The sequence below is a fragment of the Nuphar pumila genome, chromosome 10 (assembly GCF_984573655.1).
Source record: "Nuphar pumila chromosome 10, dmNupPumi1.hap1.1, whole genome shotgun sequence".
In the NCBI taxonomy this organism is placed as follows: domain Eukaryota; kingdom Viridiplantae; phylum Streptophyta; class Magnoliopsida; order Nymphaeales; family Nymphaeaceae; genus Nuphar; species Nuphar pumila.
In genome coordinates, this window is record NC_143258.1 from 104938361 (window position 1) to 105010449 (window position 72089).

Here is a 72089-nt window from a genome sequence, read left to right on the forward strand (position 1 = left end):
TGATTTTTAATTATTTTTCATTGTATGAGAATCGACTAAATGAAAACCGACTCAACCACATCTCATAAGTAAAAAAGATAAATTCTAATGCCCAATATATGTATACCTTACACACTATACCAAGGGTTTGACTTTTCAATTATCATTTTTGCACCATTTGCACCTATCATTAATTATTTGTCTTAATTATATCAATACATACCAGATGATTCTCAGTCCTTTTATTAACAATAAAGTATTTTAACTCTATGTGTCGATACAAGATTGAGCTCTTGTTGTTATTTGAAAATGACATGACTACTTCATTATAACAAAAAGATCGTTAGTGGTTTTTCAATATAGTTCACAATTTCAAGATCTATAATGAAGCTTCTTATCCAAATGGCCTGAGATAAAATCAATAATTTTTGTCTCAATGGATTTCAGAAATTTCTTCACTGTCCTACAGTGAGAGATAACACCTCAAATATTCTGCGCCACTCAAGATTGCAAAAGCAACAAGCTAAGATTATTCAAATACTCTCACTTCTCATGGACATCATTTTGAGCGCTCCCACTTATCATAAACAACCTTCAAAACGGTTGTTCTATTCTCCGTATAAGTGGGGGATAAATCACTCTATACATGATTTATATTGAAAAGGTAAATATGAGACCCCTCATTATTCACCTTTTTTTATACAAGCATAGTTGAGTTATTATCATTCTACTTTGGTGGAAACGACAATACTGATAGTTGCTTCGTCTCTTCAATTCTCAAGAAATTGACTTCAGTTAATGAAACAAGCAGATCGTGTAACCAGAGGTAATTCAGCACTGTACCTTTGGGTACAAACATGCTTCATGGGCTGGAATACACATCTACTATAACACCCTATGTGAATTTGGAACACAACGACCTACCATTGGGTAGAATCGATGTTCATAAACTCACACACAATCATAATAACGAATCTTAATACGGTCCAAAGAATCCTTAATCAACACGACTTAGATCACTTTGGTGATAACATAAATCGGTCAATCAAGATCTTTTACCGAAAAATATATTCGTATTATGGAGCATGCCCATGCACACATATTAATGCTTGTATATTCATGACAAGATATACTTTATATCGTCAAAAAAATAGAAGTTCATGCTTTCACTTATATGCATAAACTAATTTTGATGATAAAATATCATGAATTTAGTCATAATTCATGTTTAATGCTTAAAACTATCATGCATGACTTAACCAATATGGAACACATAAATTAATATGCATAAGTCATGCTTTCTATACGATAAACACTTTATAAAGCATAAAAAATAACTAAAACAAGTCCATATGGGTAAAACCCAGAGTCCTCAAGCAAAAACCGGTTTTATACGACCCCGAACTGGTCTGAAAACATTCTGAACCAATCTAAAACGGCCCCGAACCGGTCATCCAAGGGTCTTAACCGATTCTGAACCTTATGAACCGGTACCAAATATGAACAAAAGTTCATAGAAACCCTATAACTGTATGCCAAAATCCATGTATCTTCATAGATTCTTGAAAACAAGGTCTTAGCATCTCGGAACCCGTGAAAAACTGGAAGGAATCAGTCAAAAACGGCTCTAAACCGGTTCCAAAAGGGGACGGATCTGGTTCTTGATCCGGTTCAAGCCAAACAGTGCCTGGACCCTGCTGGATCCATGTCAGAACCAGTTCAAACTGGATCCGGTATGAACTGGATCCGGGTGGGACCCAACTTTAACTGGATCCGGGTCGGACCCAACTTTAACCGAATCCGAGTCAGACCCAGTATGAACTGGATCTGGGTCTAACCCGATACTAACCGAATTTGGGCCTCCTGATTAGATCCAGAACCTGAATACTTGATGGGTCTGGATCATAATCCAATCCGAATAGATCTATATCTTAAAACCCAGTTCAATCGGATTGGACCAGACCCAAAACCAAATGGGTCTGGATAATAACCCGATTGAAAACTGAATCCGGGCCTCCTAATAAGACCCAGACCTGAATACTTGATGAGTCTGGATCACAAACCGGTTCAAAATATTTTAGATCTTGATCCAGTTCAACCAAATCAAACCAGACCTGAAACCAAATGGGTCCGGCTTCGATCCAACCGGGTCAGATCCGATCACCGACCCAGACCCCAAATGGATCTGGGTCCCTTAGGAGATCGGATCCTAAAGTCGATCCAAAATAACGGTTTTGACCCAAAACCCTGACCCGATACTAAATGGGTCTGAGTCTACATGATTTGACCCAGACTCGATGCCTTATGGGTCCGGGTTCAGCCCTGGGACAAAACCGTTGATCGGATCCAAGGTAGATCCGAATCCTAAATATGGATTCAACCCCAAAATGGATCATACTCAGACCCGAACACCAAATGGGTCCGGGTCCGATCCTAGGATCGGTTAGCCAATGGATCTAGACAGACCCGATCCACCAAAATTCGGATATGGATCGGGTATGCCACCGGGTTAGAATACCTGGTCCGCACAGGACCCGATTTTGTTATCGGGAGTTAAAACAAAAACTCAAGGGTTTCTGTTTACGCAACCCTCAGAAACCGAAACGGTTTCTCTCCTCCGGATGTCATGGCGACCCACGTCGCTCGGGAGCAAAAATCGGCGACCCACGTCGCCTGAGGGAGGTGCATGTCGCCCCACGACGATGTGCCGATGCAGGGACCGGCGCTCCGGCCGGTTGACCGTCAGTGATGGCGACCCACTGGATGCTCAACTGCTTGACGGAGCAGAGGTAAAAGGGTACGACACTAGCAGCGACCCATGTCGCCCAATGGTGACTCGCATCGCCTACCGGCGACCCACACCGACGGCCTGCTCACGGCGGAACCCAGCCCGATGGATGAAGAAGCAGTGCAGAGAAAAGGGGGTTTTCAAACCCCAGATGCCGGCCATCCGACGATCTCCAACCCCGGCAACACATCTCCGATGACCTCGGCATAGGCTGACCACCCTGCAACCCGACGACGCAGGGGATCTCAGGCGATGACCCATGCGGTCAAGGGACTTCACCGGTGCGACGACCCAATGGCCACTTCTTTCGGCATATTGCCCCACGACGATCATCCCGATTCCCTGGCGATGGTTGTCGACTCTGCAACCCCATGACCAAAGAGAAAGGGGTTTTTTAATCCCCGAATTCTATACGTCTCCAGACGGATGCCGGCAATCCGGCAACCCCCCCCCCCTTCGACGACGTCTGCGGCGATGCTTCAGGTGATATCCCCAGCGACATCATGAGGCAAAAATCCGGCAACCCCCTTGCAGCCCGACGGCCACAGGTAAAACCCTCAATCTGTTTTTTTAATGAGGGTCACTGGGGCTGCTACCGCCATCGGGTTACGGTTGCAGAGAAAAGCAGTCGCCCTACGACCACTGTCACCATTGTCTGGTGACCAACGTCGCCCCACGGCGACGGGCGGTCACCACAGGGTGGCTCTGTCGCCGATGAGGGTTGTTGCCCCATGACAATAGTCTGCCGGGAAACTTTGTCACCCCACGACGAAAATAGCCATTTACTGGCTACCAATGTTGACAAGCTGTCGGGAAGCACTGTTGCCCCACGGTGACAGTTTCAGTCTGTTGTAGTCGCCTCACGGTGACAGACTGCCGAAAAAACAATCACCTCACAGTGGTTGTTGCTATCAACCTGCGACTTAGGTCACCCCATGGCAACAATCACAGCAAACGCCAATAGGCTCACACGCATCCACACACAGTAGTATGCATGATAGTGGGCTCATAACCCATTGTTGGAGTTTGCTTGCATCAATATACACAAAAAGCGTACTTGAATACATATCCGCTGATGCTACAAAATGTGTGTGCGTGTATCTAGCGTTCTCCTCATCCGGTCGATGCCCACAATGAGCCCAGGCCTTAGGTCGACGGTGAGCTCCCCTATACTACGTAAACCCGAATGTAAAATTTGGGTAGGCCATTGCCACAAATCTGTCATCATCTTCGTAGCAGCCAACCCCCTTATATAATGGGGAAAGAGGCAGTTACGTACGTAACTGCCACCCACTACGTGGCCCACTAATGATGTCAAACCGGGTCACCCAAATGGGTTGGACTTAGATCCATTATGTCCAACACAAAAACCATAATAAAAAACCAACGTGGGCCTCTGCTTGTATGGCAGGAGCAGTTAGTGGGCGTCACCTTGTGTTGGGATGTTGCAAGTTCCAATCCCAATGTTATATAGTTGTAATTGTATGCCTAACCCAAGCTTTCTTTGCCCAAAAATAACATAATAAAAAAATAAGAAAAACCAAACCTATTAAAATTTTCAATCTGATTATATACAACTAGCATAAAATAACTAATTAAATATGTGCTTACATATAATCAGATTGGGATATCCAAGATATTAGGATTCAATTTGGTTTTACACTAATTGACCACTGAAAATAAATGTGAGTGCATGATCAAATTGATTGGGTTAAGTAGGAACAAGGTTCAAATCTCTTGGTCCATGCTTCACTCCTGTCAGAGAGACTAGAGAGAATAACATATCATATATTCAACATATTTGGATTCAAATGTAAACCCAAAACCAGATTGTTTTTTGTTTTTTGTTTTTGATATTTACAAGAAGAAACCACTCTTAGGACAGGTATGGAAACTCGCAGAGAGAGAGAACCTGCGCCGGAGACGAAGAACGACGCCTGTGTCGGAGAGGTTAGGGCACTCACGCAGGAGGGAGGGGCGCGGGAAGTGGTGTGGTGTTTCTCTATAATTCGGATTTTTTTGACTTCTGATATCAGAGAAATGTCATAGACAAACGTTTAAAACGGAAAAATAACGGATGAAAACTTATCCTGATAAATTGAATAGTTTTATGTTTTTTAGTTTGACCTGGGTCGGAACCAAACCCGACCCGTTGACACCCCTACGGCTACAACTGACTACAACAAATATAATCCCATTTTAAAAATACTCCTTTAAGTAAGTTTTTGGTTAAAATCTGATCTCACAAACCGGGTTTTGAGCGTCATTCAAATGGATCCAAAACCCAGCAATCAGATCAGATCTGATGTTGGAAAATTAGCTTGCGATCAGGTTCTGAGTGTCATTCAGACCGTGTCTAACCAGTGCACACGTACCAACCAGTATGAAAAGAAAAACGAGAATATAACAGCGTATTGTCAATCTGGATCCAAATCCAGACCCATATTTTCAGAAACATCCAGGCCTACTCTCAACCGGACTACGAACCAGAACTCCCTCACGGGTCAGTATCTAAAGGTTGTATTCCGGACCCGATCCATCTTCGTAGATACAAAGAGGAAGAGAAAACCGCGAGAAAAGGTGAGAGCCTGCTTTCCGAAAATTAGACAAAAAGATTTCACTGAAAAGGAAATATGAAAAGAAGGAATGAGGGGCCACTCGTAAAGAAAGGAAATCTAAAAAGCTGAAACTCCTTTTCGCCCGAGGTTTTATCTTATTACTTTTTTCCCCCTTTGTTATTCGAAACTTCTCAAAAAACCTCACCTTTTTTTTTGTCTTTTGTCTTTTCCATTTCTTTTGTTCCCTTTCTCATTTTTGTCCATTTTCGTTCCCTTTGCCTTCTCCGATCTCGAATCTCTGCCGTCGATTCCTCTCGTTCCTCCTTTTGCCGACTGTCGATCTCCGTTTTACCGCTATTATTTTTTATTTTTGTTTAATTTATTCTTCTTTATTCTTTTGGGCGTTCTTGGAATCGGAAGATTCAGTTTCGTTCGTGGTGGTTCTATCGTCTCTTGAGTTTCATAGAATTAGGGTTTTTTTGGTTTCTGTTTCATTCTCTTTTTCTCGAAGATCGTCGTTTTTCGTTTCTGATAAAAAAGGAGTTTTTTCCCCGATTTTTTTGTTCTTTTTGGGAAAATTTTGAGGGGGTTGGTTTCATTGTCGAATCGACGTAGGATCTTGATAAATAGGGTTTTGGGGATCTATCTATGAAGCTTTACGGCTGGATTTCGTAGTTTTCTTGGGGATATTTTTTTTTCTTTCTTTATTAGATTTTAAGATTCAGAGATGCAGGCGTTGGTGGCGGAGGCTTCCGTTGAATCTACGCTGCCTCTCGATCGGCCGGAGACGGCGGACTCGCGGGGAAAGCACCGGATTCATGCAGAGTTGAAGCGGTTGGAGCAAGAGGTGCAATTTCTGGAGGTTGGTTATTCTATTGCTTCCTGGGTTTGATCTTTCGCATCTGGTTTTCTATTGGTTTGATTTGGATTTCATTTGATTCATTGGAGGATATTTTTTTGCATTAGACTATGACAAGTGCATAAATAACGTAAAAGGGTTGGTTTTAGGAATGCAATTTGGTTAAATTTCATGATTTAGTGGCAAAAAATTGAAACTTTGGTCTTAATTATTTGGGTGGGTGGGTGGTGAATTTATGGAGAACTTGGATCAACATGTTTAGTGAAAGAGTTATGGCTAATTTGTTTTCTTTTTCCCTTGAAATTGCAATCATATGAACTTGGATTGACATGATGAAACACCGGTATTGTCATAGAATTTAATTCGGTGTAAGGTGTTTCAATTGTTTATCTCCTACTGCAGATTATATCAAGGTTTTAAAACCCGTGACTCGGAACTCGACTCGTTCTTTATTGACTCGTGACTCGGAGGGTCAACTCGGTGACTCGGACCGGGTTTTGTTAACTTTTGATTTTAAAAGAAAAACAATATATAAATTATCATTTAAACATATAAAAGTTTGTAGAATGACTTAATTACTAGTGTAATTGATTAATAAGTAAAATAACATCAAGTAAAACTATATCTAACTTATAATTACTCATTTAATATCAAGAAATCGAACAATCAAGCAAAACAACAATTCAATATTTCAATAGAAACAAGGCTTAAAGTAAAGTTAAGTTAAAAACTTACAAGAGTAAGTAAAAACTAAAGTAAAGATAATCATACTTGAGCAATCTGCAATGCATCTCGGCAATCAACTTTCGCATCTCAGCAATAACCATACTAGACCCATGGCCATATAACAAAATTACAAAGTTCATAAATATAAAGTTAATGATCATAACACAATGACAAAATCAAATTTCAAACATCCAAAATTCATCCACTTTTACAAAATATGATATCTCAATTCTCAAGTCAAGAGTCAATGACTCAAATCTCAAATAGAGGCGAAGTGCTATTATTTGGAACTTTATTTTAATCAATTCTTGAGTTGGAAGTAGAAATTAATGGCTGAATTAGAGTACTAGTGGTTGCATTTTCCCTTGTATCTTCATCTTCAACTCCATCACCACCTTCGTCATTAATAAGATTAGCTTCTTCAATGTTTTCAACTTCCATCTTCAAGTCTCTTAAGAAATCCTTCATTCAATAAAATATGACACATTTGAGTTAACATGCAATAGAGAAAGACAAAAAACTAAATTAAATTTTTTTTAATCAAGTTAAAATATCAAACAAACTTTTACGGTTTTACCTCATCTCCATCTAAAACTCCTTCTTGCATGACCCATTCATCCATTGGTGTTTGCAAATATATATTGTCCAAAGAAATTGGGTCAAGACGTGTTCTCTTTAATTGTTTTTCTCTCAGACGTAAATTATAATGGACAAACACTAAGTCATTAAGTTTCTTTTGAGCTAATCTATTTCTTCTCTTAGTGTGAATTTGATCAAAGGTACTCCAATTTCGTTCACATCCAGATGAAGAACATGTTTGACTAAGTATACGAATAACAATTTTTTGAAGATCGGGGGCACATATTCCATGCATTTTCCACCATATTGCTGCATAAAGCCAAAACACACAAAAATGAAAAGTTGATTAAAGAAATGTTCTTTTGCACAACACAACAATAATGTTAAAGATAAATCACCTGGCTTATGCTCATCTCTAGTCATAACAGCTATAGAAGTACCAAAATCTGCACTTGCGTCTTCAAATAACTCAAGTTGCTTGCATGCTCTTACTCTAGCTGAAATATTTGGCTCCAACTTCTCAATACATTTAATTAAACCACGCCTTACTTCAGGATGCTTTGTGAATTACATGAAATAGTGCAAATAGTCAAATACATTAAATTGATAATTGATAAAAGAAAGTTCATATTCAAAATTTAAAATAATTAATAAAAAGATATAAACAAATACATACCTTAGAAAATTGTGGACTATAGTGGTATTTGGGATTGAGATAGTATGCTGCTGCATGAAGAGGGTGATGAAGTTGATTTTCCCAACGATTGTCAATTATTTTCCAATAAGGTTTATACTTTTTCTCGTCATTGTCATGAATTTCTTTTATAGCCTCTTTGGCTCTATCCATAGCTTCATAAAGATAACCCATTGTAGGATTTTCTTCTCCATCGACCATTCTCAAAACTTTGACCAGAGGTTCTATAGTTTTAACAGTTGATTCTACGACTCTCCAAAAATTACTATTCAATATAATATCCTCCATCTCTTTTCCCTCAGCAAATGATGAATATTTTGAATTGTTCCATTCATCTGATGCCATCATTTTTCTAAGACCACTTCGATGTTCTAACAAAGATTGAAGCATGATAAAATTAGTGGCAAATCTTAGAATTTCTTTCTTATTAGAAAATTGAGTCCTCATTAGGTTCAAAACAAAAGTATGATTGTAGATGAACTTCGTGATCCTTTTTCCACACATCCAGCTATGCTTTTTATCTTAGACAAATCTTCAAGCATGAGATCTATGCAATGAGCTGCACAAGGAGTCCAAAATATGGTTTTCCTCCTATCCTCCAACATCTTTCCACCTGCTTGATAGTTGGCTGCATTATCTGTGATTATCTGCCATTTTTTAATTTCAAAACATTATTAACATACTAGACAAATTATAAATATCAATGTTTAATAGAAAATTACAAAAGAACAGAATAATATACCTGAACAACATTCTCTGCACCTACTGTTTCCACCACTTCATCAAATAATTTTAATAAATTTTCTCGATTCTTCACGATACTTGTTGCATCAACTGATTTCAAGAAGTAAATGCCCCTTGGACAATGAACCAAAAAATTTATCAATGTCCTTTGTGTTGCATCTTTCCAACCATCAGGTATAATAGAACAACCAGGGTTACCGGAAGCGCCTAGCTAAAAGGGGAAGCGCGCTTCGGAAGCGCGAAACGTCGCGCTTCCGAAGCGTGGGGGGAAGCGTCCCCCTTTTTTGGGAAGCGCGCTTCCCTTTAATGGGGGACGTGTTTCCCTTTAATGGGGGATGCGCTTCCCTTTAATGGGAAGCACGCTTCCCCCTCGCTTCCCCCACGCTTCCCCTGTTTTTTTCAATTTTTTTGTATTTTTTATTTTTTATTTTTATTTTTTTCGCTTCCCCCTCGCTTCCGAGATGCTTCCTAGGTCGCTTCCGAGACGCTTCCCGAATCGCTCCTAAGTGGTCCCACGCTTCCTCGCTTCCTAAAATTTTGAAAGTGCCTTGCTTCCCGCTCCCGCTTCCCGTATCGCTTCCCGCTCCCGCTTCCTCAACTGGCAACCATGAGAACAACCCATTTCAGCCCAAGACTCCTTGTATTCTTTGAAATAATCATCAATTTTTTTAATTTTTTCTTGTAACAATCTTCCAGAAATCTCAGATGAAGAAGGCGGCTTCAATCCCATTCCTACTGAGGAACAAACTTCAATCATCTTCGTAAAGTAAGGAGAATTGACTGCGTTGAAAGGAATGACTGAATGATAAAAAAATCTCGCAATAGCTGAACATAACCTATCTCTATTTTTTTTATCCAAAGCTGCTTTTATTCCAAGTTGTTTCATTGATGGAGACCCTGCCTTCATTTGAACAAAAGCATCAAGATTATGCTTTGGGGCATCATTCATCAATTTTTTTCCCTTTATATATCTTTTCTCAGAAGACTCATCACTTTCATCTGACAAGTCCATATCATTATCATTTACTTCAACAAAGGAACCAATCTCATTTACAATATTTCTCTTATATAATTTGTGTTTCTTAAATGACTCCAAATTCTTACGATTTTTTTTTCTTACAGATTCTTCGACTTTGTCACATGGTTCCACCTCTCCTTTAATACCAGCAAGATGATACTTAAGTCTATTAATGCCACCACTCATTTGTTTTGTACACCAAGTACATTGTACCCTCTTCTTTTTCTTATCAAGTGGTAAACCAAAATCCCACACAGGGTCCTTTCCTTTAGTGAATGTTATTGGAGTCCTTGAAGATCCTTCTTTTGACATTTCTTTGATGATTTGATAAATCTAAAACTGTTAAATTTGAAAAGTTAAAAACATACGTATGGTTAGTAGATTATGCACAAACCGAGCAAGGAAAGTTAAAAACATAGTGTCATACAAGTATAAAACTAAAACTATACATGGTACACTACATAATGCACACAAACTGAACACTGTATATGCTCATCAGCATAAGCAAGTTATCATTTTTTTTTACTATTAATACTAGCACGATCAAGTTATCAACAACAAAAAAAATCATTAGTGCATGCTTCGTTGCCAAAAAAAATAAATAATGGATCCATGCTAATTTTTTTTGTCAAATCTGTTTGGTTAAAATAGCGAAAGAAATGAACTTGATCAGCGTTCACACATAATACATGTACACATGTATCCACGTAATCAAATTACACCTTTCCTTTTGCATTTTGTTTCCCTGAAAATACTGGTTGCTGAGATTTTACAAATGCATTTTTTGGTTAAAGTCATGACCATCAAATTGATACTGTTTGAGAGGAGCTTTTTCTTGTCCTTTTTGTAAAATTATATAAATACCCCTGGTGATGTACAATTTATGTAACCATGTGGAAGTTCTCAATGCAAAAATCCAGTGAACTTGTCATATATTTATTAAAGGCTGAGGAATTTGACTTGCAGTATTTGTGTGTCTGTGCCTAGTTTTCAATGTGTATCCCTGATAACAATTCAGCTCCTGAAGTCATCAGAAATTCAGAATTTCAGTGTGCAGGGTTGTATGTGTACATGCATGGATATACAATATGTTTATCATATAGTGATTCAGATTGTCCTTGGACACAATTCCCCCAAGCATAGAGAGCCAAATGAAAGTTTCGAATTTGATGGAAGGATTTGAAGTCACATGATTTGGTGTGGAGAAACCGAGAAAGCAAGAACGTGCTGTAAAAATGAGCACCTTTAGTTTGGATCTCTTGGAAGGATGAAAGATAAATTTCATTGAATCAAAAGCAAAGGCATGATAAATTAGCATGCTTTGAGACAATATCGATAGCGTGCGCCTCGCCTGTGAGGCGTACACTTCAAGTACTGAGGCGTATGCCTCACAGGCGAGGTCGCAGCAGCCGAAGGACCACCTTGAATCCTTGAATCCTTTACAAAACTCGCCGGAAAATCTTGCCGGAAATTATCGCAGTGGCAGAAAGAAACACAAAAGGGAAAAATTTGAAAAAACATACCTGGTGGCGTCGAAAAATGTGGCCGATGCACTATTTTTGCTGGAGAAGACACGTTGGAGTTGCGACGATGCCTTATATTCACCGTCGATGTGCCTTCGTCGGCGACTTGGCGTCACTGTTCACGCCGGAGTTAATGTTCGCGATGCAAATACAAAACGCAAAAAAATAAACACTGTTCACGCCGGCGTCACTGTTCACGCCGGAAACTCCTTTCCGGCGTCGCTTTTCTCGCCGGATGGCTGGAGCTGCAGCCGCACCTTCTCGGCTTTTCCTCTCTTCAGTCGAGGGTTGAACACAATAAACAGTGAAAACCTAAAGGGTTTTCGACTTTTCGTTTACAATTTAAAGGGTAAAAGAAATAATATTTCAAAAATGCCATTAACACAAACCGTCTGAGTTGTCCGATTATTTTTGACCCATGACTCGTCCCGAGTCGCACGAGTCCTCCAGCGAGTTTTGTAAATCTGAAAACGACAGAACTCGCCCGAGTCAGGCCGAGTCGAGCCGAGTCATGCCTGAGTCTTGGCAACCCGAGTATGCCTTACCGGGTTGACCCGCTGGAGGGCCGAGCCGAGCCGAGCCAGTCGAGTCAACGAGTTGACTCGGCGAGTTTTTAAACGTTGGATTATATAGAAAATTGGGGACAGTTCAATCTTTATTTCATCAATAAGTTTGGTTTTATGAGCTCACTGGATAGAGAAGAATCGGGTGATTGTTCTTGGGCATTCTGTTTTCCGCTTATGTGCAGGTTAACTGCGTAGAGTGATCAGAAAAGTGTAAAGTTTAAACATGTCAAACATTAAATGCTTGTTGAGGGAAAGTTTATTTTTGATCAATAATCAGCGTTTCATACTCTTATAAAGAAGTACACTTGATGTTACAAGTACAGATCCTACAGTGTAAGAAAAGCCAACTACAAGACATGCATAAGCAGCTGAATTCTGCTTCACCCTGTGGATTCGTAGGACGACCATGTCGAGAGTTCATCAAGAATCATAAACTACACATTTTTCGAGTGTAATGGTTTAACTTTAGCAGCTTCTTTGTCACGCAGACGCAAATCTTCATTCTGTAAGATGAGTGGTAGCATAGGACTAATGAAAAGCCTGACAAATTTCTGAAGCAGTTAGGCGTTGCCGTATGCTCTGTATGCAACGTTTAATTTAGAGCTGTTGTTTGTGTCTTGTTTTCCATTATAAGAGTCAGTAGGTAAGATATAAATGTCTAGCGTCAAGTTAGGACCAAAATCATTATATGTAGTGGCAATCAATATACGTTCTTAATCAGTTGTGGAATTCAGCAAGAAAAGTCACTCATTTAGTCCCTAGCATGGTTGAATCTCCTGTTTCTGATTTAGGTTGCATGAGTGTGCATATTCTGTGACTGCTTGAACAATTCTCTTGAATTGTGGACCTTTTCTCCAACATATATGAACTACCAATTTGATTAATTTGCATACCTAGTGTGCGCTTAGCTTTTGTGATCCTAGACGGACACTGAGCTAGTTGAGAATATGAGGTTGTGGTTCGATTATCTCTTACCTCAATTCTGAGGTCATCTTAGATCCTAGGATTTGAGATCTTGGGATCTCATATCTTTTAACCTCAAGGCTTTTTTTGGGAACTAGCGTTGGAGGGATTTGCAAGGAGTCGGGGAAAATACAAAAACTGGTCTTCAAGGGAAATGAATTTCAAAGGAGTTGTGGATTCCCTCTATTGTTTGGAAGCATAAGTAACTCCTTCAAAGCTTCGGGCTTTCAATTCCTCCTGATTCCTCACCATGCTTGGCTGTAGGTGACTGTAGTTAAAGCCTCTTGAGTGCAGCGGTTAAGTAAATTGGGTTTAAGGAGGGAGGGAAACTTGGTGAATAGGGAATTTACTGAGGTAAATGTGGTAAAAAAATTGAATCATTGGAAATTCAGGGACACACCAGAATCCTTGTGATTCAAGTTGTAAATACCTCCTCATTATGAGAGGAGTTGAAATTTGAGTTTTTAGGATTTGGAGTTGGTTGATTCCCAGCCGATATTCACGCTTCCCTCCACTCCCTTCTCCCAAACACAGTCCAAACCCTTTTGGACCATGCCACGTCACGTAACCATCTCTGATGCCTTCCCAACTCCTCCAGTACCCTGCTTCCAAACAGAGCCTAAATTGGATAAAAAAAATCCAGTGTTTCTTGAGTGCAATGATGTGTGTGTGTGTGTGTGAGAGAGAGAGAGAGAGAGAGAGAGAGAGAGAGAGAGAGAGAGAGAGACTAGTGGGGTCTGACGGGGAAGATGCAACCAACTTTGTGGAGCATGTATAACACCTTTGGGCGATTCTAGTGTACCAGATTTAATTTTGAAACTCATATCTCCATAAATGGAACCCATTAACGTTGTTTATGGTTGCCTCTCATGCATAGAAGCCCACTAGTAACTATAATTATAATTTATTAGTTAAATTTGATGTTGATTAAGTCTGGGACATTATTAAAGAACTTAGATGATGTCATAGATGCTCCACTTAGAGTTGCTTGTGCATAGTGACTTTTTTACAAAAACATGCATTTTGATCAACTTGTTTTGACATAAAAGCCAATTCTCTGTTTCATGAAACTTTTGTCACAAAAGTTTTGTGCATTATGGGCTATTGATTGTTAATGTTATTAAAGAACCTGTCTTAATATGAAATATCATGATCTAGAACGTTTTTTTTTACTAAATTGTCCACGGTATAAAAGACCTTCTAGAGGTGCTTATTCTTTTGGGTGGTTGATTAGGACGTGAGCATAAAGGTCTTTATGACACTATCAATCAGTTAGGTCTTGCTCTAGCCTCTCTGGGATTACTTCCTGGATTACTTCCTTGGTACTCAACACACATACTCTTTACCTACTCATGCATTCCTAACACATGACTTAAACTAAGTTGTGTTGTATGCTCATCACCAATTCGTCGCAGGGTTCATCATGACAGGAGCTCATGGAACTATATTCTTCATTAGGGATTACAATCCACATCAGATTGTTAGAAAGTCAATGGGGTTGAGAGAGAGAGAGAGAGAGAGAGATTTGTTGACTGAAGTATGATCCTTCTGGGGCTTAGGACCAAACATGAGCTTGACTTATTCAGGTCAGGCTCATATCACGGCATGCCTTAGGCCCATCAGGCTTTACTTGTCCAACCACAACCAGAGCCTACTCTACCCTTGAGTTGAAGGTATTGTGGAAAAAAGGAGAAAACAACTTGTTGATTGCCACATAATCGCATAACCTTAGCCTTCAATCAGTGCCTATTTATCACACAGGGCATGAGGTACAGCTGCAAGATTCTGATGAAGTTTTTGATGTCAATTATAATTTGCAGAAAGCGAAAGCATTAATTTTGTCGAGCGTGAGCATAGTTTTATACACAGAAGCATATTATTGGCTCTTGAAATGCCATATGGGACTAAAACATGAGCAAGGCATGTTATGTATTACCGAGGAAGCCATGAGACAAATGTAAATAGAATGAAAATATCAGGAAGTTTATGTTTAAAATACTTATCATTGATTATTGTATACAAGATATGCATCTTCTTGTAGTTTCATATTCTTTTTTTTATTTATAAATATTTGATTAATTGTATCCTGCATGCGTTCTCTGACAAGCATCATTTTCTGCCAGAACCATGTTCATCCCACCAATTGGGTAATTGCATCTGTTGTAGCGGCACGACCATTGGTTCACTTCACATTATCATCACATATTTGGCATTTGAGATGCAGCTTATCACTAACTGATTCACTCTTAGCAAAATTCCGTTAGGATCTCCATGAGGAAGAGAACTTTTGTATAGTTCTTGTTTGTTTTTTGAACAATAGTGGAAGTATCAAGTATCCACATCAAAAGATGAGGGTGTCAGTGCATGAATGTGAATATTAAGAAAGCAGCGTTCAGTGTCCTTTGAGAGCTTGAAAAAGTTCTTATCAAATCAAAAGATCCAGTCTGGCTTGAATCTGAATATTGTGCATTGAAGAAAGCAGAGTACACTGTCCTTTGAGAGTAGCAAAAAGTTGCTTTAGTAGGGAATTCAAGCTTTATGCATATCGAAAAAGAATGGCCAGAATTGATGATCACCTCTACACAAATGAGTAAAGCTGTCATTGTTTTGGTGTTTGCAAGAGGATGTCATTTAACAGGATCCTCCAACAGGCTGTGCACTATTCAAAATTTGAGTATAAAAGGGGACTTTGGTTTCCTTTGATGTACCCCTTCAAAGGTTAACCCACATCCTTGATCGGACTGTAGACTTGTAACTTTCGCATGATTCTTTATAGCTGCAGATGTAAACCTTTCATAAGTATCATTTAAGACTTTTTTTATTATTATTTGCCATTTTGAATACTTGCTATTTATTCTGCACGATAAATGCACTGTACCAGAAAGCGTGGCGCTAGCATTTTCTCATCTTTTCAACATTTTACTTGATTTCCTTTTTTCCCCAATTTGGCTCCTCCTGCTCCCAATATGCAATAATTGAAGATTATATTTTAGAACTTCTGTTCATGTATTTTAAAGCATCAATTCTAAGGTAGCTTATTATCTGCTTAAATTCATCTTCAGCAAGAACTGGAAGAACTAGAGGAAACAGATAGAGGTTCCATAGTATGTCAGGAGTATGTATTCTCTGCTTTTCCAATCTCATTTCATCTTCATTTCAATTCACAATCTCCTAAAATGTTCTTTTGCTCTCTTGCGTCAGGTTGCTGCTTGAAATAGAAAGGAGACCAGATCCGCTGCTGCCTGAGTAAGAATTCTGTTAAGCGTTCTGTTCTTCAATACCTTTGTTTTTAGGGTGTCTTAAGACAGCCATATTGAACCACGTTCATTTCTTATGACTCGCAGAACAATAGGGCCTGCTAATCCTACCTGGGACTGGTGGTTCGAGGGGCCCCAGCATTTAGAAGGTCACAAATGCTGCATTCTTTAACTGAAATTGGTCTCTTTTGGTTTATATATTATTTTGTCCATAATTTTTTCATCTGAGAGAAGCTGGGGGTGATGATGCTGTTTCTGATGTTTAACTTGTAAAACAATTTTAAGAAATTCCATTAGGACAAATGTGCATTTTATAAGGAATCCCAAACTAAAAATATTACTGCAGTATTGTCTTATGAGTACAAGAGATCAAAAAGCATTTTCTCACACAAACTGTTTACACAATAACGCACAGCTTCTGCTTGAAGCAAAATCATCACCTGGGAAGGGCAAAAATTGGACATGCATGCTCAAGTTGTTGCCTTCCCAGTCACTCGCTGAGCTATCCACCCCAACCCATCGTACAAGCCCTCGCCGGTCAGGGCGCAGCTCGCTTGTATGTGCCAGTCGTGATTCTTTATGGAATGGAGTGAGAGAGCATCTGTTATCTCTGCCGGTGCCATTGCGTCCTTCAGATCTTGCTTATTCGCAAAGACGAGCACCACAGAGTGCTCCAGATCGTCGTGTTGCAACAGCCTGAAGAGCTCCTCTTTAATGATCGAGATTCTTGCGCGATCTGTGCTGTCAATCACAACGATGACAGCATGCGTTCCGCTGTAATATGTTGCCCATGATGTTCTCAATCGGTCTTGCCCTCCCAGATCCCAGACCTGATGCACGAAAGGAACAAAAAAGTTAGTACAGTAGATGTCTACCGCAATTTTAAGGAAAAACAAATATAAGCGACTACTATCAAATTAAGAACTTCGAGGGGTTTTAGCCTCTGAAGTTATCATCAAGCGAAGCCTTTTTTTTGCTGAGGAACATGCAAAAAATGAATCAGATGAACAAGGCAAGCCTATGCTTCCTTCCTAAATCAGTGACTGTAAAACATGCTAACACTAATCAGAATTCGTTCGGGTCTTTTAAATAAATTGGTGTGCCAGCGATTATGTAGCCAAAATAGCAAAATGGCAATAGGTCTGATCAACGACAATCATCATTACCACCCCCATAATATTCAGAAAGAATCCATGAGGGTAGCCACCAAATTTAAACACAAAATATAAAAGTATAAACTTAAAGCCAGAGTAGCCAGATAATAACAAATAGTGATATAGCTTTGAACAAGGATCAAATTATTTTGGCAGAAAGAAGGGAATTTGGAGACCAGAAAAAAACGCATGAAGCTATATGTGAGGATTAAGGCATGGGGCTGCCTATGCAGCACAAAAGGACCAGACGGTAGCACAAAGTTGGCAAAACTTCATTGAACACTATAATACAACTTGCTCATTGACATTGTTACCTAATATTTACTTGTAAAATTAGGACAAAAAGAGCATCTATATCAGCAAATGAGGAAGATAAATATAGACAAGAAACTCAAAAGCCACCAGTAAGAAAAAAGAAATGATGATCTGGGACCAGAAAATGGGAATGAAAAATACACCAACACAAATGATAGATCTTTAAGAACTATCCGCCTTCAAAAGCATGTGTTGAAAGGTAGGAGATAACAATAAATCTGTTCTTCATGATCTTCCCTCCCCTCTCTCCCAACCTTCTTCCCTTGCAATAAGCAAGCTGGTTCAATGCTCCTCTCCATTCTATTTAAATTATATGAAAAAATTATATCAACAATAACGCTCTGGACCATATCAGTCTTGAGTTTTGTCTTTCCCAATGAATATATCTCTAGAAATTTTACAGCAAAAAGGCATATATTAGAAAATAAACAACAAGAACTTGTAAAGAAATCTAGACAAGCTCCATAACTGGATCATGTCTTGAATCTCTCCTTCATGGTCATTCGTAGCAGGGTATTCCAAAGTTAAATACAAGATCATCCAAAATTTATTTTAATATACATTTCTCCTATCAGAATACTCCAAGATGAATGATTAAATATCCGGCAAAAAAGTCGAAAGTACATTCCTTTCACATACATTTCATACCAACAGTCTCCATACCACAATTATCTCCAACATACATTCAGTTACAACAACAAAAATACCAGCTGCAACTCTCACAGAGAAAGCAATCAATACAATTACTCCTCAGCCAGGACATGAACCAATTTTCACACGACTGAATGGAGGTGGTATCCAATCTCGAGTACAGGTCATCCATCTATCCAAACCAAAACCAGTTTCCTATCCCAGAGTTCTATGATATTTTACCAAAACTTTCTTTAATGACGTACAATATCTATTACAAGTTTTACTGGAATTATTTACCATGATAAACTTGACCCTTAGTGAACAATGACTTCAAAATGATAATGTGAAACAAAATTCTCCATCATTTAGACATCCACAACCCATCTTCCTTCACCATCATCCACTATCTAAATTCAATCTTACCACTGTACCAAGAAGCATGATTTATGTTGCATCAAATTAGCTACATACAGTTAGAAAATATATGCTATCATGCGTACATTCCTATAACAATGGTGCTTTTCAAAAATCAGACTTTGTTGTTAAGCATCGTGGACTAACCATCCCTTGAAGGTTTTAAAGGATCATGAATTTGTAATGAAATAGATATAACAATGGCTTGCTGAAAACCCAGAGTTTTTACTTGACCCAGAATGTGTGATATGAGTGATTCTGAAATTTCACATTAAAATTTTGTAAACATCCTGCATTAAAAGCCTATCACCACTGCTGAAGAAATCCTCCTCCTCCTCTATCTGTTGCAGGTTGAGGGTTCCTTCTCTGCGACACATGGGGAAGATGATCAAATACCCATGTCTTTCCTCCATGGATCTTTTTCACAAATACAGATCATGTTTCTTGAGACCCTTATCACGATTGCCTAAACTAGCAAAAATCAATACTCAAGATCAGTTGGCCAACCCAGTAACTCGGGAAAAAAACGTTTGTCCCTCAACTTGTGACACGGCAAGTCATCTTGGATGACTCAGCCAACTCAGTATTTTCTTTTTTATACAATATTTGAAAAATATTCATAAAATATATAAAATCAAAATACAAAATTTTAAGAAATTATAAGATTGAAGATAATAAAGCAACAGGGCTTTAATTGGCACCATCTTGTACTTCATATCACAAACCAAAAATGAATCTTAAAAAAAGTTATTACTAGAAATTATTTGGCTTGTATTTTTTTTTTAATTTGCTTTCAACTAAGTAGAAACAAACGAAACACTGTTCATTACGAGTTGAATTTCGTGGGGTGGAAAGCAAGCATCGATCTATCCACATTGATATTATTTAAAGGGCAAAACAGGAACACCCTTTTGCGTTAAAGACCTGAGGTAATATTTCTGAAGCCCAAATCAATAATCTTGTACATGAACCACAAAAGTTCTCTCGAACCCCTTGCCCTCAAGCAATTCACAAGACAAAGCAGCTTCTGCACCAACTCTTAGCCCTCAGTTGTTTCATGGAGTTGAGTTCTTACATGCGGGCCTAGCCCTGGATCGGTTTATGCCAAAGACTCTCAGTCAATTCACATCAAGGTATATCCGCTTCAATGTGGCAGCTCTAACACAAGGTCTGCCTGTCAATCCATCAAGAGTTTGTGAAAGCAAACACTTAATTTATACAAGGTGATGAACCCCTTTTCCTCCTCTTTCTAAAATAAATAAATCTAAATTGAGAGTGTTAGACGAGTCAACAACAGTTCAAGACGTGTTGCCTGATTTAAGCCGAGCAAATGGCAAGTTAGGGTAGAAAACGAGTAATTCCCAACTTGTTGACCCAATCGCAAAGTAACTGGGACCGAGGAAGTTTACAAGTCAAATCACCCATTTATCACCCATTTTGCCACCGATGCTCAAGATAGCAACCTGTCTGCTACTAAGTGAGCAACTAAGAGGTATAACATCATATTTTCTACTCCCTTCATGAATAACCCATCCCCAATTGGTTCTTGATTTACTTGCTTTCTCGCTTAGATAACAATTCAATAAAAAGTTGACTACACCATGACTCCAAATTTACCTATGGCTCCATTACCAACTAGCACTTTCACCTTGTTTTAAGTAAAATTCCATCCATACAGAATGCAACACCAGGCCCATGAACCTCATACGACATACTTAAATGACCAAACACTTTTTCACTCAAGATATATTACTTGAAAGAAAGAAATCCAACCAAACTGAGAAGACAACATCCTGAGCAAGCCTTGCAGGATAAGCTTTGTTAGCATCCTCCAATCCTTGAATTCCACTTCCACACTAGGCTGGCAAATCATCTTCCGTTTCACAAGTTGCAGCTTGTTTGCAACTCCTCTATTCCATGATAAATCTCTAAAGCAATCCCCTAATATTTTTGGTTTCAATTCCAAGCAAGAGATTTATCACAAATGATCACGCATTAAGCGCTATCATGTTCGTTCAACCAAGAAAACTGACAACCAAAAATTGGAGACACAAGTTAATCATGGCAGAGCTAACTAGGATCAAAGCATAAACCTATAGTGAATAATAGGCTTCTCTGTGGGTGAATTTTTTATAGCACTTCACTTATGGGTCATTTACTAATTACTATCAACTTCTTAATTTCATCTTTTTGACAACAATGTTCTCCACAGTTCTCATAGCCTTCCTTACCTAAGCAACCAAATTGAAACTAAGTGCCATGTTAAGATTCAAAGCCATCAAATATGACTTCATCAATAGTACCTTAGAAATTGGCCACATGAATGGTTGGTAGCCTATGAATATTTATTGTTGATTCAGAGGCAACTACCTGACACGCTTAAGTGGTTTTGATACTTTATCCCATTATTCATGAAAAACTACAGAAACATCGAAACTAAGAGCTCGTTAGCCACCTAGCCATGAAAACCTGCTCTCACCTCCTCCCTTTCATCATTCGTATAAGACTTATTTCCATTGTGCTAGTTAGTTTCACTAAAACCCGATCTTCTCTTTCTTTTGGGTGATAGGCAACGAGGGGCATAACACTGAAACCCAACCTTGCTATGCAGTATGCAGGCAACTACTATTGGAAAAGCCCAAACACATACGCAGAGAACAAAAAATTATTCTCAGCTTGTCTAAATTTGTCAACATAATGAGACACTTGATAGCAAGATGAAGACTATATGGACAAGATTATGCAATTTGACTTATATACTTGCCTTGCCTGTCTCAACAGGACCCAGATAGTGAATATATTCAATAAGGAGGGCCAATGTAACAAACAATATACAGTAGAATGAGGCTCCCTGAGTAGTAAATTTTGGTATGAGAAGGTCAGAATCAATCACTTGGCACTCATAGTACACTCAATAGCTATGAAGATGGGATATAAATGACAGATTATGAACCAAAGTCATCAGGTCTAACTGCCACATCCTATGTTACATGGACACTTTACCTAGGCTGAAGTGTCAGTGTCGGACACTTCCCGACACCGATACTCCATTTTAAAAATTTGGACAAGTGTGTAAAGTGTCTGACACCTTAAAAGGTGTCTTGACACACTGTGTCCAGCAAGTGTCATACCCGTGTCTAGTTTGGGATATCATAGACACGGGTGTCCAGCTTTGTGGACACTTCTTTGTTAAACAAGTGTCGAGTATTTTAGAGTTGGAAGATACTTACCTGGGAAGTATCCATCATGGCAGCATCAAGCATCCGATGCTCCCATTAATCTTGATGATTTGTTTTGACTTTTTGTCCTTAAAATCTTACATGTTCATATTGCATCATTAACATTTGTGTAAATCATCAAGGATCATATTGAAAATGAGAAAGGAATGTGCATTTTATGTTTTATGGTTTTGTTTGTGTAATTGTTTAAATCTCTCTTTTCTCTCTCTCTCTCATATATATATATATATATATATATATATATATATATATATATATATATATATATGTCATAGACACAAATATCGGTATCGGCTATATCTCGGCGATGCTATATCTCGTGATATTATAGGTTTGATGATAAATCTTAGGGATTAAAAAATAACAAAAATAAGAAAATATCATGTTTAGTCAAAAAATACATAAAAAATAAATAAATAAGTAAAAAATCTAAAAGAAATAAGAAAAATATATTTAAAATGTAAAAACTAAATAAAAACAATAAAACTAATTGATGATATCATGATATTATTAAATTGGTGATATTTTACCTATATTATCGTTTGCTGAATTTACAATGATAATATCATGATATTTTAAAAATATCTCGATATATGTGACTATGATATATATATATATATATATATATATATATATATATATATATATATATATATATATATATATATATATATATATAAACCGTGTCCAAGTGTCGAGATTTTGAAGACCAGCCGTGTCCGACACCAACACCCGTGTCAGTGTCCAAGTAACATAGGTCACATCCCAAATAATCCCTTGAACCAGAATCACTCACATTTCGAGACTGTTCCACCACTTGGAAGGGTTATAATCATTTATCACTTAGGATTTCTTCAAGTTTAATGCATTGAGAAGATAAAAATTTCAACTTGGGAAGATGATAAAATTATGGTAGATAACAATCTATCATCATGTGGTGGTTCATATGGGTGATGGAAGATCAGGAAGAAAAGAGGAGACAAAAAGGCAATGATGGTGGGCTAGCGAGTGATGGACAAAGAGGGAGAAGATAAGAGTGCACACAAATGGTAGGGGCGTGACTGAAGGAAGAAAAGAGGGGAGAGGGACATGGCAGTAACGATGGGTGCATGGATGATGGAAGAAAAGGAGGAAGAGAAGAGGAAAGTGTTACGTGCCTGGGCCCACAGGCTAGGTCTAGGTAGGTTGGCTAGGTTAGAAACAAGGTCAGGTTCAGTTTGGATTCTGATAGGTTTTGAGAAAAAGTTCAATACACCCAAATTACAGCAGATTGCAAATTTAGGGAGAGGTTTAGGGCACGTGGAAGTAGGTTCTGTTAAAATATCAAGGCCAAATTCCACTTGGTTCGGAATTTATGAGCTTGGGAACAAGCTGCACGAAACTAGGTTCAGAGTGAGTCTGGACTGTGTTTTGGGTATGGTAGGGTTCAATAGAAAATTTGGTTCTCTCTCCAGGGTTAGGATCTTAGGCTGATTTTTTAAGGTTGGTTGGGGACATGGAGCACCTATGGTTAAAATCTCAGGCTGAGATCAGGTTAGGATTGGGAGATATGACTCAGGAAAGTCGGGTCAGATTCTGCAACTCACAACATGCAGAATATGTTGGGTTTCCTAGAATCGGTTTGGGTCAAGTGGGTGCAAACATAAGTTTGGGCAAAGGTGAGGGTTGGTTTGACTTACAGGGACCTAATAGACACTCTTGGGGAGTTCTACTACAGAGCTGCTGGTCAGGAGGTTTGGATGCAGGTTGGTGTAGCAAGGGTTTGGCCACCATCGAGCTTGAGTTCACCACACCTGGCTTGGGCCAAGTTTCCAAGTTCCTGACCTACTAGAGATCTGAGCTTGGTCCAGCAAGAGTGAAATGTGAGAGAGGGAGAGATTCAAACTTCAATTCATTTTCTTTTTTAGGGGTTTATATAGAGTGTAGAGGGGGTATTAAGTTATTAACACCTCTACACAAATTACAATATCTTATAAAAGAAATCCTAAAATAAGGAAAAGACTTCTTTACTAAACCCTAAAACTAGGTAAGCCTTGGCCATTCTTAGGTAACACCTCCCTAGTTCCTACCCAAGAATAGGTAAGACCTCTCAAAATTAGGAACCACCTTCTTTGACTTAGCTAGAATTAGAGACACTAATTCTAGCCTAGCTTTAACCACTTTACACGTCCACCAAGGCCCTCCCAAAGGGAGTCGACCTCTAGGTGGGCCCCATTAGGGCCAGCTGGCCCTTCCAAGTCCTCCTTGGATCCAGGTCCTTCCTGCTTTGCTTCGTCCAATGCCTCTTCAAATCCATGTCCCTTCAATGTTGATCCAATCGCTCATTGTCCTAATCGGTCCAATGTCGAGTTGGGTTGGATCTCCTCTTGCTCTGCTCCATCCAATGCCAATTTGGATCTGGGTGCCACTTGATCTGTACCATGTGCTTGAACCACTGAACTTGGATTTGGCTCCTCCATAACCTATACAAGGTCTTCAATATCTGGATATGCAGCATCAAGTGGATCCATCCAAGTCCCTTGGTGTAATGCATATGGATATGGATCCAAATCTGAGTAGGCCATTCTGAAATCTATCTGGGCCAATGGATGTGGGTTGAGGTCTTTCACACTGGGATGTGCTTTGATTGACTGGGCAATGGGTTCTCCAGAATTTGGACCATATCATCCCATCCCTCCCCCTTGAGAATTGCCTAGTCCACTAGGCAGGATCTGCTTTGAAGACCACGGTCGAACACAAAGGTTTGCACATCACTTTGTATTCTTTGGTAGACCGTCTTCCTGCCTTGAACACCAAGCGGCACCCGTGCGACCTTCCAACACATGAGTCGTCTACATTTGTGAGCCTCTAGAGGGGAAAGCTCATTCACTGCTGGTAGATCCATTTGTGAATTCCACCAGGATAAAAAATAGTGAAAGGGTTTAATTCAAACACTATGAGCCGCACCCTCAAGTTGTTTTCCTAATTGTTGTTGCTTTCATTGAGATACAGACTCATGTCTTGATATGTGCTTGCCCTCATAGAGGAGTGAGGCCATGGTTCAACCATCCACTCATTCTCCCGCATCTTTGAATTACTCCTTGCATTGCTCATCACTTTCTTCAAGCTTTTTGGAGCTTTGGATTCATTTTCTATCATCAAGCCCTTCTGAGCATCGGATCACTATAAGTCCATAACCTTCTCCAACTCAAGACAATCATGGGTGGGATCTACAACCCATAGAACCTTCATTACTCGTTCTTTCATCTCGGGCCAATTAAACTCGCCCGTGACTCCTTGTAGGTTATTGGTGATAAAACTGCTGTTAGAATCGAGAAATGAGAAGGAGAGAGGAAGAGGAGAAAGAGAACTCGGGTGCTTGTTGGGAATCGACAACAACTCTAATCTTGATTGGCTGCACTAAAACACTATTAAGTTTAATAAGGTTACATCTTTTTTTACATGGACAAAACTGCCCTGCATTAATAATACATATACATAAACGTACACGTGATATGGATCCTCTACTGAATCCATATCCGATCCATATTCTAATACCCTCCCTCAAGTTGTGCAAGGGAGTGAACCATGTGCAACTTGTTCTTCAGATACCAAAAGCGATTACTTGTGAGGCCTTTTGTGAACATATCGGCGACTTGGTCTTCTGAAGTAACATAAACCGGTTCAATCTCTTTGTCTAATGAAATGTTGGTCAATCTCAATATGCTTAGTCTGACTGTGATGAACAGGATTGAACGCAATTTGTACAACACTTCTATTATCACACACATAAGAGTCGAACTTGAGATATTCTCTCTCATCTCTGTAAGTAGATGTCTAATCCAGGTCACTTCTGCTGTGGTAGCTGTCATAGATCTATACTTTTCCTCTGTGCTAGATCGTGCCACAGTCTTCTGTTTCCTACTACTCCATGAGACTAGATTTCTTCCGATAAAAACACAGTATCCTGAAATAGACCTCCTCTCATCTGGGTCCCCTGCCCAGTCCGCATCAGTATAAGCCAATATGCCATGTTTCAGTGTTCCCCACGAGGATTGTACATATGTGAGTCCATCACCCACCGTGCCTTTTAGGTAACGAAGAATACGTTTGACAACATCCATGTGACCAGTCTTCAGTTCATGCATGAATTGAGATACCTGATTTACAGAATATGCAATGTCTGGTCTAGTAAAGGTAAGATACTGTAACATGCCCACTAAACTGCGATACTTGCTTGCATCAGGGTATAACTCACCATCACAAATACTGAGCTTTTGACTGACAACACTAGGTGTAGGGAGGGGTTTGCAATCTGTCATTCTTGCTTTGGCCAGAAGATTAAGAGTGTATTTGTGTTGAGTTAATGACATTTTTCCATCCTGTCTGTCCACCTCTACACCAAGAAAATATCTCAGTTCTCCAAGATCTTTCATCCTGAACCGCATACTCAGCAAGTTTTTAAATCGTTGAATATGATCTGAAGCATTACCAATGATCACGATATTATCAACATATATAAGTAAGAAAACCATAGTGGTTCCATCTCTGTATATAAATAGATAATGATCTAGTTGGGAAAGAAGAAAACCATGGTTCTGAATCTCTAAGGAGAAGCTTTCAAACCAGGACCTGGAGGCTTGCTTTAAACCATACAAGGCTCTGCTTAATTTGCATACATATTCTTTTGGGTTTCCTTCTGCATAACCTTGAAGTTGCTCTATGTAGACCTCTTCTTTTAAATCCCCATGAAGGAATGCATTTTAACTTCAAGCTGACTAAGAGTCCACCCATGTTCAATTGTCAGGCCAAGTATAATACGAATAGTTTCCATTTTCACCACTGGGTTGAATGTCTCATCATAATCTTGATCGTATTCTTGAGTAAAACCTTTGACAACAAGACGTGCCTTGTATCGTTCAATGCTACCATCCGGTTTATATTTAATCTTATACACCCATTTTGAACCAACAACATTTTTATCTGGGGGACGACCAACTATCTCCCATGTTTGACACTCATGAAGTGCTTCGATCTCCTCATTCATCGCTTCAATCCATTTGTTAGATTGAATAGCTTGACGAAATCCAAGTGGTTCCTCGTGTTTTTCAATCTTGGATAGAAAAATCTGAAAATATGAAAATCCATAGAAAAGTTATCATAACTCACCCATTTCTCAATAGGGTGCCTTATCCTGCCTGATCTTCTTGGTGCCTCTCTGTTATTGGACAACGCCACCTGTTCTCCAGCAGGTACATCTGTTTGCTCTCTGGGTCTCCTGGTATAGACATTTTCTTTGTATCTCAGACATTTTGTTTCTAATATCTCATCTGAAACTATCTCATTATTTATGCTATCAGGAGCCAAAATAATATGTTCTGCAGCATCTGAAATAAGTTCAGCATAGAGCCATGGATCGTACCAATTGACAGCTGCGTCAATATGTTCATGATCGTGATCTGCTTTATTTTTCATAAAACTATTTTCATCAAAAATAACATTTCTGGAGATTCTGATCTTCTTGTTGGCAGGGTCATAGCACCTGTAACCCTTGTGTTAATCTGCATAACCTACAAATTGGCATATAGAAGCTTTGTCCTAAAATTTGGTTCTCATGGATTTATCAACATGAACATAACAAGTGCAACCAAAAACTCGTAACTCATCATAATCAGGATGTACCTCAAAGAGAACATAATAGGGAGACTGATTCTCAAGAATAGGCATAGGAAGACGATTTATCACATGAGTGACAGTATGAAAGGCTTCTGTCCAAAGACTAATGGGCACGTTAGAACCATGCACCATGCTCATTGCACTTTCCACAATGTGTCTATGTTTACGTTCAGCAACTCCATTTTGCTGTGGAGTGTACGAGCAAAAAACTCTACGATGTATCCCATTATCTTGGAGAAAATCTAAAAATTCCTTAAAGAAATACTCACCACCTCCATCACATTGGAGAATTTGAATATTTTGAGAGAATTGAGTATTAATGTAAGCATGAAAGTGACGAAAAATAAGGAAAACCTCGGATTTGTGTTTCATAAAGAATATCTAGGTAAAGCGAAAAGCGAAAAAAGCTGTCAATAATATTTACTTTCAGAAGAAGAAAGATTGGGGGTTGGGCCCCAAACATCAGAACATATTATCTCAAAAGGCATGGAGGCTCTTTTATTTATTTGATGAAAAGGAAGTATATGACTTTTGCAGACCTGACAACTGAAACACATTTTATTCTTCAATGAATGTGAAACAGACTCTGGAAGAAATCCATTGGACACTAATTTTTCAATAAAGACTTGACTACAATGATCAAGACGGGAATTCCAAATTTCTGGCTTATTACATTGGGATATACTTAGAACACTTCTAGAGGCGTGATCAGACTTGGGGGGCTTCAGAACGCCGGAGGCTGGATCTTTATTGAAGATATACATGTTTTCACGTTGTTCTCCTTTAGCGAACATCTTCTTCGTTTGAAGATCCTTGACAAAGACAGAAGTAAGAGTGAATTAAAGAGATAAATTGGTAGAATCAACAAGCTTGGAAACAAAGACAATATTTTTCTTTATATTTGGTGCATGGACAACATCAGATAAAGGAATGGATAAAGATTCAGACAAAGGAATGAAGACGTTGCCTACGTTTGAAATAGGGTGGTGAATCCCATCTCCAGTTACAATATTAGATTTACCAAAATAGGGAGTCAAGGTAAAGAACTTACCTGCATTACCAGTGACATGAGCTGCTGCCCCAGAGTCTACATACCATATTCCATCATCATTCTGTTTCAGGTTCAAGTCAGCCATAGCAGACAAGAGAAGATCTTTAGCATCATCACTGACGCGAAAGGTACCCGCAGATCCTGATGTAGCAACATTTCTATTGCTTTGTATTCTATTGCGATTTTGAGGATTTTGAGGATTAAACCAGCAGTTGGCTTTGATGTGGCCACGTTTGTTGCACTGGTAACATGTGGGAACATTCCTTGATAGGCTGAGAGTGACATTTGGTGTAGGTAGCAACCCACGTCCACTCTGGATTTGTGCTCCCCTGCCTCTGCCACACCCTCCTCGTGTACGATCAGCAGTCATCCCCGTGGCAAGAACATCATGCATAAATGATTGCCCTGTTGAAGCATCAGAAATGCTTTTCAAGGACATCTCATACAGGAACAGTTTAGCACGTAAATCTTCAAAACTAGGTAACATAGGCAAGCACAATAAGGAAGTCACAAGAACATGATACTCTGATCCCAGGGCATTCAGTGTCTGCTGCACTTTTTCTTTATCTGACACTGGATAGCCAACAATGGCTAATTGATCTGTGATGCTTTTGACTTGATTTAAGAATTCAATAATGGTCATTGTCCCCTTTCTCAAAAGCTGAAATTCACGCTTGAGAAATAACACCCTAGCCTCTGATATCTGAGAATAAGTCTAAGCTAGGGTCTCCCACAATTCTTTAGCGGTACAATCATCAGAGATAGAAACTAATACTTCCTGTGACAATGTGGAAGTGATGTACGCGATGAGAGCTTGATTACGCTTCATCCAAGTAACAAAGGTAGGATTACGAATAATGTTTGGTAAACTTCCATCCTCTTTTGCTTCTTGTGTGATAAATTCTGGAGGCGTTGGAGTGGAGCCATCCAAGTGACCTGAAAGATCTTGGCTTCAGATGAAAGGAGTAATCTGACATTTCCAAGTCAAATAATTGTTGGTATTCAATTTTGTAGAAACTAGTTGCCCAAGAAAATTGGAGACTTGACTGAACTATCCATATGCAGACTTGTGACAGAAAACAATTTTACAGTAGGACTCGGCACACAAAGAAAATTATGTCATGACTCACGACAGAATTTTGAAGAATCAAGTGAGAGAAAACAACTTTACGACGACAGATCTGTGTAGAGTGCACAACAGATCTGACTCAATCAGATGAAGAAACGCAGACAATGACAAATAAAAACAAAACTGATCGGATTCAAGTAAAGATGCTGATCTGATTCAAGCAGATCTGGAATGGGGAAAACAGGTGAAGAATACAGGGACTCGACTTCTGCGTGCTTGAGCAGATGAAGGAAGATGAGGAAACTCGTATGAGGAAAGAAGGCATGAAACAGGGAAAACACGCAGGTGACGTGATCAGATGGTGTTCACGTGACCAGAATAGGTTGCGTGGAATAAAAAAGAAAAACTCGCGTGACCAGACGAGTTTCTTGTGACTAGAAGTCGCGTGAGACAAGAGGAATAAAACCTGATGACGAGAAGGGAAGTCGCGTGATGACGAGAAGGGAAGTTGCGTGAAGCCTTTGCGTGAGACAAGAAGGAACTGCGATACTTAAAACTGATGGCGAGAAGGAGGAAGACGCAACTTTCCACGTTTCCGATGAAGGCCCTTTTTATGCCCAGAGTTGACGTTGCTCTGATACCATGATAAAACTACTCTTAGAATCGAGAAATGAGAAGGAGAGGGGAAGAGGAGAAAGAGAACTCGGGTGCTTGTTGGGAATCGACAACAACTCTAATCTTGATTGGCTGCACTAAAACACTATTAAGTTTAATAAGGTTACATCTTTTTTTACATGGACAAAACTGCCCTGCATTAATAATACATATTACATAAACGTACACGTGATATGGATCCTCTACTGGATCCATATCCGATCCATATTCTAATAATTGGGACCCACTTCGAGATCACTCCAAAGGAATGATTGGTGGATGTTATTGCAGGCGATCTCAACCTCGAGGAAAAGTAGGAATCTTCCCATAGAGATGACCTTTTCACCCAATACTTGGCAATGGGGGTGACCTTTTGGACACTTCCCAATGGTCTTTTTTTTTCTCATCTATTTTTTCTCTATAGCTCCTCTTACATGCCTTGCTTCCCGAATTACAATTTACAAGAAATATTTTTAAATTGGGCTTCACAGCTCACCGAGGGGAGGTGTGGGTGTCACGGATTTCGAATCCCTCTTCATATTGGAATTTGTGATAGTATTTTGATATTTTGACAACTCATTTTAATTGGAGCAGGGTTGAGGCACACCGATCCACGAAACCTTGGAAGCTCACATAGTGCCTCCAGCGAGAATCTGGTCTTCTTTTCCCATGTGCCAACTCATAGACGATTAATTCCTTCATGTTCATCGGGGGGGGCTTTGACACGGTTGACGAGGTTTTTGAAAGCCATTGGATATCCTTCGAGCATTACTTGATATCTTCTCCCGATGTCACAACCATAAGACTTTGCGATGAGCAATTTGGAAACTTAAGGCACAGTGAGCGAGGGAGTCGTGCATATGGTTCGCTTGAGTTCTTCGAAAGCAAGCTCGACTCCTTCTGTCCAAGCAAAGTCGTTTCCTTCCAACCTTGCTTCACAGGAGGCAGCGATGTTTTCATTGCCCACTTCGTATCCTTGACCATCTACAATGGGTCCAAGGAACCTTCTCATGGCCTCGGTGGGTGTGGGCTTAGGCCGGGAGGTCATGGCCTCAATCTTATTGGATTCTACACATTTTCCTTGTTCGTCCACATTATGGTCATGGTAGGACATTGTAAGGTGTCCAAAGTTGCAAGGGGTCCATAGGGCCATGAATACACACTCCTTAAAGAGAATACGAGGATCTTGAGAGTTGAGGGGGAGGGGAGGAGGTAAGTTTGGTGATCTTGTTCCCAAACACAACGAAAACCTCCTTCATTGATTTGCGGACCTTCGACCAATCAGGGGGTCGACTAGGCCTCTTTATGAAGGCTAAATGTGTTAGCCATTCCTCTTCTACCCCAGCCTTGGCGAAACATCCTTCTAGAGTTGAGAATCCCGAGCCATAAGCTCATCTCATATTCCAACCCTAGACTTTTTTCCGAATGCATTTATCGAGGTGGGTTTGGGTCAATCATCACGCATAGCACACAAGTCTTTGCACATCAAAGGTCCAAACTCCCTTAGGAGTCCCTTTTTAAAGGTAACCCTAGTGGATATCCCAACGCAATGCTCGTTCCACCGATCGCACTTTAGACCCTTGCCATTGATGCATTCTAAGGCGCACTCTAAACTATCTTCAGGGAATTTCATTAGACTTATAGATCACACCTTTTTAAAATGCCTAACTCATAAACGAGTTCGTGAGAGAGGGGGAAGGAGTTTCTTCCACTTGCTGAAGTGGAACACCGTCTTGTCGTTCTTATGGGTCTGCTTGTGCCTCCTCTATCGATTTTTTGGGAACCATGTTGACCTCAAGAACGATGGCAAGTTTGTGCTCGTTGATTTCGTCCACGGTTTGCAGCAATGTGGCCGATTTGCATGTTGAGGCTTCGACACGCCTCTCGAGCATATCCCCTCCTTGGGAAGTGGGTTGGAACAGCTGTTGTGCGGCTCAAACTTCCTCCTGCATTTTCTACAGTAAGCTTGTGATTTGTTCACAACACAACCATGCGCTTTTCGGCAACATCGCGCTTGGTGTTGGACTTTCTCATGGTGGTTTGACTAGCGAAGGTGGAGCTCATGTTGATAATTGGGACTTGGTTTCTCTGAGGTAGCATTAGGGTGACTAGGGTTTGCTCTGATACCAAGTTGTTACGTGTCTGGGCTCATGGGGTAGGTCTGGGTTCAAGGGTAGGTCTAGGTAGGTTGGCTAGGTTAGAAACAGGGTTAGATTCAATTTGAATTCTGACAGGTTTTGAGAAAAAGTTCAGTATGCTCAAATTAAAGTAGATAAAATGCTACAAATTTAGGGAGAAGTTTAAGACATGTGGAAGTAAGCCATGTTAAAATATCAGGGCCAAACTCCACTTGGTTTGAGATTTATGAGCTCAAGAACAGGATGTAGGGAACTAGGTTCAGACTGGGTTTGGACTATGTTTTGGGTCTGGTAGGGTTTAGTAGAAAAATTGGTTCTCCATACTGGGTTAAGATCTAAGACTGATTTTTTTAAGGTTGGTTGGGGACATGTGAGAGCACCTATGGTTAAAATCTTAGGCTGAGATTAGGTCCGAATTGAGAGATATGACTCAGGAAAGTCAGGTCAGATTCTGCAATTCACAACATGCAGAATATGTTGTGTTTCTTAGAATCGGTTTGAGTCAAGTTGATGCAAACATGTGTTTGGGCTAAGGTGATGGCTGGTTCGACTTACACGGACCTAGTAGACACTCTTGAGGAGTTCTACTATATAGTTGCAGGTTAGGGGGTCGTTTGGACGCAGGTTGGTGCAGCAAGGGTTCAACCACCATCGAGCTTGAGTCCACCACACTAGGCTTGGGCCAAGTTTCCAAGTTCCTAGCCTACTAGAGATCTGAGTTTGGTCCAACAAGAGTGAAACATGAGAGAGAGAGAGAGATTCAAACTTCAATTCATTCTTTTTTTTTCAAAGCACCTTACAAGGGAGATTTATATATAGTGTAGGGGGGATATTAAGTTATTAACACCTCTACACAAGTTCCAAGCTCTTATAAAAAAATCCTAAAATAAGGAAAAGACTTCTTTACTAAACCCTAAAACTAGGTAAGCCTTGACCATTCTTAGTTAACACCTCCCTAGTTCCTATCCAAGAATAGGTAAGACCTCTCAAAATTAGGAACCACCTTCTTTGAGTTAGCTAGAATTAGAGAGACTAATTCTAGCCTAGCTTTAGCCACTTCACACGTCCACCAAGGCCCTCCCAAAGGGAGGTCGACCTCTAGGTGGGCCCCACTAGGGCCAACTGGCCCTTCCAAGTCCTCCTTGGATCCGGGTCCTTTCAAGTGAGGTCCGGATCCTTCTTGCTTTGCTTCGTCCAATGCCCCTTCAAATCCATGTCCCTTCAATGTTGACCCAATCGCTCATTGCCCTGATCCGTCCAATGTCGAGTTGGGTTGGATCTCCTCTTGCTCTGCTCCATCCAATGCCAATTTGGATCTGGGTGCTACTAGATCCATACCATGTGCTTGAACCACTGAACTTGGATTTGGTTCCTCCACAACCTTTACCGGGTCTTTAATATCTGGATATGTAGCATCAAGTGGATCCATCCAAGTCCCTTGGTGTAATGCATATAGATCTGGATTTGAGTAGGCCATTCTGAGATCTATTTGGGCCAATGGATGTAGGTTGAGGTCTTTAACATTGGGATCCGCTTTGATTGAATGGGGTGATGGGTTCTCCAAAATTTGGACCGTATCAGAAAGGAATGGGAGGAGTGCAGCAATGATGAGTGAATGCTGATGAAGAGGGGGAAGAAAAGAAGGGAAGGCATGAAACATGGGACACGAAAATAAACCTATAAAAAGCTTTTTTGACATGTGTGGGATCAGAGCGCAAGATAACCTAGATAATGAACCCTTATTGTAAGTTCAGCATTTCAGCATGCCCCTCTTACACAATTTTACCTTAATAAAAAAAACTTATATATCTCTTTACACAGCAATTCACAAGTCAGCAGTAAGTTTCATAATTCAGAGAAAAATCAAAAGTAAGCCATACCCACCTGGAGCCAAGGATCTAAATTAAGAAAAACTCTTGCACACCAAGATCATAACATAAATAAACTTATTAAGACATGAAGACTGCTTAACAATTAGATGACAAATGTGCCGACCCCATGTAGTTGGGATAAGGTTTGATGATGATGATGAATTAGATGAAAAACGTGAAAAAAAGGACAATATTATACTTTATCATAAACAAAGGTGAGTATATCTTGGAGACTTAAGAACTGACCTCAAACTTAATATTCTTGTAAACAAGCTCTTCGACATTGCTCCCAACCGTTGGGTGGGTGGTGACAACCTCTCCAAGGTGTAACTTATAAAGTGTAGTAGTTTTCCCTGCATTGTCCAGGCCGACAACAACAATCTTATATTCCTTTGCCGGAAACAACATAAACCATAATCTTGAGACAAATGCTCCCATTCTGCACCAGATGAAGCTTTAGATCCTTCTTCAACCTAGAAATGGAAAACTAGATTTTAAGCAAACACAAAACCCACAATTTTCAAAGAAAACGGAAGAGAAGAAACAGCAAAACCATTCCAAAAGAATATTCTAATCACACAGACAAGAAAATCAAGTTAAGGTAAATCAACAATCAAGAATCCTTAAATTAGGACATGACAAGAAAGAGGAAAATAAACTCAATAATCTATCAATGTCACATGGAAAAGTACCTAAAAAACCAAAATAGTCAAGCGGTGAAAAGTTCAAACTTCCATCAACCACCGATCATATGAAGGGAAATCATCACATAAGAAAGTCCTCCCCGATCAAATATCACAAATTCGCACTCAAATTCATGAGGAAAATCTCAATCTAGGATCAGATTCGATAGAAACATTTACAATCTACGGATATCTCAAAAAGGATAGATCCGAAACTTCAAATTATGATCAATCGACTTCAAGCTAGGGCAATCTTTCGAAAGACGAAAAAAAATCTTCCATCAAAATCGAAACTCAACAAGAGAAAACAAATTACAATCAAATTGAAGAGAAATTTGGCAAATTCCCAGAATCAAGAGCTAAAATTAAACAATCATAATCAAATCCGACTGTAAAACACCAAAAAAGATCAAATTCAAGAGAATCATTTCCAGATAGGAGAAAATCCTAAAAGAAAGACATGCGTCTCAAGTTTCGATCAGCTTCAACCAAGTACAAATCAAATTCAATGACGCTACGCAAAATACAAAAAAAAAAGCCCGTAATCCTCTCAATTCTGATCATCAATTCCAATGAAAATTTCAATCTCGGCAAGTTCCACAAGCCTCATCCTCCGATTAAGGCTACCGAGAGAGAGAGAGAGAGAGAGTTACTCGGAAGATGTACTAGATGAGAAACGGCCGGAAGAGGCAAACGAAACGAGAGGAGATAAGGAGATCGGCGGTTTTCAGACGGACGGAGGCGGCACCCCTGGTGGTAAAACCGCCCTTCTCCAAGCTCCCTCCGGACAAAGGCGGTATTCCGGCTACGGGAAAAACCACCCTTCCAGAGAGAGAGAGAGAGAGTCGAAACGGGGAAAACCTGAAGAGAGAAGGAAAGAAGGCTTGGACGCAATCTGCTTTGCGGACTTAAATATTCCCCCCACGCAAGTGGAGGTGGCGGTGACGCGGTGTCCGTGCCACAGTGTGGTCGGGGACGCCAATTTTTTCTCTGCAGAGGCCCACCTTGTGGACCCCGCTTTGCCACGTCATCCCTTCACATATGGGTCGGGTAAGATCTGATTCTTCCCGGATTGGATCTATGGTCGTACTTTGTGATGTAGGTCCAAAGTAGTATATGGAGTTCTGTTTTTTTTAATAGGCATAGTCAAGCTGGGGTTAAATAAAATGACAGGTACAAAAGAAATTACAAAGTCTAGAACACCTGGCTGATGGCTTATCTTTCCAAATTTGACAAGGATTTTTTTTCTATATTACACCGAGAAACCATCCTAAGATTAGAGACCTAGTCGCTGGCTTTGCCTGTTGTACCAACAATGAGAGGACAAATCATAGATGCAGTGGATACTCGATTTTAACCACTCTTGGGAGGAAGAGGCTTCCACCTTTCATTATTCGTTCAATTATCAATAATATGATGCATTTATCCTTGGCCGGGATGCAAAATATACTCTCATACTGAGTTGAGACGAAAATTGATAAAAAAAACTCGACCTTAGGGAGGAACAATTTCTATAAATTTGCTCTCGGTAAAGTTCTGGCATAAAAAAAAACTGAGATCAAAAGAAATTTGTTCTCAATCTGGATAGGTTTTGCATCAGATATGACCAGCAATAGGGTAGAGGAAGAATATTAATCCCTCTGAGTGAATTGTTGTTGAGAAATACGCGGAAGAAGAGTAGGATAAAAGGTGTTCCCTCTATTACTAGGGCTCAAGAACAGGGAGAAAAAAATGAATTAATTCACTAGTTTTATTTAAAAGTAATCAAGAATAATAACACTTATTTATAGTCTACCAAAGAATCTTTAAAAAAAATAAAAGATCAAAAAAAAGAATTTAAATAAAAAATGGGGTCCTCTGGTCCTTGTCAGACTGGGTCTCTCGAGAGGATCTTAATCCAGAATAACTTATCAAGGTCAAACCTAAGACCGTTCATAGCAAAAATAAATGATCTGAGGTGCAAATTTGTGTTGGATCCAGGTATTAGATTCAGTGTGGCCATAGGGTCTTACAAATGAAACCCCAAAAGCCACAAAAATGGTAGGATCATTAAGATTAATTTATGTAATTTAATTATAAGATTTAATATTATTTAGTGATTATAATTAACCCTCTTTGCATGGGTTATAGATGGGGTTACAAAATTAAAGAGACATTATCTTTATGGTAATGGTGAAGTTAATCGCAATCCTTCATGGATACTTATATAAAGGTTCATGGCCATGACAAGTACATATATAAGTGATATATGAGCAATATGTGAAATGGAGGATTGTGAGTGAATAGCTTAACAGGTAAAACATGTGATTTCACAGGTTGGAGGTTCAACTCCTCATTCTAGCACAAATGCTTCATTGATTCATTGATCCCATTTAAACCGAGTTTAGGAACCTTATGGTTCCATCAGTGGTATCAGAGCGAGGAGGTTGCCCCTTGTCAGTGATCGGTGTGCGTGTGTTGCAGAGATTTTTCCACCACTAGAAACCGAAAAAAACAAAAATAAAAAAAAGGAAGGAGGGATTTAGCAAATAGAGATTAGTAAAATTTCTGTTTTTGATCAATAGTGAATGAAAAGTTCTTGTTTATGAAAACCATAACCACATTTTTTTTGCACAAAAAAAGAAAAAAATGCACCCATTTTTTTTATGGTCAGTGACCATTTTGGTCCATCACCGGAAGGAGTTGGAGTTGTGTCAGGTGAATTAATCCACCAAGTTTTGATTTTTGCATTAAAAAAACAGAAATCATAAGGTGTGATTAATATGAAGAAGAAGAAAAAAAACGACTTTTCTTCAAGGGTCGCTAAAAGCCATCAAACGTCAAATATTTTGACAGTCAAAATTCCATAGAATAGTGACAAGGATGCATGCATCATTGTTTTGGTAAGAGGGTCCATTGTCTCAAGAAAAGAAAGAGGAAAAAACCCTCCACACAGAGAGAGAAAGAAATCGAAGAAGAGGGGCAAGCATAGAGCTACCTTCAGCGAGTCAGAGGTGGTTAAATCTCTCAACATAAACCACCAGCAGCCAAAGTAGCCAGAGATTTCTCTCACTAGAACAAGGGCACTACAATTACTCATTGCTTGAGTAAATTATGCACAATGTTGTGCTTTAGAATAATATATCTAGATTTTCTATTGTATATATTGTTCCCTGCTTTATATATAGCAACTTACCTATCATAGAGAATAGCCACAAGAGGCAAGGGTTTGCTACCAATAAAATCTCAATCAAGAGGTTCTTTAGCTATTCGGCTTTCATACTAGCGAATGCTAGTGGATTGGGTTATAATGGTTTGCTTCTTGGAAGCCCAAGAAATAGCCCAAGACCCAAGGATAAAGACCCATCTACTTATGGATATCGAGTCATCCCTATCGGAGTTTTAATTAGAATCACTATAACTTTCAAGGTTAGCAAGTTCCTCTGAATAGAATAACCTATAATCCAAAGTCCCTTTAAGGTACTTTAGGACCCTAAAAGCAACATCTCAATGATCAAGTCCTGGATTGCTAGTATATATATTCAATTCGGTCATGCAAAATGCTATGTCTTGTCTAGTTTCTTTCATAGCATATATAAGACTTTTCATAATACTAGCATACTCAAGTTAAGAAATACCTCTTTCAGTGTATTTAGATAATTTAACACTAGGATCAAACAGAGTATCAACAATTTTACAATCAAAACAGTTAAATTTTCTAAGCAATTTCTCAATATAACATGATTGATTTAAGCCATATCTATACTCATGTCTCACAAATTAGATTCCTAAAATCACATCAACAAGCCCCATATCTTTTATATCAAAATTAAGTGACAGAAAATGCTTATTATCATTTATGCATTCTATATCATTGCTAAGTATCAACATGTCATCTACATATAAACAAATTATGACAATATTTTTACAATCAACTTTAGCATATATATGCATTTTTCATAATCAAGAGTGTTGAACCCAAAACTAAGAATTACTTGGTCAAAATTTTCATGTCATTGTTTTGGAACTTGTTTCAATCCGTATAAGGACTTAAGAAATTTACAAAATTTATTTCCTTAACTAGGAACTATAAAACCTTCAGATTGATTCATGTAAATCTCTTCTTCTAAGTTGCCATTTAGAAAAGCTGTTTTAGCATTCATTTGATAAATTTTGAGATTGAAAATAGAAAATAAGGCTATACGAACTCTAATTGATGTTATCCTAGATACTGGAGCATAAGTATCAAAATAATCAATCTTAGATTTTTGTTTAAAACCTTTTGCTACTAATCTTGCCTTAAAATTTTCAATTGATCCATCTGCTCTAAATTTTCTTTTGAAAATTCATTTACAGCCAAAAGGTTTAAATCCTAATGGTAATTCTGCTAAGATCCGGGTTTTATTTTCAAGTATGGAATCAATTTCACTTTAAATCATTTCTTTCCAAAATGCAGCATAGTTGATGACATAGCTTCAGAAAAGCTTAAAGGATTTCTATCAATCATATAGTGATGAAAGTCTTTTCCAAAATTCTTTGGTTTCCTAATCCTTTTACTTCTTTTAAGTTCTATATTTTCATGTTCTAAAGCAGGTCTTTTGGATATAGGTTCATGAAAACCAAAGGGAGAAGAAAGATTTTGCAAGTCTTTGAAAAATAGATCTTCTGTAAACTCAGCTTGTACAAATTCAGAAATAACTTTAGTTTCAAGTTCATAAATCTATATGCCTTGTTGTTTTGAGAATAACCAATAAAAACATATGTATTAGTTTTAGGTCCTAATTTAGTTTGTTTTGGTTCATTCAATCTAACATAGGCTATACAACCCCAAACTTTAAGATAACTTAAATTTAATTTTTTGTTTTTTCATAATTCATATAAAGTAACCTATAATTTTGAATAAGGCACACATTTCAAAATATAACATGCACTGAGTAGGGCTTTTCCCTATAAATTAAAATTAAGTCCAAAACTAATTAGCACTGCATTCACCATGTCAATTAAAGTTTTATTTTTTTGTTCTGTTATACCATTATGCTCGGGAGTGTAAGGTGCAGTGTTTTGTTTATGTATGCCATGTTCTTTATAAAATTTGGTGAAGTCACAAGATAAATATTATTCACCTCTATCTAATCTGAATGAAACAATTTTATAGTTGTGAAAATGTTCAGCTCCAACCTTAAAAATCTTAAATTTTTTGAATGACTTGTCTTTACTTTTCGTATGATAAACATAAGCAAAATTGAAAAAATAATCTATGAAGGTTATGAAATATAGATTACCTCCATGAGTTGGAGTGTTTTTCAAATCACAAACATCACTACGTATGAGTTCAAGAATTTTAGAACTTTTTTCCACTTCATTAAAAGGTTTCTTAGAGAACTTTTCTTGAATGCACATGGCACATTTATTATAATGATTATGCTTCTTGCAGACAAAATTAATCTTAATTTATTCATTTTCTTAATGGATCCAAAATGCACATGACCAATTCTAGCATGCGATACATCAAGACAGTCAAGTAAATAAACAGAAACAACGATATTATCATTGATCACATTCAATTTGAACAGTTTATCAGAAACAAAACCTTTTCCAACAAATACATAGTTTTTCGATAATATTATATTGTTAGATTAAAGAACAAGCTTAAAACTATATGTGGCCAATAGGAAGGTTAATACAAGGTTCTTAGTCACAACGGGTACATGGTACACATTTGTGAGGATAAGACATATCTTGGATGTGAATTTTAGTTCCACGATCTCTTTTCCTTCAACCTTTGCGAGATGAGAGCCTCCTATGTAGACTTGTTTGTCTTCCCCCACAACATCATATGTTTTAAACATACTCTAGTCATTATAAGTATGAATTGTAGACCCAAAACCGACATATCACCCTGTCCATTTGAACCATGAAAACAAAGCTTACTACAACTAGTAGGTTCTCTTTGAAAGCTTGTGCTTTGGTGCCTTGTCTCTTATGATAACGACACTCTTTCACATAGTGCCCTGGTTTGCCACACAAATAGCAGAAAACAATTTCACATTTAGATTTCTGAAAATATTTTGGTTTCTTGTTTTTAGATTTCAAACCAAGCTTGAAACTTGGCTTACAATCTATCATATTCATTTTGGTGCCAACTTCTTTGACTTTATTTTTTTTGTCTCTATGAAGAGATTCTTCCTCAATATGAAGATGAGAAATGAGTTGTTTTAAAGTGAAGTCTTCATTCTTATGTTTTAACATATTACGATAGTCTTTTCATGAATTGGGTAATTTCTTAATTATAGCAGTCACTTGAAAAGATTCATACCTTCCACCCTAAGCTGGTGAACCAACAATTGTATTTCATCAATTTGGGGTAGAAGTGGTTTGTTATCAATAAACACAAAATTCATATATTTATTGACTATGAACATCTGGTTACCTGCATCCTCTGTATTGTATTTGCTTTGAAGAGCTTTCCAAAGATTTTTCTTAGAGTCGACTTTAGAGTAGAGATCAAACATGGGATCATATAATGCATTCAGAATATGCACTCGACACACATAGTTATCTTCTATCAACTTATGGCACTTTTTGTTCTCAACAATGGTCTCTTATTCATGTTCAAAAGGATGTGGTTCACCCCACCTTGGCCATTGTCAAGAAGGTCATGACCATGTTATGCCAACATTTGAAGTTAGCCCCATCAAACTGAGACAATTTGGGAATCTCTTGGTTTTCGATCTTCACAGTAGATGCCATAAAGCTAGACGTGTTGCTTTCAAATTGTTGAATAGTTAGTAAAATTTTTCTCAGATCGTTGGGACCGAAGCTTGGAGGTGCACAACAAAGGCACTATCTTGAAAGCGACAGTTTCCCCACTGGGACTTAGCCCGGGTGTAGTAGGGTTAAACACAACCTCGCTTCCGGGTTACAACCAAGCTTGCACCTTTCATGCAATACTAACCTCTCCTGGCATTGGGTAGGTTAGTCACCATGACACAGTTACCCTGAATAGCTTCATAGGTTGAGAGAGACTTGGGAAGAAGCAAAAAACTAGAAGTTAACTCATTTTTTGGAAATGTTTTTCCATATAAAGGAGTTAGGGTATACCAAACCAAGTGGTGCAAGGTAACTCGCCCATCCTAGGTGGCCACCGACCTAACATGGGTGCCATGTGTCATTAGCATCCCATCATGGGCGGTCACCATCCCAACATGGATATCACGTGTTACTAGCATCCTATCATGGGCACCACCATCCCAACATGGACGCCATGTGTCACTGCCATTGTCCCATCATGGGTGGCCACCGCTACAAATTAGGCTCTATGTGTCACTGACCTCTCAATGTGCTTATACATAGAGGCTATCCAAAAGGATATGTATCGCCTCCCAAAAAAGTCATAAAGGACCTTTGAAAACCCTTAAATGTCAAGATCAAGATCAGTGCCATGGCCATGACTAACATGGATACCATGTGTCACTGCCATTGACCCATCATGGGTGGCCACAACTACAACATAGGCTCCACGTGTCATTGACCTTTCAACATGCTTACGCGTAGAGGCTACCCAAAAGGATAGGTGTCGCTTCCTAGAAAGGTCATAAACGACCTTTGAAAACTTGTAAAGGTCAGAACTAGGGCCAGAGCTGGTTTAAAACTTGTAAAGGTCAGAACTAGGGTTAGGGCTGGTTTAAAGGTCAAGGTTAGGGACAAGGCTATGACCAATATGAATGCCATGTGTCATTGCCACTGTCCCATCATGGGCGACCACCGTTACAACATAGGATCCACGTGTCACTGACCTCTCAACAAGTCCAAGTTCGGATTTGGGTCTGGATCTAAATCTAAATATTAATATTAATATTAATATTAATATTAATATTTGAAGTTCATTTTGACAAGCCAAATATCTAACTAAGGCAACCCTCCTCATTATAAACTTATAAAGTTTTCCAATAATGATCAATACTGGACAAAACATTTTCCATAAAAGGAGTTTTTTCATCCAAAAGACTTTCTCAAACAACTAATAATAAGAAAGGGTTATTTTGCAAAAAAAACTTGTTTTCAAAAGGTTGTATTTTGGGCCAAATAACAACAATGACAAGTTGACCCTACCAGATGAGCCAGACTCTTGTCGGCAATGTCTATGGATTTTACCCATTTTTAGGACATCCAATAAATGACTCAAAGACAACTGACTGCATAGTGAGATCACACATAGATCTGGATCTATAACCAGACCCACTCTTTAAAAGTTGGATCTAGTGTGAGTTAAGCATGATCCGACCCATTTTCACACCTAAACGGTTGCATGTTCATTTCAAATTCCTTGTCTTGGAACATATAGGGGTTGGACAATGCATCACCAGTTTCAAAATATTTGGGTGTAACATGTTCGAATCTGGATTTAGTTTCACACCTGGATGGCCAAAACCTTTTCCGAACTCGGATCAAATTAGCTATTTTTCAATTGATTACACATTTGCATGTAAAATTGATGAAGATCCATTTAGGCTTGGAGAAATTCTACTTCAGACAAGATTCTAAAATGGGGCTCAACTCTGTGAACTATGTTTACACCAACCAACTAATTGACAAAGTGGTTCAAGTTGAGAGCATGGATTGGCTTGGACCAGGTTTACACCAAAGATCTCTCTCTCTCTCTCATGAATACAGATAGCTATTCGAATATAAAAATCATAAACGGTGTAAAAACACACCTTTTTCCTACAAAATTTTCAAAACTAAAAAGCAAATATGATAATGTATTTTCTAAAAAATCATTTTTTTCATGAAGGATGAGGAAGCCACCCTCGGAATCAGAGACCCAGTCGTGCTGGCCCCAAGGGAATCCATCGTCTTTGGCTGAGAAAGAGCTTATCCTTTGCCCTCATTAATGCAATGCAAGGGGTTTTATACTCATGGGAATGAAAATCCTAGGCGGGCTTCCAAAAAATAAGTTAAAACTCATTCTTTTGATAATTTTTCAAAAAAGGCAATTACATATTCAATTTCATCGAACCACCACCATGAGGGCCACCCGCGTGGACGGTGGGGTGGTTGTGATGGTATTAAGTTGAAGAGCCCGGATCAAGCCCCGCCAGCACACAAGTGTATCTGTAGCATTCAGAGGTGACCCACATAAGTCAGGGTGATCGTGGGGCTCCACTCGGAGTTTTCCTTGGCTTTCACAAGAGTTCCTCGTTATAAAAAAAATAAAAAGAAAGAAACACACACCCAGGTTTCAAGCTCATGATGCCCCTTCAACTCAGGACATCACAAACCGCCCCCTAACCAAATGAACAAAGCCCTCTTGGGTTTGTTTTTTCTCATTCTTATAAAATTAAAACTAAATTAAACTCCCCAAACTTGAAAATATTTTTTTTGACTCATTTTCTTACGCTCTGTTTGGGAGCAGAGTGAGAGAGTGTAGGAACTTGTATCGTGGTGTGCACAGTGAAAACAAGAGGAGAAGAGAAATTAGGAATAGATTAATGGCTTGCTTCAGGGGGGATTCTCGATATGAATATCAAGTTCTATGTGTGTCTTCTGCAAAGGCAGAGGCTGGGATATTTATTCTCTCCTGGATAGCCGTTACCCAGCCATAACCGACTTCATTGGATTCACAAACATGCTGAGAATCCAATGAGGAGTGGGTCCACCATTATCCTAGTGGTTCCTATCTCAATGACCCACTACTCAAGTAGGTCATTGGTTATCATGTGAGACCCATTGGTCACACTGAATCCATACCAGGATTCAACATCTCCTACTTGGTCATATGGAACCAACACCCACATTGTATCATAACCAGTGCATTATATATTGCACTCATGACATTATGTGGTTTTACATATGCTAATTGGATTTCTCCTACATGATATATCTCTATTATGAGGCTATTCGCAAATCATGTCATAAATTTTATCATAACTTTTAATTTGTGTATCAATTTATTTAAAATATTCACCATTTACTATATATTAAGTCATGCAGTCAATAGATCAAAAATGAATACATCATATTGTGGGTCACACATAGACATGGGTTTCTTGTGGCTCTTTCATGACTATACCATAGGCATGCATATTAGTGGAGTACTATGTAATTTATTAACTCATAAATCTATGATTTGCCAAACATAGCAAATACTCTCACTTTTCAAAATTTCATCATAGTTTATACTCTCACTTTTCATGTGCATTATCACATGTTGATCACTACTTGATCATTTTAGATCAGTATATCCAGATCCAAATAATCATAAATGTGCCTGACCAACACCATTTAACATTTTATGCATGAAATCAAAATATCCCTTCATGCATTTATACAAGCATACCATAGGGAGCATTATTTATCATCATATACAAATAAATATCTTCACGTGCATGTGTAAAATTATAATTCAGCTCTCACTCTTTCATTGTATTATATTTAAGCAATTAAGTCATGGCATCATGAGGTTTTTACACACACTAGCTGGACTTTTCCTTTATGATATATCACCATTATGTGGATATTTACAGACTAGGTTGATTTTTCATCATGAAGTAAAATATAAATCTATATATCCAAAACCAATTTTGGATATACACCAGATCCATATCTAATGAGAGTTATTTCATTATCATTTAGATATGCCAAATATGATACGCCAATTTTAAGGCTTTAATCAAACCACAAACTTGAATATTTAAGTTTAAATCCATTATTGAATATATATATATATATATATATATATAAATTTATTGGATTTATAGGATTCTATATCCAAATCCGACTTGAGATATTATCTATCAAGTTCAACACAATCTATATTAAAATGGATCTCCATACAGGCTTAAATGAAACCATGGATCACTCAGGATTTGACTATAATCTAAATCCATATTCAAAACCATATATTTCAAATGCAAATGAATCCATATTACACATACAATATTCTACTTATCTGGATCTAACCGTATCAATCCCAAACCTATACAAAATATATGTCATTATTAGGTCCAAATATCTAGCATGATACTATCCAGATTTAATATAAAACTTGAATAAAATCTAGATCCATAAATATATATGACAATATATATATATATATATATATATATATATATATATATATATATATATATATATATATATATATATTTGTCTTTAGATCAATATCCCATATCCGGGCATCCGAATCCATTACTAGATCTATTCAATAAGAGAATCCAAGAGCATAGCTTGGATATAAAACCCATTCAATTTGATCTATATTCAATCAACTTGATCTTATTCTCGTTTTGATATATCCAGATTCATATAGATTTAACTATATCCATAATATTTTACTAGATCAAATCAAGGTCTGTGTCACCTTACTAAATCCAACCATCTGATCTAATACTAATCAGATCCAATCTTGACCCAAAGATTATATTTAATAGATCTTACAATTAAACTTGATCTATATATATATATATATATATATATATATATATTGGATCAAACCATACTAGATCCATATATTAACATGAACAAAATATTAATGCATATAATAAATAACACATATGCAGACACAATATTTCTACATCCAAAAATATCAGTGTAGAGATATAAAGCAAATCATAACTGGGTCAAATTTTTTTTACCGGATTCGGCCAAGTTTATAAGAGGTTATATGAACAACTTGACTCAATCTAGATCCAAATCTGTCTAAGGTATTCCTGCTAACCAGAACCACTTTTCTGCAAAATCAGAAAAGTCAAAAATATTTTTGAGTAAAATCAACAATCCATAACATAATATCTAGAAATCTCTGAGTTAAATAGAAAGCTCCAGGTGGTTTTCTATAATTTCAGAAAACACTTTCTTGTCTCGGGTATTAATAAGAGGACAATCCTATTTTTGAAAATTCCAAAAACATAGTCTCTATTTTAAAAAATAATAGAGGTCGCATAACGTAATATTTCAAAAAACAAGGACTAAATGTGAAACAACCCAAAAAGTAATAAAAAAAGGATAAAGGCATTCTCGAGCTTTTTCAAAACCCTAACCTTTTTTTTTGCTACCTTTTTGTAAAAAGACAGAGAGGAACGAAAGGGAGGGGGGGGGGGACAATCGTCACCTTTGTCGGGAGATTCGACAATCGCTAGCCTTTGGCACTGGGGGATCTTCTGCACCCTCTGGCAGTGTCGCCACCCTCCGACTGTCATGGACCAGCATCAGAACTCCACCATCTCCCAGCGGTCAGCCGGCCAAAGCCTTGCTGCTCGTCGATAGCATCGACACACTCTTTCTCCATTTTCGTTGGCTTGTTGCCGAAAGAGGACTTCTTTTTTTGAGAAAATCTCCATATTGGAGCTCTCCAATTGTTCCTTCAAGTCGGAGATCGTCTTCTGCAAGGATTGAACATCGTAACAAGGGAGGAAGTATGAATTCTCAGCGATGAGCTTCTCTAGATCGGCGATGGCCATGACGATGGCTTCTAGCATGGGCTTCAACCTCTCGGCTTTGTCGCCTGCATCTTCTCTGCCTCTCGGCTCCACTCTTGCCTCTCTGAGTTCTTCTCGGAACCCAAATCCTCCATCGGTACCGCCTCCTGTCTCTCCATGTCATCGTCAGAGGAGTACCAGGACAACCAGATCCTCCGCCAACTTTTCCAAACCCTATGCCTCGGTTGTGACCCGAGCGATCTCGTGTAAGTTGAGGGTGTTGGTGAGGTGTTGGAGCATCCTCTTCAATTGCCAGATCTAGTGGACGGCCCCTTGCATCATCAACTTACACCGAAATAGGGGAATCTCCTCTATCCTATTCTGCCAGTGTACCTGACGGGCAACAGTTGCACTTTCGGCGCCATCGACCGGTAGGTCGCAGGTCATCGGTTGGGGCCCCTTCCAACCGACGACGCACAAGATCGACAAGGTCCCTTTCTATCGATTGTGCCCCTTTTTAGGTTTTCTTGTTTTTTGATTTCTCAGTCGATGAGAGAAGAATCCGGGCAGTCGACGATGAAAATCGATCAGGCGATGATGAAGAATCTGATCAGTTGGTTTGATCGCCTTGTCAGGGTTGTTGCCGAGAAAAAAAAATCTGCGATGATGAGGCCGACGGCCGTATTTCACTCGGATGGTGATGATCAGAGCAACGACCTGGTCTTTTGGACCAACATACCACACGACCTCATCTTCCACTTCATCGAGTTCTGCTCCCGTTTATCAACACTGTCAGAGACACACTCTTCACCCTCATCCACATCATCTTTTTTTTTCTTTCTTTTGTAGGATAGGAAAAAGTAGACGGACTCTTCTCACCCTTTCGATTCGAATACAAAAATGTCAAGTCGCCCGGGAACTCCAGACCTTAGGCGAGATGGAAAACAACCACTATCGAGCTTGGAAAGCAAGGAAAAACCCATAAAGATCGTCTCTTTTCCACTGGAGGCGTCAAAGAATTTTGAGCTACAACCAAAGAACTAGATATCAACATTATTTTTTTCGTTGCTTTAATGACAACAATGTTTGCAGGGCATTGCCGTCTGGCTGACGAGCCTTTTGACATTAGGCTCTCTTTCACGGTAGCCTCTTTCTGGTTGTTGCGGCTGTTAGGCACCATTGCACCACTGCACACATTAGTTGCTCTGATACCACTGTAGGAACTTGTATCATGGTGTGCACAGTGAACAAATAGAAGCTTCATCCAAAAGCTTTTGATTTTTTTTCTGCTTTGCTTCCTTTTTTCGGTGAACGATCGACGTAGATCGATGTTTTTGTTGATTAAAAAAAATAGAAGAACAGACAAAAGCTTCATCCAGAAGCTTCTGATTTTTTGAGAATCACACACTTTTATATGCATTTACAAGTAAAAGTACATTATTACCCCTAGTTTTTTAAGGTATTCCTGGTTAAGTCCCACTCGGTTAAATTACTTGTTTGCCACTACTTTTAATTTAATTGCATGTTCTATTCCTCAGTAATAAAATTACTGCACTACCATTAAACTTTATTGTATTTGATATTTGTATCCTTAAATTATAGTAAAGGTCCTCATTTTTTTGGTAATTCCAGAAATGAACCTGCACCTAAAAAATATTTTTCAAAACAATGTCAGTTTTTTTATTTTTTATAAAAAAAACTCATATTTTTTTATAACTCCTATTTACCTTTGGATAATATTTTTTATTATAGTTCTATTTTCTAAACTTTTCTAAAATTACAGAAAAGGATTTAGAAAGAACATATTAGCTCATTCTCTCTGAAAATCAAGCAATTGATTGTCACACACACACACACACACACACACACACACACACACACACACACACACACATATATATATATATATATATATATATATATTCTTTGACACTTACTTTGGTAGTTCTTCATGAAATTTCTAATTACGAAAGTTATATTTCATGAGCTTATGGATAATGCTCTTTTACTTATCTACTTGTTGAATGTTGATTTGATTCTTATCATACTTTGACATCTTAAAACAAGCAAACACAAAAAAATGACAAGTAGGGTTTGTGCCACTGAACTAGCCAAAACTGACAAACTTAATGGTACCAATTTTCACATTTGGAAGGGGTGGATCCCTTTTGTTCTAACTTAAGAGGGCATTAAGAACGCCCTTACTACTGAAATGAAGGACCTTGGTACTGCAACTACAGAAGAAGTCAAAGCTTTATTCATAAAATATAAAAGGAATAACATGTTGGCCAGAACCATCATGCTAACATATATGGACGATGACCTTATTAGGGTACTTGAAGATTACCTCTAAGCTAAGTCCATGTTTGAAGCAATTTATAAGAAATATGACACTACTTCTAAAACACACATACAATTACTATTAGAATAATATAATTCATGTCGTATGCAAGAAAATGATAATGTCGTCGACCATGTAAACAAAATGCATGCTATGGCTAAGGATTCAGCGATAGTTGAGAATGTGATCCCTGACCGTATGCAAATATCCACCATTCTGCATAGTCACCCATCTTCATGGAAGATTGTATAAATAACTCTTAGGTTAAATTTTAAAAATCTAACCTTGGAGGAGCTTCCTGCTCAACTAAAAATTGAGTAGCAACATATGCAACAAGATAGCAAAAAGTGAATTACACTTCGCTAAAGCCGGTCAAACAACAATACTGGTAGAAACAACAAAAATAGCCAGTAAAAGGAGAGGCGAGATATAATCTATGTGATATTAAAATGCTCTTATGTGGGACAAGCTATTTCTGATTGGTGGGTGAACTTTGGATCAACACGTCATATAGCATTGAGCATGGAGGAAATGGTGGACACGGTCGAGTATAAGCCTGGTGAACATCGGGTGTACATGAGCAACAATACCTACTATGATGTTATGAGTGTCAAGACCTATCAGATTGAAACTTCTAGAAACAATGTATTGTTGTTTAATGTCTTGTTTGTACTGTTAATGAGACATAATTTAGTATATGTCCCGACCTTAGTTGCCAAAGGTTTTGAACTTAGATTTCTTCTAGGAAAAGTTACTATGGAAAAACATGGTCGAGTTCTGTTTGATGACATTTTTTATAAAATCATGGGTTATTCAAAATTGATGATTCTGACATGAATAAAATGTTATCAATTTTTGCTTATATTGATACTATCTTTAATGTAGATGTAAATGTTTGCATCAAAGACTTGGACACATTAAATTAAAAAGATGAAGAAACTTGTTGAATTAAAATTAATACCCAACTTTAATGAATCCTCATTTCATATATGTGAACCTTGTATTTATAAAAAAATGACAAGAAAACCCTTTCCACAAAATGTTATTAGAGCATCAAAATTATTAAAAATCATACACACTGACATTTGTGGTCCTTTCAGGACTCAAACTTATAAAGGAATGTAATATTTTATATCATTTATTGATGACTTTTCTAGATACAGTTATATATATCTTATAACTTATAAGTATAAAGCATTAGATAAATTTAAGGAATATCGTCAAGAAGTCGAAAACCAACTTGATAGGAAGATTAAAGTTTTACGGTTTGATCGAGGAGAAGAATATACCTCAAATGAATTTTCTGAATATTGCAAAGTCAATGAAATCAGACCGCAAACTACTACTCCTGGTACACCTCAACAAAATGGTGTGGCTAAAAGATTTAATAGGACTCTTCTTGATATGGTTAGATGTATGTTATCTAATGCTTCATTATCCAAAGTATTTTGAGGAAAAGCAATACATACAACAACATATGTTCTAAATAGGGTTCTAGGTAAAGCTATTGTCTCTACACCTTATGAATCATGAACAGAAAGAAAACATAATCTAAGTCACCTTTATAAATGGGGTTCTGTAGCTCGTATAAAAGTTATAGAGCGATCAAGAGATAAACACGATACCAAGTCTATAAGGTGTGTATTTATTGGATATCCCAAATGACCTAAAGGCTATGGATTTTACTACCCAGATAAGGGTTTAATCGAAAGTAGAGATGTTATTTTCTTGAAAGATCAAAACATGGAAGAAATTATTCCTGAAATAAATGGAGACAATCATCTTGATTTGCATTACGATTATGATGACTTGCAAGAACCTATAAGTAACGATAAACCTTCTAAAATCTCTCAATCTTCTTCTTCTCAGCAGTCTCAGGTTGGGTACAAAAAGTCTAGAGCTCTTCCGACTTACTTAGATGACTATTATGTCTACTTATCAGAGGAACTCTATTATGCTTTATACATAAATGTCATGATAAATAACTTGTCATATGATAAGGCAATAAACTCACGTAAGCCAACAGACTGGGTAAAAGTATGGACGAGAAAATTGAGTTCATTGAGAAAAATGAGGTCTGAGAATTGACTGAGTTATCTGAAAAAAAGAAAACCATTGGATGTAAATGGATATTAAAGAAGAAATTCAAGTCCGATGGTAGCATTGATAAATTTAAAGCAAGATTAGTTGCTAAGGGTTTTTCTCATAAAAAATGATTAGATTATATTGACACATATTTACCTGATGCAAAATTTGTCTCGATAAGGATAATTCTTGCAATTGTAGCTCACTACGGCTTAGATCTACATTAAATGGATGTTAAAACCGCTTTTCTTAATGGTGACCTTATTGAAACCATATTTATAAAGCAACCTGAAGGCTATATAATAAAAGACAAAGAAGATAAAGTATATAGGTTAAAAAAATCCCTATATCGACTCAAACAATCACCATGTCAGTGGTACTTAAAGTTTCCTAAGGCTATCACATCATTAGGGTTTGTGACAAACAAATGTGATTATTGTATTTATGTCTGAAAAAAGCGAGAGTAAATTTGTTATTCTCTCACTATATGTGGATGGCATTCTTTTGACTCGAAATGACAACGATATGATTGTCAAAACCAAGTCATGGTTAAATTCTCAATTGGAAATGAAAGACATGGGAGAAGCATCCTATATTCTTGGAATTAAAATCACTCAAGATAGAAACTCCAAACTTTTAAGCTTGAGTCAAGATAGGTATCTAAATCATATACTCAAGAAATTTAAAATGAGTGATTATAAGCCTGTTAGAACACCAGTAGTAAAAGATGTCAAATTGAGTAAGAATGATAGTCCTTGTGATGAACAAGAAAGGCTAAATGTCCCTTATGCACAAGTTGTTAGAAGCTTGATGTATATTATATTATGCACAAAGCCTGATATCAGCTTTGTTGTTAGGCTCGTTAGTCGCTACCAAAGTAATCTTGGTTAGCCACACTAACAAGCAATAAAAAAAATATTTTGATTTTTAAAAGGGACTATAAAATTGAAACTATATTTTCAAGCTGATTCTTTAGAATTAACTGAATATTTTGATGCTGACTTTGCAGGCAGCAAAGATGATAGTAAATCCACTTCTGAATATATTTTTCTTAGAGGAGGATAAGCAGTTTCCTGATTTTGTAAGAAACAAAGTTACACAACTCAATATATTCAAGAAGCTGAATATATTGCATGCAATGCATGTGCTACATTTGCTGTTTGAATAAGTCGCTTCATTAATTATTTGAAGCAGGATATAACCAATGGAACAATTTATATTTATTGTGATAATGAGACTATCATCTCTCTTATAAAGAGTGAAGAAAATAATTCAAAAGGTAAACATATAATGGTGAAGTACCATTATATTCATGATATGATTGAAAGGAATGAAATCAAAGTCATCTATTTACCTACTACATCAGAGAAAATATTCTTGAAACATGTATCTTGTATGAGATTAAGATATGTTTGACAAAGACATATATATGGATGAAAAACTAAATAATATAACTCATTCTAGGAATGTTGATGCAAGGAAAATACTTCAATAGTGAGGCAAAAACCTGCATCATGATTAGTTTCACATGGCCAAGTAGAAGATGTTAGTCACACATTACCTTAGTAGTCATGTTTCACGGAGAGTCTCACCTGTTAAAGAGAGAGGTGGGTTCACTCTCTCTCTAACGAGTGAAACCGCCCAAATGTGAAACAAATTTCAGCTGAGTTATCGGCTACCTAGGAGGGAGTAAACTTCCACACTACTTTACTCTCTTATTTAAACAAGAGGGGGCTTACTCACCGTAGATACTCAATATCATGTGAGAGCAAACCCCTCCTAAAGAAGACTGTAAACAACTCCCTCACTCCCTCCATCGGAAAAGAGGTCTTCTTCGCTCCCGCAACAAAGCCTTATGTTGTTTTTTCACTTCACCCTTTCTATATAAAAAATGTATCCTCAATTTTAGTTTTGGATTGAATTTTATTATTTTGGATTCTATTTTTTATTTAGATCTTATCTCAAGATCCATTGTAGAGATTAGGGTTTTGTTAGTTTTTTATATATAGCTGCTATATGGGTTTGGTAGAGAATTTGATTGATTTTTTTAATCTTATGAATTGATTTCGTTATGTTCCTATTTTCCATTTCCTTTTTTATTTTTTGATTTAGTGAATACCAGTAGTAAATATATATAAATTCTTTTGGGAAGCAGATCAGGTCATGCTGAATATGAGTGTTTTTGCTCATGCCGACATCGTGGCCGTATGTTGTGACTAAATTCAGCATGACCTGATCTGCTTCCATTCTTTTGCGATCTTGAGTTGTTAGATTGCATCAAAGTTGGTGTCATAGCTTCGGTTCAGCCTCATGAACAATCGCAATGTCGCAAAGTTCAAAAGGCGATCCTGATGAAGCAATGTATTGATGGTCTGGAAGGCCATATGCGCAATATTGAAAGAGCAACCTTAAAACATGTCTGAAGAATTCATTCTGAAAACCGATATGGTATTGAAGACGATCATGAAAACCGATTGAGTACATTCTATGACTGGTTCAGAGCCATTTAAGACCGGTTCTAAATGGTTTTTCATCGGTTTCTGCATAAGGAAAACCTATTTTCTTGTATTTAAGAAAGAACAAGGGTTTTCTCGTATGATTTTAAGGGTTTATAAGCTTTAGTATATATTTTACACCGGTTTGACAGTTTTCAGACTAGTTTAGTGTCTTTCTTAACTGGTTTGAGGTTGTTTTAGACTGGTTCAAAGTACTCTTTGGTCTATTTTAGCACAAGGACCTTGGGTATTACCTGTAAAAGCATGTCTTTATCATTTTCTTATGCTTTATATGTATTTATCATCATGGATGCATGACTTTTGTATGACTCTTGTATGTATTTTATATTGTTTTCAGTTATCCATGATATATAAGCATGAGTTGTGACTAAATTCATGACATATATGATGTGTTTCATTAATTTTTTATTTATACATATGAGATGAAGCATGAATTTATGTTCTTGATATTATTATATATAGTTTGTCATGAATATACATCATTATCATGAATGCATGGGCATACTTTATAATATAAATATGTTTGCAGTAAAAGATTTCGATTAACTAACTCATGCAATCACGAAAGTGATTTGAATTATGTTGATTGATTATTCTTTGGACCGTGTCAAGATTTGGTATTATGATTGTGTGTAACTTTATGAAACAATGATTCTACCCAAAGGAAGGTCATTATATTCTAAATTTATACAAGGTGTAATAGTATGTGTGTATACTAACCCATGAAGCATATTCGTACTCAAATATACAGTATTGAATTGCCTTTAGTTACATGATCTGCTAGTTTCACCAATTGAACTCAATTTCTTGATAATTGAGGAGTCGAAGCAGCGTTAAGTATTATCGTTTTCACCAAAGTAGAACGATAGTGACCTTATTATTCTTGTCTTAGAAAAGGTGAATAATAAAGGGTCTGAATTTTATATTTTCAACATGAGCCTCGTTTAAACATTTATATGGTTTTTTTCTTTTGTTCTTGCAATATTAGGTTCATTGATTATTGATGGTTCTAGTAATATCCTCATACTAGACATATTCAATTTTTTATATTATAAAGAAATAATATTATTCATTCTCAGTTACATGGACCTAGATTTGACTCTTAGAATTGATGAACCTCCTGCTCTCACAGAGCAAAATACAACTAATCAAAAGGTTGCCCATGAGAGATGAGAGCACTCGAATAGACTTAACCTGTTGGTTTTACAATCCAGAGTGGCTAAGAATATTTGAGGTGTCATCCCTCACTATAGGACAATGAAGGAATTTCTTAGAGCCATTGAGACTCAGTTTGTTAATTCTAATAAGGTTAGGGTCAATACCCTGATGTCCAAGTTGGTGACTATAAAATCTTCTGGTGATAGTCACATTCGACATCACATTTTAGAAATGAAAAATATTGCATCTCAGTTGAATGACATGAAGTTCATCATTTCAAAATCTTTTTTAGTCTATCAAATTTTGACCTTGTTGCCTACTGAATATGGACCGTTCAAGATTTCTTACATCACACATAATATATGAGTGGTCCTTCGATGAACTCTTGACCAAGTGTATTGAAGATGAAGAAAGATTAGAGGGTGAGAAGGTGTCAAGTGCACATATGACTTCTCATCAGGAAAAGTATAGGTCGAAGGCAAATAAGGGTTCCTTCAAGAAAAAAATAAGAAGATATCCGGGGAGAGTTCTAACTCTCAAGCGAATGCCAAATCTCCGACAAGAGGTTCTTCTAAAAAGCGCTTCTTCTGCAAAAAGAAGAGACATAAGAAGGTGAATTATATGTATCATAAGAAATGACTTGAAAAGAAAGGTAACGATTCATTTGTTTCTTATGAGTGTAATTTAATTCATGTTCTATTACATAGTTGGTGGATTGATTATGGTGTCATGATGCACATTGCCAACTCTTCGCAAGCATTTCTGAACAAAAAGAGAACCAACAGAGCATGAAAGAAGCATCTTCTTAGGTAACAAGATGTGTTCACATGTCAAGAACGTTGTGACCTGTAGAGTTATGTTAGAGTCTTGATTTATTTTGGATTTGGTTGATATTTTTTATGTTTCATCCTATAATTATGACCTCATTCCTATTTCAAAACTTGATAAGTTTGGGTTTACATTTAATTTTGAAAACTCTAAACTTAAATTTGTTAAAAATTCTATTCCTATTGGTTCTGCATATGTGTGTGATGATTTGTATCATTTAAAAACCAAATTCCAAATCTGGGTATCTCACTTCGTTGAGAATACAATGATTGATAATAAATGTTGCTTATAGGATAATCAATCATATTTGCTTTGACATCGAAGATTATGATATATTTTGAAAGAAAGAGTACAAAGACTTGTGAAAGAAGAGATTCTTGAATCCCTTGATTTCATGAATACAAAACCATGTTTTAACTGCATAAAGGCTAAACAATCTAACACATATATGAAAAATGTGAAACATAGCGATGAAAAATTGGAAATTGTGCATACAGATGTTTGTAGACCATTTTTTTGTATTGCATGGGTGAAAAATATTTTATCACCTTTATAGACGATTACTCATGGTATATGTATTTTTATTTATTATATGAGAAAGCTAAAGTCTCTCTAATTTTTAAAAACTTCAAGAAAGTAAAGAAATAGACCGATCAAGTAATAAAAGTGGTTAGGTCTGATAAAGGTGACGAATATTATGGTTATTTCACTAAGATAGAACAAAAGAAAAGGCCACTAGTACAGTTTTGAAAAGAAGAAGATATTGTGTTTCAATACACTATGTCTGATAATGCTTATTAGAATGGTGTAACTGAAAGGAGAAACTGTATGCTTACGAAAATAGTTTAAGCGATATTAGATCACTCAAACCTTCTCTTGATCTTGTTAGGTGAAGCTCTCAGGACAACAATGCACATATTGAACAAGGTTTCTATGAAGGTTGTCCAAAAGTCTCTTTATAAGCTATGAATTGGTAGGAAACCCTTCTTGTTATATACACACATATGGGATTGTCCAACTGAAGCTAAATTGTATAACTCACATATAAAAGTCTTTGATCCTAGGATGACTAGTGAATTTTTTATTGGTTATCTAGAAAAATTAAAGGGCTTTTGGTTTTATTGTTCATCTCATACACTATAGACAATGAAAACAGATAAAACAATATTTTTTGAAAATAGTTATATTAGGATATATGCATCTCAATGCTTTAAATTTAAGGAATTACAAGATTCAATTTTTTATACATGTGAGGGAAAAAGGCGTAATTTTTTTTATCATTGTCTATTTCAATGATGATAAAGAAATACGATCAATAAACAATAATTCCAAATAGAACAAGTTGTTGATAAAGATATACAACGACAACAGGATGTAGATGTTTAATTTGAACTACCTGTAGCACCTGTATGAAGGTTCACAAGGACTAGAAAATATGCTATCCATCCAGACTATGTAGTGTATTTATGAAATGATTTTATAAATATTGATGATAATCCCTTAACTTTTGCATAAACCATTGAAAGTGAAAGATCGATATATTGGATCAATGTCATAAATGAATAGCTTAACTCTATAACAAAGAACCAAGTGTGGGATCTTGCACATTGACCTGATGGAATATGACCTATTGGTTGTAAGTGGATCTTTAAGACCAAAACAGACTTCAAAGGGCGAGTGAAGAGGTACAAGGCTAGGCTCATTGTAAAGAGATTCACACAGATAGAGGACATTGATTATAATAAGACTTTTTCTTCGGTCTCAACTAAAGAATTGTTGAAAATAATCATGATCCTCATATCTCATTTTTATTTAAAGCTACATCAAATGGATATGAAAATGACTTTCATTAATGGAGATCTAGAAGAAGAGGTATATATACAACAACCTTCTGATTTCAATGTAGATGACTCAAATAATTTAGTTTGCAAATTGAAGAAATTAATCTATGAACTTAAACAAGCCTCTCACCAATGGTATAAAAAGTTTAATCAGGTGATTTTTTAACTTTGGATTTACTGAAAACATTGTTGATGAGTGCATATATCTTAAGGCTAGTGGGAGTAAGTTTATAATTCTAGTTTTGTATGTTAACATTTTTCTTATAACTAATGATTTGAGTATGCTACATGAGACAAAAGATTTTCTTTTCTCTTATTTTGATATGAAGGACATGAGTGAAGCTGCATATTTTTTTGAAATTGAGATTCGTCATGATAGAACTAAGGGTGTACTTGGTTTCTCTTAAAAATTCTTTATTGTTAAAGTTCTTAAAAGATATGTGATGAAGAATTGATCTTCTGGATCTGCACCCATAGTAAAAAGGGATAAATTGAGACTAAAGGATTGTCCTAAGAATGATAATAAGAAGGCTCAAATGGCAAGCATCTCGTATACTTTGACGGTTGGGAGTTTGTAATATGCGCATACTTGCACACGATCATATGTTATATTTGCTGTTGGAATGCTTAGTAGATATCAGTCTAATCGACATATTAGGTACTGGAAGGCAATGAAGAAGACCATGCATTATTTGCAAGTAATGAAGGACTATATATTGACCTACAAAAAGGTTGACCACCTAGAAGTCATTAGATATTCTGATACAGATTTAGAAGGATGTTTCAATAATAGAAAGTCTACTACTAGATATGTTTTTCTACTAATAGGTCATGTTGTCTCATGGAGAAACGAAAAACAAAATTTACAACTGCAACTCATACCATAAAGGCAAAATTTATTGCTCTATATAAGACTTCATCTCAGGCTATTTGGATAAGAAACTTTATTACGGGTCTTGGTATTGTAGACTCTATTGAGAAGCCACTAAAGATCTTGTATGATAATGATGCCATTATGTTCTTTTCGAATAACAACAAGAGTGTCACCTTATATCGACACATGTAGTTAAAGTACTTTGTTGTTAAAGAATGACTGAAAATCATTTAGTGTGTATTGATACAATCAGTACAAAGAAAATGATTGTGGATCTCCTTACTAAAGGGCTAACACCAGAATTATATTCCCAACATGTAATGGGTGGGTCTGTTTGATTCCTTCTGATGTATGATAATACATTATGTGATCACATTTATGAAACTAAATTGTTTCTCTATGATTTTATGCATTGTTGATTATGTATAAAGTATCTCTTATTTAGGTATAGAGAATAACATAATAACAATATTAAGAGAGACCAATAGAATGGATTTAAGACTGACCCATTCATAAAGGTAATTTTAACATGCTAAAATACTGAAAATGAATAATATTGTAGTGCGTGAAAATATGACATCTCGTATAGAGGTGTTCATCTCCATGACTTATATGATTCATTCTTGTGATATAGGATAACATATGAACCCACATTAAAATTAAATCGAGATAATGATAAATAACCTCAATTATGTATTTTTTTTTTGTCAATGGGTCAAGTGAGAGAATGTTAAACTTTTTGGAGCAGGTCTAACCAGATGTTACTCGATTTGACATGGGGTACACTAAGAGACACAAGAGAGTGGAGGAGTTGTTACAAACGTGAAGAACTCACATTCAATATGGGAATGTGAGTGGTTTACATGCATTAATGTCATGCATGTAACCCCCTAGTCTTCTCCCCCATATAAAGAGATGCATGGTTGCTTGATGGGAGCAACCAAGGTGATCTCTCTCTTTGGGTTCAAGGGCCCTGCTCACCTTTTTATCTGATGGCCCGGGCTCATCGAGGGCGTCAATAGGATGAAGAGAACACCAACCACCCATGTCTATATAAGCTTTGACCGGAGCGACGATGGCAGCTTTCGGTAAGTAGCATTCTCTTTTGGTTTACGCCAACATGTTTCTTGCATAAAAAGCATGACCTGTTAGATTAAATTGAGTCAAAACAACTGGCATCATTAGATTCATATTAGATTGTAGAAAATGTATATGTTTTTTTGTGTGAAGGTTTTTCTTGCATAAAATGCAAGGCCCAGTCCCTTCATTCCCAAGAAAAATAATTGAAGGGAGTTATTTCCAATTACTGACATTGGAATAAAAAATATAAAAAGAGATAAATAACACATAAATCCACAGCTACACATATCCTTCAAACATATACGAAATGGAAGAAAAAAACAAGTTATTGTGACTGATGTTTTTATGTATTTTTATATATTAATTTGAAATTTTAAATAAACCAATTTTTTAAGATTTTACCAAGTAATGTTTTAATTTATTGTGAGGTTTTCTTTTGAAGAGAAAAATCTAATTCGGGTTGGCAGATGAGCCAAACAAACTGTTCGGGTTCAACTCGTCTACCAATGGACTGAACTTGGGACTCAACTCGTGTTTGTATTTAACTATCTTTTTAAGGAGACATGTGTGTAAGTAGACTGAACACGAGCTCAAGCTTGGCCAAAAAAAATTCCATGTTTAGGAAAAGTAGTAGCTGCCTATCTCCAGCCTACCGCAATTGATTAGTCATTTTTAAGTTGTTTTTCATAAATCTGACCCTTCGGCGTTGTCAATTTGTTAGGAAATGTCACTTGAATAATGCTTTCGATATAAAAATAAATAAAATTTTTAACTTTTAATATTTATAAAAATTTTAAACCATCACCATACAGAAGAGATTATTATAAAATCAAGATTATATATGTACGGCCAAATTAAAGAAAACATTAAAAAAAACCTGATAGGCTGCCAAAACAGTGGTAAGCAGCTACTGCCTACTCCTATGTTTGACCATGAAATATATAATATTATCTGTGTAGAATGTGTAAGAGAAGGGTAATTTTGTTATTTCTGTCTTTTCTGGTGCTATTTAGAAATGTGTAGAAGTTCTTTTTGAAAGGCTTCGAAACCGAGAAAGTTCTTTCCTTATCCGTCTAGAAGATTTGTTTAATTACAGAAAAAAACAAACCTCTTCTGCATTGCAGTAACGAGAAGAGAACAAGCTGTTCAATCACTCTGCAGCCACGTGTGTGATGCAACTTTCAAATTTATATAATGCCAAACACGACCTTATACAATTTTAAAAATAGCAGCCTTCGACATGTTTTGCTTTGACTCTTAAATATCATCAAAATGTCCAAAACATTTGAAAATTAATAAGTAGTCACATGCAAAAATAGTATTTCCAAATGACCCACCCACCTAAAAAAATAAATTTTTTTTTTGGGGTAGCTTAGAAAAAAATACATTTCTTTGTTTTGTTTTGTTTTTTGTGGGGTGGCTTAGAAAAAAATACATTTTTTTTTGTCTTTTCCTTAAATTACTGAACGTCTTTTCTTTTCTGCATCTAATACTAGGTGCGAATAAGTAATCATGGAGAGAAAACAATACAAGTGATCATCAGAAATTTCCTAAAAAAATAGTCCATTATCTTGAAATTTTGAAAACTGTGGAGACTAAACCTAAATTAACCAAGGATGGACCACTATATATATATATATATATATATATATATATATATATATATATATATATATATATATATAGAGAGAGAGAGAGAGAGAAAATAAAATAAAAAACATATTAGAATGTGCTTAAGGGCATGTTTGATTGGATCGCATCACTCTGCCACTTGAACGTGAGAGTGATTCTCAGGTGGCCCCAAATCACATGCTCAACCAAACAAAAACTGGTAGATGGTGTGAAAAACAGAATTAAATATGATTCCGTTTCTCTCCAACGTGAGATTTGAAATCTCACATTAAATGTGTAATTTCAAATTAAATTACACCATCACAGCAAAAAATGTGAACGTTGGGGTTAAAATGTGAAGCCCGACGTTTCTCTCTCTATGTTTTTTTAAGATTTCATTCTTCATGTTAAACAAACATGAGAACTGAAATATCATGAGATTCCAAATCACATGATTTTGAATCTCATGAGATTCAAAATTTCATGCGACTTATTTTTAATTTTGAAAAACACAACCAAACATATATAAAGACTAATAAAAGATAAGTTTTTTATATAAAACCCATGGGCCTAACAGGTGGGTCAAAGACCTCCCATCAACTCGAATATTGGGCAGGGCTCGATCAAGCTCTGCCTGACTAGCAGCCCAGCTAGCATGTCCAAATTGCAGCTCAAGCAAGCTTTGGTCCGCTTGTTGCTCAGCCCTAGTTAACAAAATTTTTCTTTCTTTTTTGTAAACATCCTGTAAAAATGGATTCTATGAGCTTGTTTTGGCCTATGATCTAGCATTGTTAACTATTCGAAGTTAAGCCGAAATAGTGCTTTATTGGCCTATTAATTTTCATTAATTTTGATTGCCCTTAGTGTCTCACATAGGAGGCAGTGTAACACTGTGGCAGGACTACACAATGTAAATGAATCAAACTTCTTTACTGAAGATGTCATTGTCAGCAACACATTAGGAAGTGCAATAATGGCCTGCTAATCTGGTCTTGAGTGATAATCCTATAAAAGAAAACCAGTTCGACCCTTACTTTTTCTATTTCTATATCATAATTTCAATCTATATTTTTATTTATCATGCCCTTATTAACGTCATGAAAAAAAGAAAAAGAAAATCTCCCCTTCCATTTTTAATGTGTAATTGCACTATCTTGACAGAGATATATATGGGTCCAAATGATATAAGGATCACCTAGGCTATTTTAGAGAGAGAGAGAGATGAGAGCCGAAAGTAATTCAACATTACTACTCATGAAGATCAACAAAATGTTGAACCCATGAACTGAACAAGAGCAAAAGCCAAAACAAATAAAGAAAGCACAAGAGAAAAGAACATCAAACAGATAAAATGGGCTCACGCCGGAGCCGCTTGGCCAGATTGCGACAAAGGCTAGGTAGCATCAGCAGAAGGGAGTGGAAGATCACTAAGATGCATACGCAAGATTGCATAAACATCTACCAAGATTTTATGCACCAGGTTTTGAATGTTAACTGGAATATGACGAAAATGAGCATAGTTTTGCGCCATCCAAACAAACCACCAAGAAGTAAGCAACCACATCCGCCAAATGAACCTCCACCTCTTGCTGCGCCTAATACAAACCGGCCCCAAGATCAGATCTAGCGCAAAAGACTTCTCCTTAACAAATACTTCTGGATGCCTCCAGGTCCTGCTAAAGATTTCCACAAATATTGGGCAAGACCAGAATAAGTGAAACGTAGATTCTTCTGCAGCTTGACAAAGCACACACCAACTTAGGAGTTGAATGCCCCACTTCTTTAAATTACTGTGGGGCTGGATCCTATCGTGCAAAATTAACCAAGCCAGAACTCGAGAACGAGGGGAAGGACCATTCGCCCAAAGCACATCTTCGGGCAACCAACCAGCCTCTGGCGATAGCAACGATCTATAGACTTTTTTGGTGGGAAACTCTCCGCTTGGTGCCAACGCCCACTACAACTACTGACCAAAATTTCCGGAGACCTCAAAATGGTCTCTAAAGTAGGCTAAAGCCCTCAACCACGATTTACGCAAGTGCGAGAGCGTCAAACCTCGCGTTCCCAGACGAACCGGGATAAGCGCTGGATCGCCATATTTAGCAAGAAGCAAACTAGCACAAGGGTTATCCGGTTGGTGGGCCAACCCACATTGCTTGGCGACAAGAACAATGCTTCGTAGTCTAGGCGCAGGAATGCCTAAACCAGCCATACGCCGAGGTAAGACCACCGAACGCCAACCAATCAAGTGACGCTTACCCTTGAGTTGACACCCAGACCATAGAAAGCCTGCCAGCAAGCGTGTCAGCTGCTTCTCTACTCCCACAGGCATCACAAACATAGACATAAAAAATTCTAGAATAGTTGAAAGAACATGTTTGACTAAGGTTAGACGGCCAACGCTGGAGAGATAAGACGACTGCTACGAAAGCAATTTGCGCTTCACTTTTTGAAGTGTCGGAGCCCAAGCAGCTGAAGAGAGGTGCTTCACTTGTAACGGCAAGCCAAGGTACATAATAGGCAAGTCAGAAGTAGTGCAATTAAAAATTCTCTTTCCAGCTGCAAGCATATTGGCATTAACATTGAACATGGTAATAGAGCATTTGATCTCATTTAGAGAAAGCCCGGATATGGAGAGAAAGAACTGAATGATAAGCTTGAACCTAAGCATCTGTTGAACATTTGCACGACAAAAAATGATCATATCATCAGCATAAGTAAGAATATGACCCGGAAAGTCGGAAACCTGCAAAGGATCAATGAAACCCGATACAGCAACCCGCTTGAGCAAGACCACAAGACCCTCAGCAACTGCATTGAGCAACAAAGGCGATAGGGGGTACCCTTGCCGCAAACCCCGCCCCAGCTTGAACCGGTCTCCTCTAATACCATTGATATTTAACATGGCCTGAGCATTTGAGACCAGCTCTCTCACTCAACCAGAAAAATGATGACCAATACCGAAATTTGCTAACATTTGAAATAAGAATGGCCAATGCATAGAGTCAAAAGCTTTATGAAAGTCTAATTTAAGGACAAAGTAAGGTTGACCGCTATGCTGCAAGGAATGGACAACCTCGGACGCCATGATGAACGAGTGTTGGACCCTCTTATTACAGATAAAGGCGAACTAAGAGTTTGAAAAATTCTAGTTAGCCACCGATTTCAGCCTATTCGCCAAAACCTTGGCAAACATCCGATAGAGAGCACTCATAACTGAGATTGGTCTGAATCGAGAAATATCAGTGGCCTCATCATCTTTCGAAATGAGCAAAATAATAGCAACATGCAAATTATAAGGCAGTCTAGAATTACGATGGAACTCATCAAACATGCTCACCATGTCTGATTTAACACATTCTCAAAAGATTCTAAAAAAGTCGTCATGAAACCCGTCAATGCCAGGCGCTTTTCAACCCGATAGATCCTTAATGGCCGAAAAAATCTCATCGTCAGAGAACCTTCTTTGCATAGATCTGGCTTGCTCAGGCTGAATTGAGTCAACTAGGATATTACCAAAGACACCCTCCGCAGTTAACGAAGCAGAATATAAGTCCTTGAAGTATAGCGAGACTGCCGGATTAACGTGTTGATTGAGATAAGAAACACCCTCAATGGAGATAGAAGGAACAACCTTCCTCCTATGACAATAGGAAGCATATGAGTGAAAAAATTTAGTGTTGCCATCACCAGCCGCAAACCATTTCACCCTAGACCTTTGCTTCCAACGAATTTCCTCTTTGATCCTCCAGCTTTTCAAGAGCATAGTTAATTCTAAGGACCTGGCCTGGAGACTGAGAAGCTGCAAATAAGAAAGAGAGTCAGGAGAAGACATAGACTGATACAACGCAGAAATCTCTTGATCCCATGCGGCTATTTGTTGAATTTTTTCCACCTTACGACTATGAAGCCAAGCTTTGATATCCTTAGCTAGACGAGAAAGCCTATTTTGAACACGTAGCGCGACCCAATGCTCATCAACAGTTTTGTTCTAAGAATTAGTAACAACCGAGAGAAAATCTGGCTCCTGAAGCCACCATTCTTCAAACGCAAAGCTCCTAGTAGGTTGAAAGTCATCCCCTCAATGAGTGATGATCTGCCCATGATCTGAGATAGAGGGAGCAAACAACACACACTTAACGTCGGGAATGAGGTCCAATAAATTAGGGGTGACAAAGACCCTATCAAGGACCCTACAGCACGAACGAGACCGCATATTCGACCAAGAGAAGTGCTCCCCGGTTAAAGGAATAGGGTAGAGAAAATGGCGATGAACAAAGTCTTGGAAACCTCGCATAGAGGGATTAGGAATTACGATGTTATTAGAGTCATGGATAGATAACAAACAATTGAAATCCCCCATAAGAAGGTAACAATCCGTGCTGGAAATGACAACCCTATCCAAATCATCCCAAAAAGCGGGCCTCATGGTGGTGAGATCAGGTCCATAAACAACAGAAACCACTACTCTTCTATCAACTTCCTGTAAATTGAAAGCAACAGACAGAGAGAAAAGACCCACATCCAGCTGAGATAAATTTAAAGACTGCTTTCCCAAGATAAGGATACCTCTTGCATGATTTACCGCTGGCTTAAAGAAATAGTTAGCTCCCTGCCAGATGCTAGAAACGACCACGAGCGAGATGACCTCCATTTTAGTTTCACATAAAGCAAGAAGGTCAGGCTTTTGCTCCCTAACCGAATTAGCCAGAAACAGGCGTTTAGTGGGACAATTTAAGCCCCTAACATTCCAACAAACAGTCTTCATGAAACAAAATCTGAAAAAACCCGTGGTTGGTGGTTCCGAGATGACCTTCTTGGGGACCTAGCATCGGTAGCCGAAACAATTAACGAAGGCCTCCTTCTTCTTCGCTGACCACCAGCACTGACAGACGACCTCAAGTGACCATCGAAAATGCCCAACTGCTCGCAGTCTGCTCCACCAGAGTTGTAGAGAGAGTCCCCAATAATCGCAGAAATAGCTGAAATCGTAGAATCCATATCAACAGCTATAGCTTGCAGCTGTGAAGAGGAGAGAGAGATATCCAGCAACTTAGCTGCATCGACAACCGTGATACCCAGGGGTTGTGTACTAGGATGTTGTTGACCCTGTGCTGGACTAATGGAATAGGCCGCGTTTGGCGGAATATCAAAATATTTGGTAGAAGAAAAAACCTCCGAGACATAATGTGATACAAGGAGAGGATGTGGAACCGATGAGCCAAGCACCATGTATCTGATTGCCAGGTTGGTTCTAACATTAAACACAATAAAATTGATAACCAGATAGTTAGAGCGTCTGGAGGGAAAATAATAAGGGACGATTGCAGATTCGTCCTTTGTCCATCACGTGCAAGCCTGCCCAACCGCGCCTCCAAGCTGAAATGGCAATTGGTACAAAGAGAAGCAGATACCAGGCCCCGAGCTTGAGAAAAAGCTAACGACTGAACTCCATTAGAGAAAGCATTGCTATCATGGTCAAATTTTTGTGGGCCCACCCTAGACAGAGCTCATGATGGTGAGGATGGCAAAAATTTTCTCTGCTTCCCACGAGCATGCCTACCCAACCGCACCACCAGTCCGCCAAGACAATTAGCGCAAAAATAATCAGACGTCGAGCTTCGTGCATTATAAATAGTGAGCGGCAAATCTCCAAGAGAGTAAGCATTGATGACAGAGCCAAATTTTTTGGGGCCCACCCCTGGCAGAACTTGCAACGGTTGGGAGATGCCATCAAAAGCTGGCGAAGAGTCTAACATAGCTGGAGCAATAGACGGAAAAGAAAGCCCAAAGTGTTGCGGCCGGACAGGGACCCAGATAGACCCAATCTTGACAGCATTGAAAGAAATCGCCGGGTTATAGAGATTGCCAATCTGCACCCATGGCGAGAAGGATAATTTTTGGGAAGGTCGTTCAAGATTCCGACTTGCCGGATGACGCACCGCCCCAGAAAAATCTTTAGAGACTAGATTCATCCCCGACGAATGGGAATGTGAGGGGTTAGATTGTCTTCGCTTTCAGACTAGGTGTCGATGAGAGAGAAAAGATAAGCCACACTTCTGACAATCACAGCGTTTGTGGAAGTTCAAAGAAAAACAATTAGCACACCACCAATCCCCCGACCTGGCGTGACTCAACTGAGATCTATAGCGAATAGCATGGAAGGAGCTTTGCCAAGTAGATGGGACCTGCTTCCATCCTCGATCAGCAACCCATTCTGGAAGCTCACGAATGAAGAAAGGAGAAACAAGCAAAGCCTTAACAGAGCACGCTTCGAGAGGCTCCCGTCTAATAGCTTGCAGGAAAAACCTAATGTCCGAAATACGAAGAGAGCCCACATCTAGGCATGATCGGAGGGACTCTGAAAGCTTAGAGAAGAACCAACGATTAAGTCTGAAAGGCAAGACAACATCCAATCCTCAACGGCGAAGCACAAAGGCTGCACCCCAGTCATTCACAACTTCCTTGATGAAATGTAGGGCTCACAGGTTGACCCTCAATGGGAGATCAGGAGCAAGCCCCCAAAAACGGCTAGACGAGGGGCGCATAACCGAATGATGAAAGGCACCGATGAAGGAGCCTACAAAACTCTGAAAAAGGGAATAAACAAGATAGAGGCACACCTGCGAGGGTCGGGGACTCCGGCGGTGATCGGCACGACAAACCAATGCAACACAAGCTAGGGCAACCTCCGTTCGAGCCTGCCGCTTGAAATGCAGACTTTGACGCCTTCGTCAGACATCGACCGAGACTGCCACCGGAAGGCACTAACTGAAGCTTGGCAGTTGCAGACTTGCAGTCAGATTGCCAACGACTTCCACAGTGGTGAACCGCAGAGGAGAGGAACGGATTTCAAGGGAGTTGAGCTGCTCCTTAGCACAAAGTTCTTCAGATTACGAAGCCCAAATCTTAAATACCTTGAAGAAGAAGACGTATAGCAGAGGAGGGAGAAAACCCACGCCCGACGAAACTGGAAAACCACCGGAGGCAAACGGCGGCGGTGCCTGGGCTCAGAATGTCAGCAACGGCCTTCCCTTCAGCACCGGAGAAAGAGAGAAAACTGGAAACCAGGCTGCAAGTGGGGTTGCCGGAGGTTCCGTCGAATCGAGTGAGCAGAAAAGGGGGTCGTAGGTGGTCCGCAGGTGCAGGGGTCCGGGGAACCGAGGCTGATAGTGAGGAAGCCGAATGGTTGCAGAGCGATGGTCGCCGGATTGGGATGGGTCGGGAATCAGAGAAAGAGTTGGCAATAGTCGGGAATCAGAGAGAGAGAGATCCCTCACGCTGGAGGCAATGGTTTCCAGATGCTTTTTCTTCTTCTTTCTTTTTGCCCTTCTCACCACAACGATGGTCTTCTGTTAAATCACTAAAGATTCGGCAGGAAGAACAGCCGATTAAACCCCAAGAATCTGCTGGAAACAAGCCAAAATGCGAGCAACAGTATTCTAAAGAGAACGGAGAGCGACAAAAGAGCTACCTAGCGATCTGAGGGGGAGGGGGCTGCTCCCGACAAAGGGGGCTCCGGCTCTAGAGAAGAGGGCGTGAGACAGGAGGGCCGAAGGGGAGATTGAGGAACTCGAGGAGAGAAGGAGAGTGAGTGAGTGGGGAGGCGGGAGGGTGGCCGATGCAATGAAGGCTCCGGCGAGTCGGGAGACTCATGTGTAGGCGGGGGGTCGGGGTTGCAGCGAGTCGAGGAGGGAGGGTTTCGCAAGGGGAGGGTATATATATATATATATATATATATATATATATATATATATATATATAGAGAGAGAGAGAGAGAGAGAGAGAGAGTACCGAATGCCTTCAGGAGAACAAACTGACTACAACAGAGAGAGAGATCTTGTTGTTGTGCATAAACCATATATATATATATATATATATATATATATATATATATATATATATATATATAGAGAGAGAGAGAGAGAGACCCTTTCTTGGTCAAAACCATACAAAAATACATGGTTTTTTTAAGAAATAAAGTGGGTCCCACCATATGAACCCCACAGGGCATTCTTTTCCCCACCCATGAGAAATGAACCCTCTTTCGTATGAAAGAAGGCATTTTTCCAGCATTTTAGGGGCAAAACAGATGCCCCCTAAAAGAAATCTCAATTGTTGGGGAATGAAAAAAATGATTATAAAGAAACTGTGTCCCCACTTCTCACATTGATATTGACATCATGTCCATATTATATGTACCCGAATTTAAACAATTTACAAAAGCATATTTTTATGGTTGACATCAATGTTGTCAGTATCGGTATCAGCCTTGTATCGTTTGGCCAACTATTCAGGTGAATTGGCCGATACTGACACTCAAGTGAATCGTTCTAACTCGAGCTATGTCAATCAGAACATGACAGATGTTAAAGCTACTAAAAAATGATTTTAAGTAATTTTTATATTTATTAAAAAAATTGCTGATTATCGATTTTCTACCGATACTATGAACCGATACGCACAACATTGCTTGAGATGCGCTAAGCAGGTGGGGATGAGGAAGCAGATCAGGTCATGCTGAACATGAGCGTTTTTGCTCATGCCGACATCGTAGCCGTCTGTTTACATTTTGGATGAATGTCACGTGGTTTTATTGACTTTTGAACTTTTTAAAATGCAGATCGGATGGCCACGATGTCAGCATGAGCAAAAACCCTCATGTTCAGCATGACCTGATCTGCTTCCCAACCGGCCGGAGGTACCGTCATTGGGAGCCGAACATGTTTGGAAAACCATTTCGGTCTAGTTATAGCCCTAGTCATTGGTCTGAACCAGAGCCGTACCTGTGTTTTATGGGGCCTGAGGCGGAGGGAAAAAATGGGCCTCCTATTAATAGTAGGAGTTCGGGGGCAGCGCCTCCGATTTTTTTTTAAAGAATCAAAATAACAATAAAATTTGCATTCACATTAAATAAATATAATATTTCAAATATTTATATTATATTAAATAAAAATAGGGGAGCTCGGGCCTTAAAAATGGGCCCCTAAATTTTTTTTGGGCCCAGGGGCCCTGAGGCCCAAGCCTCATTGGCCTCTTTACAGGTCCGGCTCTAGTCTGAACTAGTGTCAGGCAGGTTCGGTCCCAACAACGACCTGTACATGCCGGTTCCCAGTTTTACCCAACTGATTTCGGGATACAGAACCAGTTTTCACTGGTTTCTAACCTGGACCCAGTTCAAATTCACCCAAATTTGGTCGGGTTTAATCCAAATCCACAAATCAATTATTTGTATCAAACCTAGACTCAGTCTTTTGGTCCTAATTTTTTTAACCCGCCCTAGGACCTGAGTAGAGCTCCATTCTTGTATTGCACTGGGTCATGACCAAACCTATTATTATTGTGGACCTCGGTTTAAGACCATAACAAGGACACTAACCCGAAAGGATACCAGCCACCCCGAGTAGAAGATTGGGACCTGTATATAATACCGAACTTCATACTAATTTGTGGGCAACTGACAATGGCCAGAGGTGTTTTCAATGTGATAGAGTTGAACACTTGTCAGCCCAATGTCCTGCAACCAAGTTCAATTGGCTGAGCATGAGGAGCACCAGGAAGCATGGTTTTAAAACCCAGTGACTCATCACTCGGCTGGTCCTTGAGTGACTCGTCATTGAAGGTGTTATTTGCTTATTTAAGCCCAACTTTTTGAGGTTTCTCTTACTCATGATGCATTTTTCATGGTATATGTTGATTACCTAGATTTTTTGTGATGAAACATGTTCCCTCTATATCTATATGTCAAGCTCTCTTTGCTCTCTCTAACATTAATAGGTATTGTTGTCTCAATGACATACTCTTTAATCATCAATTTTTGACAAAAATAAATGAACAAATTAAGAGGTATATGAGAAGATGAACTTTTTATCATGAAACTCAAATCAAAATCTACAAAATGTATTAGATTTATAATCAAAAGTGGAATCAAGTAGCATCAAGAAATAAAATGTAATGCAGACATGCCTAAAAGTAAATCAATATTGAAAAAGAAAGTGCCAAAAAATATGCTTAATGTAAAAGAAAATGTCAAAATAACATAAACAAGTAAAATATGAAGCCATTTTTAGACTTGCACCTTTATCTATTCATTTAACTGAAAAAGAGAATACCAAAATAACTTATTCATGCCAATGTTCAGTTCAAAAAAATGAATTTATAACAGAAATTTCAAAAAAATATTTGTTTCAATTGTTATAACGATGTGCTTACCGAAATATCTAGCTG

General features: G+C 38.1%; 2 protein-coding genes across 2 annotated transcripts; one reads left to right on the forward strand and one right to left on the reverse strand.

The window, feature by feature from the left end:
- Positions 1-5599: 5599 nt before the first annotated feature.
- Positions 5600-16610, forward strand: LOC149827755 (guanine nucleotide-binding protein subunit gamma 2-like). Its single transcript, XM_090019599.1, has 4 exons — positions 5600-6187; positions 16060-16112; positions 16199-16243; positions 16342-16610. The coding sequence occupies exons 1-4, from the start codon at positions 6053-6055 to the stop codon at positions 16424-16426; spliced, it is 318 nt and encodes a 105-aa protein (XP_089875725.1). The 5' UTR covers positions 5600-6052; the 3' UTR covers positions 16427-16610.
- LOC149827756 (uncharacterized) lies at positions 16516-36016 on the reverse strand. The gene is made up of 3 exons (XM_090019598.1): positions 35784-36016; positions 34694-34920; positions 16516-17084 (listed from the first exon to the last, which is right to left on the reverse strand). Exons 2-3 carry the CDS (start codon positions 34883-34885, stop codon positions 16725-16727), a joined length of 552 nt encoding a protein of 183 aa, XP_089875724.1. The 5' UTR covers positions 34886-34920; positions 35784-36016; the 3' UTR covers positions 16516-16724.
- Positions 36017-72089: the final 36073 nt, after the last annotated feature.

What these genes read in the sequence shown, in the direction of transcription:
- LOC149827755 (XM_090019599.1), top strand. Translation starts at nt 6,053, where the DNA reads ATGCAGGCGTTGGTGGCGGAGGCTTCCGTTGAATCTACGCTGCCTCTC. An exon ending in AAGAGGTGCAATTTCTGGAG is followed by an intron (nt 6,188 to 16,059) that starts GTTGGTTATTCT and finishes ATTCATCTTCAG; the next exon opens with CAAGAACTGGAAGAACTAGA. An exon ending in CCAGATCCGCTGCTGCCTGA is followed by an intron (nt 16,244 to 16,341) that starts GTAAGAATTCTG and finishes TATGACTCGCAG; the next exon opens with AACAATAGGGCCTGCTAATC.
- LOC149827756 (XM_090019598.1), bottom strand. Translation starts at nt 34,885, where the DNA reads ATGGGAGCATTTGTCTCAAGATTATGGTTTATGTTGTTTCCGGCAAAG. An exon ending in ACAAGAATATTAAGTTTGAG is followed by an intron (nt 17,085 to 34,693) that starts GTCAGTTCTTAA and finishes TTCGTGCATCAG; the next exon opens with GTCTGGGATCTGGGAGGGCA.